The 72,089-nt window shown below is 29.7% G+C and overlaps 6 protein-coding genes and 1 long non-coding RNA gene across 7 annotated transcripts in view; 5 read left to right on the top strand and 2 right to left on the bottom strand.

Moving 5' to 3' along the window:
* The window catches only part of LOC8273541 (probable lysine-specific demethylase ELF6), a 9,736-nt gene extending 5,209 nt beyond the window's left edge, over positions 1 to 4,527 (top strand). Inside the window, exons 5-7 of the mRNA XM_048375497.1 lie at positions 1 to 409; positions 1,240 to 1,377; positions 1,524 to 4,527. The exon at positions 1 to 409 is cut by the window's left edge and continues 160 nt beyond it. Coding sequence (XP_048231454.1) covers positions 1 to 409; positions 1,240 to 1,377; positions 1,524 to 4,243 — 3,267 coding nt within the window. The 3' untranslated portion in view covers positions 4,244 to 4,527. The remainder of the gene's footprint in view (positions 410 to 1,239; positions 1,378 to 1,523) is intronic.
* Positions 4,528 to 7,841: 3,314 nt separating this feature from the next.
* On the top strand, positions 7,842 to 8,807 carry LOC8273542 (probable acetyltransferase NATA1-like). Its single transcript, XM_002531641.4, has one exon. It carries the CDS (start codon positions 7,954 to 7,956, stop codon positions 8,653 to 8,655), a length of 702 nt encoding a protein of 233 aa, XP_002531687.1. The 5' UTR covers positions 7,842 to 7,953; the 3' UTR covers positions 8,656 to 8,807.
* Positions 8,808 to 22,235: 13,428 nt separating this feature from the next.
* On the top strand, positions 22,236 to 24,015 carry LOC8280807 (cytochrome P450 89A2). The gene has a single exon (XM_015728545.3). It carries the CDS (start codon positions 22,327 to 22,329, stop codon positions 23,866 to 23,868), a length of 1,542 nt encoding a protein of 513 aa, XP_015584031.3. The 5' UTR covers positions 22,236 to 22,326; the 3' UTR covers positions 23,869 to 24,015.
* Positions 24,016 to 28,441: 4,426 nt separating this feature from the next.
* LOC8280808 (tRNA (guanine(10)-N2)-methyltransferase homolog) lies at positions 28,442 to 32,978 on the top strand. Its single transcript, XM_015728544.3, has 6 exons — positions 28,442 to 28,841; positions 29,073 to 29,284; positions 29,779 to 30,096; positions 30,209 to 30,283; positions 30,837 to 30,911; positions 32,114 to 32,978. Exons 1-6 carry the CDS (start codon positions 28,649 to 28,651, stop codon positions 32,666 to 32,668), a joined length of 1,428 nt encoding a protein of 475 aa, XP_015584030.3. The 5' UTR covers positions 28,442 to 28,648; the 3' UTR covers positions 32,669 to 32,978.
* A 6,723-nt stretch (positions 32,979 to 39,701) lies between these two features.
* LOC125370451 lies at positions 39,702 to 40,701 on the bottom strand. Its single transcript, XR_007216452.1, has 2 exons — positions 40,366 to 40,701; positions 39,702 to 40,101 (listed from the first exon to the last, which is right to left on the bottom strand). It is a non-coding gene; the product is annotated as an uncharacterized LOC125370451 (long non-coding RNA).
* A 10,892-nt stretch (positions 40,702 to 51,593) lies between these two features.
* LOC8268571 (probable acetyltransferase NATA1-like) lies at positions 51,594 to 52,523 on the top strand. The gene has a single exon (XM_002530879.4). It carries the CDS (start codon positions 51,689 to 51,691, stop codon positions 52,355 to 52,357), a length of 669 nt encoding a protein of 222 aa, XP_002530925.1. The 5' UTR covers positions 51,594 to 51,688; the 3' UTR covers positions 52,358 to 52,523.
* Positions 52,524 to 70,728: 18,205 nt separating this feature from the next.
* On the bottom strand, positions 70,729 to 71,888 carry LOC8268554 (acidic endochitinase). The gene has a single exon (XM_002530882.4). It carries the CDS (start codon positions 71,779 to 71,781, stop codon positions 70,885 to 70,887), a length of 897 nt encoding a protein of 298 aa, XP_002530928.1. The 5' UTR covers positions 71,782 to 71,888; the 3' UTR covers positions 70,729 to 70,884.
* Positions 71,889 to 72,089: the final 201 nt, after the last annotated feature.

Below are 72,089 nucleotides of genomic sequence, written 5' to 3'. Positions count from 1 at the left end.
GTAATCTGGAACCCTGATTTGTTGCCATGTGCAAATAAAGATTTTCAAGTGCCCAGTACTGTTACTGCCACAACAGAAGAAATTGTTTCAAGTTTTCATTCTAAAGATAATAGTAGCACTACTGAGAATGATCTGTTTAAGGAGATGAGCTTGTATATGGAAACTCTCAATGATCTATATGTGGATGATGATGGTGATTTATCAGATGATTTTCAAGTTGATTCGGGGACATTAGCATGTGTGGCTTGTGGAATCCTTGGTTTTCCATTTATGTCTGTGGTGCAACCATCCGACACAGCATTGGCAGGACTTCTGGATCATCCTTTGGTTCAAGAAGGATCAATAGAAGAATCTGGAAGTTGTCGTTCCTCTGCAGCCCGTGATGGCTCTTGTATGGGCTCTATTCCAGGTATAGGGTTAATAAATTTCTATTTCAGTTGCTCCCTCTCTTATTATTTTCCTGAATTACTCGTTTCCATTATCATGCATTAATTCTGGTGTCAATGTTTTTGTTCACTTTCAAAACTATGACACCATTGCTCTTGTATGTAAAAGAATGATGCTATGTTCTATTACATTTGTTTAAATTTGTACATGGAATTCTGAAATTCTTACCCTTCTCTTTAGTCCATTTAATGTGGATAAAAATGTTGCAAAAGTATAAAATGTTTAGAGAAAACATGTCGTGTCAATATGTAGTAAATAAAAAAATGGCAAATCCTAACCCGACTCCCTTATTAATCATGTCTAAAAGTCTCTAACCTGAACCCGGACATGCTTATTAAGCATGTGACTTATAATAACCTGTTTAACCCGTTTAAAAATACGGGTCAAAATAGATCTTTATTTAATAAGACACGTATAAACCTATTTGAACATATTTAATCTATAATTGTATAGATAATATAAAAAGTTTAGTGATTTACTATCCTTTTTGTTTCATGTAGCAATTGACCATGAATTTAGATTCAGATGCATTTGTAGATAAGTTCAACATCCCTTTCTTATTCTGTTCTTAATGCTGCTAGTCCTATTTGTGATGAATGATATTGTTTCCACTAGATTAGCTAGACACCCTGCTTTACTGAAGCAAAAGTTTTAATCATTATAGAATATGGATGGGCCAATTTAATCTTTCCTTGATTGAGCCTCTTCAGGTGCTAATGTATGTTGGTTGTACACTTGCTTCCGCATATGCTCTCGCCATCTTCTTGTCTGATCTTTGTTTTCCTCTTACAGATCTGCCGTTATCTAGAGGGTGGAATAATTCCAGTAAATTTCTGAGACCTCGGATTTTCTGCCTTGAGCATGGTGTCCAAATTGAGGAGCTCTTACGTTCTAAAGGTGGAGCAAACATGCTTCTAATTTGCCATTCAGGTGACAGTTACTCAGTAAAAGGATATTTTATTCATATATATGCATTTTCTACACTGTGGATATGCCACCTTTTTCTCCTGCGTTGTGGATTAATTTGTATTTCTTAATTAGTATTTTTATTTCTTTTTAAAAAAAAAATTCTGCAGACTATCAGAAAATAAGGGCACATGCTGCTGCCATCGCGGAGGAAATTGATACTCCTTTCAATTATAATGAGATTCCACTGGAAAGTGCATCCCAGGAAGATCTGAATTTGATATACATCGCAATTGATAGTGAAGATCATGATGATTGTGGGGAAGACTGGACCTCAAAACTGGCGATCAACTTACGTTACTGTGTAAAGGTCAGAAAGAACTCCCCATCTAATAAAGTTCAGCATGCATTGGCATTGGGGGGACTATTTTCTGATGAAACCAGTTCAGATTTTTTAAACATCAAATGGCAGTCTAGAAGATCAAGGTCAAGGATTAAGTTAAATAGGCCTGCTCATTGTAAGCCACAGAACAGAGTTGAAACAAATAAAGAGAACATATTGGGGAAGACGTCAGATAATGTCATTGTTAAAACAGAAAATAAGCTCATTCAATATACAAGAAGGAAGTATAAGGTGAAAATAGATTGTTCCGCTAGATGGAATCAAGGCTGCCCTAGGAAGCACACCATGGAACAAGTTTCGGGTGCTAATTGTGAGGATCTAGTTAAGCATACCAGAAAAACATCTAAGATTACTCCTGCTGTTGAAATTAGTAGAAGTGATGCTGCAGGATCATGTATGTCTCCTATTGGAATGTCTGGAGTGCTTCATGAAGTCCAAGTGCTTGAAGCAACTGATGAGATGTGCTTGAATTCTGCTTCTTTACATGTTACAGGTCCAGTCCTCACTGCTAATCCAGCTATTGAACGTGTTGTCAGGCAGGTTGAGATACCTTTGGAAAAATCAAATAGGTTTGAAAATGTAAGCACTGTTTCAGCTCGTGTTAGTTTCAAGATACAGCACGAGGAAAAGGTTAATGGAGTAATCATTGAGGATGAGGATTCAAGTGGCACAAACTTATGTAGTCAATGTGTCACTGCAGCTGAAAGATCTGAAATGGAAGGAGAATATCATACAACAAAAAATATTAGCCTCACAAATGAGGCTCGTGAAATATTTTGTGAAGGGCAGTACAAGATCTTGGGAGATAGAGATGTTTTGGCAAATGAGGTTACTAATCTTGCTAACGCAGCTAGTTTACATGTTTCTCACCCTCCTGTGGGACAACTGGAGAACATAGTTGCAGAGAAATCTGGCATTAACAATGAGGTGGTTCAAGAGAAATCTTTTATGAAAAATGAGGTGTGTGACAGTGTGAGTGTGACTTTGGACAATGAAGTGAAGCAAGAATTTCGAACTGCAGGCAAAAGTAATGGCAGGCAAGGAACTTCATTTAGTGATACACTGAAAGATCAGCATGCTGTCTCACTGGAAGAAAGCACTGAATGTCTACAAGAGACCTGTGCTGAAGAAGATAAACTTCAGCATGAAATTGAAATTACTAGCGGAATTAACAAGGAACTCATTCCGAATATTGTTATGAATGACCAAAATCATGTTTCTGTGGCTGAAAGTTCTGAAATTCTCAAGCAGCCTTGTATCTCAGCCAACTTGTTCAATGTTACTTTGAAGAGGGGAATGCAGCAGGGAATTCAGTTCACAAAAGAAAGAAAAAAGGAACACTGCTCATGTTCTATCACACAAATGGGAATTGATCAGCCTAATGCTGTTTCAGAGGAAACAATTTCTGAAGCTCTTGGGGGGACCTCAGCTAAAAACTTGTGGACTGGCTCAATTTTAGATTTCGATATGCTGCTGAAAGTTCCAACTGTAAACAGAAGCAAAGTGGAGAACATTATTCCTAATTCCACCAATCAAATACAAGATCCTGTTATTCCAGTTATAGTGGAAGAATATTCTGAAGTTCCAAGAGCAAGTTCTGTTTTCTCCGTTGGATTGAATTTAGAAACTAAGTTGCAGAAGCCAATTCACTCGGATGATGTGGTTTACAGAGATGATGAAGTGCATGAAGTATGTCAGACTCCAAGAGAAACTAATGAGGAACGTCTTTTGAGCCATATTACTCAGATAAGCCAGCAAAGTCCAGCTCAAATTAAAAGATGTTTTGGAACTGAAGAAGAATCCTACAGTACTGGAAATGTGTTCAAGGGGCAAGATGATTGTTCATCACATGAGCTAGAAAGCGCTGAATCTGCAGTGGTGGATCCTAGGTCAACTGTTGGAAAAGGCAGAAAAAGAAAGAATGAAGTAGAACATCTAACAGAGAATAAATTAAACAACAACGGCTTTATTATAAGCCCATGTGAAGGGTTGAGGCCGAGGGCTGGGAAAGATGCAACATTTAGAAATGGGGTTGATATAAGAAAATCTGCTCAGGAGAACCCAATGACAAAGAAAGCCAGAAAACCTGTTAATTCAGTTCCTAATGCAAAAAAGAAAGAAATCGCAAAGAGATCTTACAAGTGTGACCTGGAAGGTTGTCCGATGAGTTTTGAGACGAGGGCAGAGCTACTGTTGCACAAACGCAACAGATGCCCCTATGAGGGATGTAGGAAGAGATTCAATTCACATAGATATGCAATAATTCATCAACGTGTTCATGAAGATGATCGACCCCTCAAATGCCCATGGAAAGACTGCTCCATGTCATTTAAGTGGGCATGGGCTAGAACTGAGCATATGAGGGTGCATACTGGAGAGAAACCGTACAAGTGCAAGGTGGAGGGTTGTGGCCGCACTTTCAGGTTTGTGTCAGACTTTAGCCGGCATAGGAGAAAAACAGGACACTGTGTGAATACACCTGCCTGAAAATATATTCCCATTCAGCCTGATTCTGTATCTTACATGAAAATGGTGAATTGGATTTTGGGGCCAAAGAGGCTTACCCAATATGTATAAACTCAAGTGTTGCAGGTAGATGTAGACTAGAGTTGAACTGATCCTTTTGTAGGTAGGCATTCTCAAATTATTTGAATGCAATGATAGTTGAAATATCCTTATTTTGTGTTTCTGTGGGTCTAGATCATGCCATAAGGTTGTCTCTTGAGTAGGACTGGGCCTTAATAAAAGCATTATCAGTGGCATTTGAGGAAGTTCAGAGAAGCTCCATTGCATTCTTTTCCTTTTCTCTTTCTTTTTCATGGGAATTTACGTTTGGCTTGTCAAACATTTTGTGGTCTTAAATGTTTTGATGTTTTTCATTGTTCAGTTTCAGGATATGTTTAGTTGGAGGTTAAGGGGATTAGTTTGGGATGTATTTTTGTTAAAGGGTCAACCGCTAAAAGGATTAACATTCTTGTAGTATCTTTGTGTTAACCCTCTATCTCTTAAATTAGAAAAGGTTAATTAATTTTAATTTATTGGTAATTTAATTTAATTTTAATTTCTTTAAAAATTATTTATATTAGTTATAATTACCAATCAATATATTAATCATTACTTTTTATTTTATAAATAGTAATATTTATTTTGTATATAGTATTAGATAATAACAACTGAATAGTTATGTATTACTTCTATAATTATTAATTTTATTTTTAAACTCAAGTCAGATGCACCAGTAAGAGATAATAATATAATTAATTGTCAAATTTTATATTTAGTTTTATTTTAATTATACGATTTTTATTTTTTTTCAATTTTTTAACAATGATTTTAGTTAGTAAATGTCAAGTTTTTCTTCTGTTATTTTTTAATGTGTCCGTCTTTTATTTATGAATGTAATTAAATTGAAAAGATTGAATAATTAAAATAAAATAAATTAAAATTTTATAATTTAATTAAAATTAAAATTAATAGTTATTTAATTTATATTTATTTATTTTAATTTCTTTTACAATCGACCCTTTAAAATTAAAAAAATTAGCAAGTTAATAAATAATATGCTGCGTTTACAAAATATATTTTTGTAAAGCATCATCTTTTTTTTTTATTTAATGCTAATGTCTTTTACAGCTTGTAAATTTCACTAGTTTTAGTCGATTGAAAAAAATTCTCAAAAAGATCGTAATACAATTTGATTGAAGTCCAGCTCAATAAAACAAAACACAAAAATTCAAAAGCCTAGGCAAATTATATTCTGAACCCAGGACAATATTTTGTTGCTTTATCAATAGTTTGTCCAGTACATGTATATGTATGATATGTACGTAATTTATTTGTTGTTTTATTTTATTTGTTATATTTGAAATCAAAATTATATTATTTTTATTTTATTCAAGAAATAATTAAAAATATACTGATTTTTTTTTAAAAATTAAATCAAATTAGAAAAAAAATTGTATTAATGATTTAATTTTTGTATTTACTTAATTCTTATAATAATGATAATTTTCATTTCATAAATATTAATAGAAATAATAAAGAATTAATTTTTCAATATAATTTTTCATTTATAGAATTTAAAATTTTTATACATAATTTTTTAATGACTTTTAAGGATAATTCTATATTTTTATAAATCATTATATATATTTTTATATAACATTGAATTATCACCATCGCATATATTCATATTTAATAAGTTATAGGTTCATTAAATATATATTATAGGTTGATTGGTGATATGATATAGGTTCATTGAAGATATACTGTTAAATATAATTGTAAGTAACAAGATCATTAAGTATTTTTTATAGGTCTATTAAATATGAGATGTAAATTCATCATTTGTGAAATGTAAATTCATCAGTTAATAAATAAATCTACTTTTTAAATTATAAATTTTTAAGTCATAGTTTATGAATTTGTGTACCTGTTATGAACCCACAATTTATAAATTATGAACTTTTTATTTTTAATCTGTAAATCTTTGTTTCTTAATGAATTTATGGACTATTATAAATGAATCTCAAATATAGTTATAATAAATCTATAGTTTATAATTTATGAGTTTATTGTTACCTATGAACTTGTAGTTTTATGATTGATGTTTACAGTTTTTGCTCATAAACTTTTTTGATAATCTATGCTTATGTTTTATAATTTATAATTACGAATATAAAATTATTAATTTTAATATTTTTATTATATTTTAAAAACTAAAATAGTACTATGTAATATTAAAAAATAAATAAGATTTGAAATTTTATGAACTAAAACACAATATATAAATATATATTAAAATATGATTAAATTTAACATTTATATATATTATATAAATATGATATTTCATTATAAAGATATTAATATATTAATAAAAAATAGATTTAGTTTTGTAATAAAAAATATAAAATACACTAAAATATATAAAATTAAAATTAAGATAATAATAATAAATTAAGAATAATAATATAATAAGAAATAAAGAGATGGAACATGGTAAAAGTAGTAGTGTTTGTATAGTGTAAAGTAGCCTCTAATATTTTCGGTTCATAATAAATCATATAGGTAATGATCCATGATATAATAATTTAAAAGTCTATTAATAAATACTTTTAATTTTTATTCTAACAGGCTTAGTCAACTTTTCTAAACCAAAATTTCATCAAATGCAATAGAAATACAAGAATTTGATGCAATAAAATTAGAAAGCACAAAAGGTCAAACACAACTTGATGATATTTGAGAGCTTAATAAGAGTGAGTTTGTTGAATTTTGGAAAGCGTTTTAATTTTTATTTTGAATAATTTTTTTGAGTTTTGAAAATTGTCTTTTCAAAAAATAAAGTTTGAAAAGGCAGTTTATAATAAATTAAAAATATTAATATATTAAATCAAAAAAAATTTAAATATTATTTTTTAAATTTTCAATTGTAATTCCAAACACATCTTAAATAAAAAGTGAAATTCAAAAGACTAAAAAGTAAATTTTCTAAAAAATATAACATCAAATCACTTAATATGATATTCTACCACCAATTACTGAGTTCATTTACATTCTACAAATTAATTTATAATTTTTATTTACTTATATATAAGAAAATTGTTCAGAGTATTTTTTTTTTCTATTTTATTATTAAGAGGATTGGATTTTTGTAGTTAGCACCTATAAAAGTAAGGGAAAGTATAAAAGTATTCATATTTTTTTTGTTTTTTTATTAAATTGATGATATTTTTTTATTTTTTATTTACTGTATTAAAATATAAAATTCAATTTTTTAACTTTTTCTAAATTTACAATTTTGATTGATTTTTTTATTTTTTAAATAAAATACCTGAAAAATAATTGAACTACAACTGAAAATAATTAAAAATAACTAAAATACAAGTATACTGTAAATTTAAAAAGTAAAAAAAAAAAACTATATTTTAGAAAAATATTTATAATAAAATAATATATAATAATTTTAAGGTACTTTTGAAAACTTCCCAAAAGTAATTCCTGAATTGTGGCCAGAGCCTTTGCTGATCATGTAACTCCTTGCCACAAGGCCTAAAATTCCAGGCCCAATTACTTCTAAATCTCTGCACTCTAACAAGCCTACTCTCCAGAAATCTCTCCACTCCTCCACTACAGTCAAAACAGAAAAAGCACACACAAATCCCTCATTCATTTCTCTCTTTGCAACAGAAAGGAAAATGGCAGCCGCCGCTCCACCTCCACCGCCTACACCAGCACCCACCGCCCCGACAGGCCTTCCAGACTCCGATAACACACCCGTTGGGCACCCTCTCTTCTCCCGCATCCGTCTTGCAACACCAGCAGATGTCCCGCATATCTACAAACTGATCCAACAAATGGCAGTTTTTGAAAAACTTACCCATCTCTTTTCCGCTACAGAGACGTCACTTTTCTCAACTCTCTTTAACGCCCCACCGTTCCAGTCTTTCACCGTCTTCCTTCTCGAAGTTTCCACGAACCCATTGTCGAAAATCATCTCGCCTAACTTCACACCCATTGAGCGTGTTGTTCAGTTAGATCATCCTATAATAGACCCAGAATCTGAAATGTTCAAGAATAGTGGCAGTGGTGATGTTGTTGTAGCTGGGTTTGTTTTGTTTTTCCCAAACTATTCGTCGTTTCTTGCGAAGCCGGGGTTCTATGTGGAGGATTTGTTTGTGAGGGAGTGTTATAGGAGGAAAGGAATGGGGAAGATGCTGCTTTCGGCCGTGGCAGCTCAAGCTGTGAAAATGGGGTACGGAAGAGTGGAATGGGTTGTGCTTGATTGGAATGTTAATGCTATTAAGTTCTACGAAGAAATGGGTGCTAAGATTTTGCCTGAATGGAGGATTTGTAGGCTGACTGGTGACAATCTTGAAGCTTATCGTGATGCAATTTAGGGTTTTTGTTTGTGTGTGTGTGTTCTTCTGGTTTTAGGGTGGTGACTGGAATGATGATCATGTAATTATAATTAATGCTTTTTCTATCGAATCAAATGGGTTAAAGTAATTGTTGATGTTGTTTTCTGCAATTAATTTTCCAACTTTTTTTACTTCTTTTTTCTGATTTATAGTCTTACATTCCTTGAGAAAGCTTCAGTTTATGTTGTTGTAATGGTATCAGTTGTTTGGTTGCTTTTCTTTTTCTATTCTGAGAAAGACATTACAAGGATATATATATCTTTGCCACTTCTTTTCAAGCCATATCTAAGAGATAGTGGCTGGGTAACTTGAGGGAAGAACTTAAAAAAAATGGTAAAAGAGCGATGTTTGAAGAAAATAAAGTTATAAATTGGGAATTGCAATCTCAAGTTTTTGAGAGTGTAAGAAAATTTAAAGTTGTCGTTACAGTTTTTGATGAAATCTTGCATTTGATGTCCCATTTCAATTATCTTTTGTTGTATGTTCTAACACGTATAGGCATGTATACTTTTTCATTCTTTTATTACTTTCATCATAAAAATTGGAAAGCCTCTTATGGCTAAAGATTTTTGGACCAATTAGTTGTTTGCAGTGTTACCTTTAAAATGATCACTAGGACAATGAGACGAGAAGGGTGGGCAAGGGCATCTTAACCTGACTAAATCATGAGACTGAAAATCCTAAATTGTGTTGTTGGGTCCTAATACTTTGTAGGATAAAGAGTAATTTGTTTTGCTTAAGAAGGCTATTGTAGTAGTGTTTTCAGATACTGATTCCTTACAATTCGTAAATTGTGACAAATGATGAAGGATTTCTAGATCCTTTTCCACCAAAAAATGATGCGGGCCAGGCAGTGAACAAGCATGCCTTGGAGTTTTTGGAATGTTTGGATAAGCATTCACGCTGAGGCTAACTTTGAAAGGCTATAACTTTTCTCTCTAAAGATTTTTATCTTTCTAGAAAACTAGAGTTTTTTCTTTGCCTTTCTTTTGCAGCCGCCGGAGTCTTGTTCGGTTGCCGGCGGCCGCGACCTCCTTTCTTTTATATTTGGTAGTTTTATTTTTTATTTTTTATTATTATTATCTTGATTTAGTTATTATGACTCTTTTCAGTGGTTTCTTTGTTATCCCCTCTTACTTCTCTCTTGGTATAGAAAGTCCATATCTTTTTCTAGATTTATTAGTTAATATGGTGGTTCTAAGGATTGACATCTTTCTCTACATATTATGAAGAAGAAAATCATTGAAGACTAACAACGGTCTGGAAGATGTTGTGTCTAAATGATAAAGAGCCTAAAAGTAGTGGCGGTAACAGCGATGGCTAGCGACAGTGGTAGCGACGGCAATGACTGTAACGTTATTTATATGATATTATTATACGAGAAATATCAGGATTTCTTGTATAGATGATCTTTATATATTTTGAGCATATATATTATCTCTTTTTCTGAACTAAATCTATATAATTTTTAGGCCTTTAACTTTATGTATTATTTATTTTATATTAGTTTATGATTGGATGACCTATTAGTTGGTCTATATAACCCATTTAGAATTTATCCTTTATTAAGTGGATTTATGGGTTGGTTTGATAAAAATGATAACGAACCCTTTTTAATCTCTTTAAAATCTAAAACTTATCTTGTAAAAAAGAAAACAAAGAATTGAAGTTCGTTGATACTCACAATGAATTTAGCCGTAGCCCAGTTTTAAGACCAAGAGATTTTTGGAGGGCCAAAGGATTTTTGTTCGGCTCTTTTTGTAAGTTGTGAATTTTCTTGTTTTAGGGTCTTGGGAAACAATATAGATTTATAATCTTCCATGTTTTAAACAGTCTGATAACATTGAAAGCTTTGTGTATTTTTCTTCAAATTTCAATGTTTTATCAATTTTTTATGCCTAATTTCTAAAATTAGAGTTAACAAAATTTAAAAGGTAAATTAGTGGTAATTATGTGCCATTCAACAGCTTGTCATATTTGTTTCTTAAGTTTTATAGCTTTTATTTGTTAGGCCTAGAATTTATATGCATAAGTAGTTGTAGCTCCGAGCATCTCCTAACCAAACTATTATAGTATGTGTTAATGGAGTAAACTTAAAAACAATAGTGTGCGAATATGTTAAATTTATAGGAGAAGAGTAATTAATCTTGCTTAAAAATGCCAATAGTGTTGGGAGATACTGATTCCATACAATTTGTAAATTGTGACAATGATAATAGAAGGCAAATTATATTATGGACCTAATTACATAATGTTTGTATTTCTAAATTCAAAACGCATAAGTTTAATTTGATCCATAATCATACATGTACGTATTTTGACTATTAACAAAAAATCTAATTAAAAAAAAAGCGTAGTAGCTGTTAAACTAAAGTAACATTTTCCTTTCCATTTTCTATTGATTTGTAATGTTCATAATCAAAATTATATTTATTTTATTCTATTTTTAGTAATTAAAAAATAAATAATTTTTTTTTTAAATATTGCATTTTGAGTTTTTTATTTGCTTAATTTTTTAAATTAAAATTATATTAATTTCTCTAAAAAGATAATACTAATGATTAAATATTTATATTTGTGTAATTCTTTTAATAAAAAATTTAATACGATGAGTATCAGTAGAAAAAAACTAAAAAAACAAACTTCTATTATGCATAAAATTATTCAATGTAATTTATATTTATGAACTTTAATATTTTTATGGATAATTCTTTTTAAATGGCTTTTGATAATAATTTTATAGTTTATAAAATATTATATTTATTTTTCACATGACGTTGAATTTTAACTATCACGCATGACCATTTGTGATAAGTTGTGGATTCATTAAACATAAATTATAGGTCCATTGGTAGTAGAATGTAGATACATCCAGAATGTACTATTAAATATAGTTATAAACAACATGATCACTAAGTATTGACTACAGATTCATCAAATAGAAAGTTTAAATTCATTATTTAATTGATTAACATATGAATCTGTTTTTCAATTTATAAATTTCATATATACATATGATGAATCTGTAATTTATAATTTATCAATTTTTTATTTTTAACCTATGAACCTGTAGCTTTTTATTTTATGAATTACTAAACTACAATATATAAATCTTAGATATACATGTAATGAATTTATAGTTTAGAATTTATCAACTTATCTTAACCTATGAATCTATAGATTTTTTATATGAATTTCTAGATTATAATATATGAAACTCAGGTATACGTATAATAAACCTACAGTTTATCATTTATGAATTTGTTGTTTTTTTACTTATGAACCTGTAGTTTTCTTTAATGAATTTTTGTACTATAATATATAAACTTTAGGCATACGTATAATGAACTTATAGTTTATAATTTATAAATTTATTATTTTTAACCTACGAATATGTAATTTTATGATTGATATTTATAGTTTTTACTGATGAACTTGTGTTCATAACTTATAATTGTGTTCTGTAATTTATAATTATGAATATGTAATTATTGATCTTAATTTTTTATTATTATTATTAAATTTTTAAAACTTAAAATATTATTAGGTGATGATAAAATATAATTAGAATTTAAATGTTATAAAATAAGATGTAATATAATTTAAGATATGAATGTTTATTAAAGTATGATTTAATTTTATATTTATACAGAGATTTTGAATAATTAATAGAGCTTCTTATATATATAATTTAACTTTAATGATATTTTTATTATAAAAATACTAGCATATTATTAAAATAGATTCAATATTGTAATAAAAAATATGAAATCAGTAAAACTATAAAATCAAAATAAAAAGTATAATAATAGATTATTAATAATAATATAATAAAAAGTAAAAGAATAGGACATAGTAATAAAAAATTTATGGCTGAATGCATAAGTGGCTCCTTGAACTTTCTAAGAATAGTTAATTGGCCATTTGAACTTTTGTTTAGTTTTTATAGCCACCTAATCTAGTTTTCTTTTGGATCGGATAAATTATATTTTGTGTATCCATGCAAATAAAGGCAAGCAGAGTAAATTAGTATAATATAAATATTTAAGGCCGATGAATATGTGGCCCCTTAAACTTTCCGAGAAATAGACATGTTAAGATTACATTACATGAATTTCCATGCTACACATTCACATCATGCATATCATTCAATTATATCGGCAGACATGACCATTGATATATCGAGCTACGAAAGATATAACGAAGGCCGCCTTGATCCTATATTGGTATAGTTGATGGACTGGATTGGTTATAGACACATTTCAGATATGACAGCAAAAGTTGAGCCTTCCAGTTATGTTGGCAATGCATAATTATAAGGATATGCATATAGCCCAAGTGGGAGATTGTTGGATCCTTAATCCAACATTGGGCTTATATATCAATAATTATGTATTGCATGTTGTCATATAAGGTTGAGCCTAATTAAAAGTGATATAATAATTTAGATAATTTGAGCTCTAATGTATCCAATAGGATGTTGGCCTTTAATGTGTAAAGACCTAAAAGTAATTTTTATTTTTATGATGGGCTAAAATAGAAATACCTAAAGATAATATTAGAGTTTTGTTATCTCTATATATATATATAGTGGTTATAGTCCCTAGGTCACACGTAGGTTTATTCTAAATTGGCATCCCATCATCAGTTAGAAAATACAGAAAAAAACTAAAGGGCTTTGTAAAATACGTATTGATCTGGAAGGCTAACCACACGCCTCTAGAGAGTAATTAATCGTTATGAGATTTAGGTACACTTCCGCATATAGTGAGTTAATAATTCTTAGTGATTATATATGATTGGTTTTAGGTTTATTGGTGATGGTTTTTATCCTAAAATTTTAACTTAATAAAAAAACATTAATGATTTATCCTTTTCTTCTTCCCACAAAATTCTTTTTTTTTTCTCAAGAACTCTAATACCACCAATTCTTTGCAACTTAAATACTAAAATTAAAATAATAAAAAAACAAAGAACACATCCACTGTTCAAAACATAGTCATCTACCCATTTTCTCTCCAGTTTCCCCTCCCTCTTCGTGCCCATTCTTTTCTTCTGCTTCTTCTTCCCTTTTCTTCTTTCTCTTTTCTTTTTCTGACTCTAATTATTGGCTTAATTTCTAAAAAAATCTATACTTTTCACTTATTATTAAATTTAATACATAATTCTTAAATTTTTGAGTTTTAGCATCATACTCTAATATTAATTTTAATTTTTTAGCCTCCATCAAAGTTATTAACATAATTTAATGATGTGGTGTGAACTCTGATCACAAAAGAAAAAAAGAAATTAAGTCGACACTCAAACTACTAAAGAATTATTGTTTAAACACTTAAAATTAATGAAATTTCATAATTAAAAAAAGGAAAAAATTAAATAATAATATATTAGTAATGGGATGAATCAACAACTCCAATATTGATTCAACTTTTTTTTTTTATTGTTACTGAAGTTCATGCTACTTCAATAAATTTGGCCAATAATTTTCTTGAAGACTAAAATTCTGTCACGACCCACTTTGGGGGCCCGTGACCGGCACTAGGGAATGGGTAGGCTTAAGGCCACCGAAACCCGTAGTAAGCCTTACCAACCCGCAAATCCATATATACAATTAACCAAATATAAAGTAGTCATAATTATCTTGCATAATACATCATCATACTACCAACAGGAGTCAGAATAGTTATATAAATTTTAAAATTTCCTACTGCGGATACTCTAGAGTAAAAATGACAAGTATATAAGTACAAGATAATTACAAAAGTCCGAAGAAGAAGAAGTCGGACTGTCGAATGTGCGATGCGAAGGTCTTTAACTATCACCTGAAAAAATTACAACCGGTCTAGAGTGAGATAAAATCAAATAATCCGAGAGACTATTGTAGTCTTCACAGGAAATATTAATTATTCGAATCCATATATCAAACCCCCGAACATAAATGAAATCATGATGTCATCATACCATAATGAAATAAATAAGTAAATAAATAAATAAATAAAAAATATCTTTGTTTCTTTTCTATTCGGGACGAGTGGCTCGGTAGAACCCTAAACCCCAAATTCTAGTAGCCTTTCGGCTCTCTTAATCCAACAGGTCTGGCGCCCAGAGAGCAAGCTCGATCAGGGTCCTTACTTCCAGCCTGAACACTTGAATTCCAAATAAGCCGGCGCCCAGAGAGCATTGCTCGATCAGGGACCTTAACTCCGGCAATCAACTGAACTCAGCCCATAGAGCAAGCTCAATCAGGGCAGACAAATTCATAATAACCTTAAATCCATGATCATTACCGGTGCGCACGCGGTCCTGATGTAACCCATCAGGCGGCATGTTCTACAAGCCACATTTCCCAATTCGCAATCATCACATATAATAAATATTATTATCTGATGAACTCAACCAACACATATCGAAATAAAGATTAAAGATTTAAGGTAAAACAACGTGAAATTTGTGAGGAAAAAATAATAACGTTTATCTTATTATAACATACTAATAATAATATTTATATTACTTCAAATATTAATAATCAAGTGAAATCATTTATTTTGCGATACTAATAATCATATTATGCATGAACTTTCAAAATAGCATATTAAATCAGACTTAGCAATAGTGCAATGATTAAATGATTTTAACTCACTGATCTAACGCGTTCCGCAGTCCGCTCCTACGCCTCGGGTGAAGCTGGCGGGAAGGCTGAATTATCTAATAACAAAAGACATACAATTAATAGACATTCGAAAATTTTCCTAAACTTAGACCCTAAGGTCGACCGCCTAGAATTAAATTGGACTCGAGGATTACCGAAAATTTGACAGAACCTCCCTAAATTACGGATATTTACCCCCCGTAAAACGGGTCCAGGACTGCCAAAAACATATCGGACATGCTGGAATTTAATAACAGGAGCCGGGCCACAAGAATCGCACTAATATTTTCCCGACTCCAAAACACCACAACCCAAACAATTTAATTTGATTTATTTTTTAAACTACCCAACACAAGAAATTAATAGCCACAATAACTTTCTAATATTATAACAAAATTTTTCGAGTCTAATAAAATTATACCGAGTTAAAATTAAAATATTCAGCGTCCAGGAAAACACTGGGTCCGGGCCGTCCCGCCAATGGTGTGAATTCAAATCTGGGCGCCTGAAGCTCAAGTGGGAGTCCGGAGTACAAGAGTTTTGGCGGAAAGTGGGCCGGGGCGGATCGGGGCCGGAAAGTCGGCTGCTCACGCGACACTTTCCAAGGCCGGCAAGGATTTTCCGACGGAGGAGGGTTGCTTCCGGTTTTCGGGGGTGAGGAACTCGTTTCCGATGCCGATCTCAAAACACGCCAAGAGGGGAGCGGCGAAGGCCCTTGTTCTTGACAGCGGAAGGGAGGAAAGGGAAGGAGAGCTGCTGAGGCGGGAAGGGAGGAAGGCGGGCGGGCGGCACGTGGGCGGTGGGGAAGAAGGCAGTCGGCGAGAGGGAGAGGAGAAGGGAGGAAGGAAAAGGAGGAGGGAGGGAAAGAGAGAGTTTTTTATTTTTATTTTTTTTATATATATATAAAATTATTAGTAAGGCTCTGATACCAACTTTGTCACGACCCACCTTGGGGGCCCGTGACCGGCACTAGGGAATGGGTAGGCTTAAGGCCACCGAAACCCGTAGTAAGCCTTACCAACCCGCAAATCCATATTATAATCATACCATAATAAATAAATAAATGAATAAATAAAAATATATTTTTACTTTTACGGGACGAGTGGCTCAGTAGAACCCTAACCCCAAATTCTAATAGCCTTTCGGCTCTCTTAATCCAACAGGTCTGGCGCCCAGAGAGCAAGCTCGATCAGGGTCCTTACCTCCAGCCTGAACACTTGAATTCCAAATAAGCCGGCGCCCAGAGAGCATTGCTCGATCAGGGACCTTAACTCCGGCAATCAACTGAACTCAGCCCAGAGAGCAAGCTCGATCGTATGCATAAATCCATAATAACCTTATATCCATGATCATTACAAGACGGCACGATGTAACCCACATGTTCTACAAGCCACATTTCCCAATTCGCAATCATCACATATAATAAATATTATTATCTGATGAACTCAACCAACACATATCGAAATAAAGATTAAAGATTTAAGGTAAAACAGCGTGAAATTTGTGAGGGAAAAATAATAACATTTATCTTATTATAACATACTAATAATAATATTTATATTATTTCAAATATTAATAATCAAGTGAAATCATTTATTTTACGATACTAATAATCATATTATGCATGAACTTTCAAAATAGCATATTAAATCAGACTTAGCAATAGTGCAATGATTAAATGACTTTAACTCACAGGTTTGGCGACCTCCTAGCTCTGCTCCGGTGCCTCGGTAGGAGCGAGCCGAACAGACAGATCATCTAATCACGGAAAACAATTTATCAATACGCTGAGACAATCGATCATTAATCCTAGGTCTAGACTCCTAGGACTGACTGTCTAAGAATCTCGACTCGGGAGAATTCTCATCAAAATCCCAGAACCTCCCTACAACACGAACATTACCCCCCGTAAAAACGGGTCCAGGACCTGCCAGAAAAACACTCCAAATATCCAACAATTTAAACAACGGGAGTCGACTCCCCAAACTTCACTATTTCCCGACTCCGCCACACAGCACAAAATACGAGGCAGGCAAACTGACAGACAATTTTTTTTTAACTCACAAAAATCATCAAATACTCAATATAACCCAATAGACACAATTAAACCAAGAATTTCTAAAATTAACTTAAATAAAAACTCATTATTAAATATATAAAAATTCCGGGTGTTACATTCTCCCCCCCTTAAAAAAAAAAATTCGACCTCGAATTTTAAAAGAAAAGGGGCTTCACTTACGACTGAAACTAATTAGGAACCTCTCATCTCCAACCCGGCTTCTCGGAAACTTTTCCTCGGCAGAAATAAACCACAAGACTCATCAATAAAACCTTTAAATAAAACTGGCGAACCTGAAAATCCGCTATCCTCATCTACTACTTCTCGGAAACCAAATCTTCACTTGCTTCCGCACACTGAGGATCCAACACGAGCAAAGATCGAAAATACACTTCCTCAACTCAGACTTACAAACAACTAGATTTAACCTCAGAGAACCTTACTAATACTTGGCGGCAAGTCCAACTTACATGCCACCTCACCAACCTGCCGACAAAACCAAGGGTTTCCACACAAGAAGGGCCAATTCTGATCCTGCCAAAAATTCACTCACCAAAATTCCTTCCTGATGACGTGCCTTCTCCTCTCCCGTCATTGTCTTCTTCCTTTTGCTCATGCAGCCGTCTTCCTCCTCGCTCTGCGCGCCCCTGTTTGCCCTTGTCTTGGGAGGAGGAACTGCAGATCTCGCGGAAGTGAAATGAAGGAAGAAGCTGAGAGAGAAGGAAGGAGAAGAAGGAAAAGGAGGAGGGAGGGAAAAAGAGAGTTTTTTTTTTTTTATATATATATAAAATTATTATTATTACAACTAAGGGTGTTACAAATTCAATGTTAAACTATGATACTCAAATTTTAAAATTTAAATATTACTTCATAAATTTGATAATAAATACAAACTACAAGATTCTTTTTATCAATTCAATCTATTTTATTTTAACATTAGCATAATTTGCCACCATAACACCCATAAATAGAGATTTCTAAGATAGATAGATAGTTAGTTGAGCAACTCTCCCAAGTTCCAAAAGACGGAAGGGCGGTCCATACAAGGAAAAACACATGACCCTCATTTTCCCTTGACTAGCCCATATTTTTAACACATTATTCAAAAGAAAAATTCTTAATATATTCTTGATGTCAAATCCTTCCATTCAAATGCAATCTTATGAAGCTTTTGAAAAATTTGGAGTTAATTATGGTGATGTTGGAATGCTTGTAGAGATTATAAATATGAAGATGACAAGTGAAGCTTTTGTGATTAGTTAGTCAAGGGTCTTCAACTAATCTCTTCTTGTTTATCTTAAGCTTAAAAACGACACCATAGCAGCACTCAAACTATACGCAAGTCCTTCTAGTATCTAGAAATCAGTTAAAAAAATCATCCAACTTAAAATTGTCAAAAGTGGTTAATCTTTCTTCCTTTCTCATGCAATAAACAAAAGGGTCAAATATTGACTACATATTTAACTATATTTAGCCTTTTGATAAATAAATAAAAGAACTATATTTACAACAGATTTGTGTGATTTATAATAAGGTGATAATAAATTAACCAATTGCGACATTTATCAATATTTGAAGTTTGAAATTGAGCCTTGAATTCAAACAACAAAAAAAATATAAAAATATTAGAAATGATTAGAAAAAAAGAAAAGAAAAGGGTGACGAAGCCAATTTTTTTGGACCTACTAAAAATTTATGAAATCTGAAAGAAGAGAGTAACTTTATGCAGCAAAGAAAGTAGCTTGAAAGTGAATTGCCACCTAATGCAATGGGTTTCCCACAGCGATATCAAGGAAAATTATTCCATAGTTCTAACCTGTAATCATTAAATACATATTTATTAATTTTAAATAATAAAATATATATCAATTATTCAATAATAAAATATAAAACCTTCGTATATATATTAGATTTAAATAAAAATATTTCCCTCGAGTAAATTAATAATAAATACAAAAATATTTTTCTTTTCTAAACATAAGTTTCATTTCTTTCTTTGTAGCATCGATGTATTTTGGTTTCTCTCACTTACGGTTAAATTTGATTAGGTTTATTTTTCGACGTATTTAAGGATTATATTAGAAATAAAATTTCGCTCTTATTATAGAAAAGATAAGCTAATGGTATAGATTTGGTCTCCACTTTACTTTAGAATCTTGGCCAGAATTAATTATAAATAAATAATTTCATGGCATTTGGCGGTCTATATTTTTCCTAATCTGAGCTCAATGATACCTCAAGCAAAAATATAATATTGTACTGATTAACTGTCTAAGTGGTACTCAAACTTTAGGATTTGTTTTAAAAAGTATATCAAATTTCAATTTATTTCTTTATAGTTACTGATTTTTTTTTTTTTTTTTAACAAGGAGGTCACACTTTGTGATTTTGCCAAAACGACAAGATTATTCCAATTATGTTCTTCATACTTCAAGTTATCTTAGCAGCTATGTCATTTATAGATGAAGTCTAGGTGGTAACAAACTTTATAATATGGCTTATGATTTATAGTTTACTTGTTCTGCCTGCCTGCTCATTAAAAGCAACTTGACATGCATGTTACTGTTGGTGTTCATCAAACAATAAATCATATTATAATGGAGGATGATGTATATTAGTTGAGTTATATTTTTGTATGATATGGCTTATGATTTTTCTTGGGTCCTGCACTTTAATTGCATCTACAAAAAGTTTCTCGGGCTAGTATATGTGATCTGAGGGTTGTTGCAGTGATCATCCAGCTTTTTGACCTTAGTCACACTCTTCTCCCATGCCGAAATTTTTGTTGCAAGTGATTTAAGTAAACTTCTGGCATTTGAATTATAACTATAGTTTTCCCTCATCATCTATGATTGTGTCTCTAGGCACAGAGAGCTCAATCTACTCCAGCACAATGCAATCCTCCTATTTATACCTCTGGGCATCTTAAAGTTGTTTGGTTACTAAGAAAACCAAACAACGTACTTCTCCTCCATGTTTGTTGTCTATTGTCGCCTAATGCGAACAAATCCATCGTTGCTGAGTTCATTTTGATGCTCTGAATCCATGGGTACCCTTCCGTCACTGAAATCGCTCTCCTCTTTTTCCCCTGTCTTGTCTTCTCGGTGTTGTGAAGAAGATGGCGTGCATGAAAAGAAAAAGAAGAAGTGATTTTGGTGTTTACTCAGTAAAATGTCAAAATAGGATAAAAATATTAATTAAAGGACATATACGTCGTTTTCTTTTAAGTTAACAGCCGATTAATAAAAAAAATTAACGACCACGAATTAATCTACTGTAGAATTCTATAATTATTTTTTAAAATAAAGTAATCATATTTTATTTTAAATAATTAATAAAATTCTATTAAATAATTTATTTTATATAATTAAAAAAAATATTTATTTTATTTACCTGTAAGGTTATCAATTATAAAAGAGTATGCTAAAGTAACAAAATAAAAATGTATATATTTTTAAAAAATTTAAAAATTATTATAATTAAAATAAAATATGAAAATGATTGTCATTTTTCATAATATAGCAATAAACTTGAGTATGAAAAAATTTAGTATTTTTCATAAGTTTACCAATTTCTTCGTAAATTACTAAATTTCATAAAAGTAATCATATTTTAGTAATATTATTTATTTTTCTACATGTAGTAAGATTTATAAAAAAATTATTATAATTTAATGAAAAAATTATTAATTTTTATAATTTAGCAATAAATTTTTATGATTATGAAATAAAATTAGTAAATTTCTTAAATCTGCTGATTTTTCATAACTCATTAAATTTCAAAAAAATAATCATATTTTTATAATATCCTTAATTCTTTTGGATAGTAAGATTTATAAAAAATTATTATAATTTATGAAAAATATGAAAAAGATTATCATTTCTCATAATTTAATAATAAATTCGTGATTATAAAAAGATTTAGTATTTTTAATAAATTTATTAATTTTTTTCATAAATCATTAGATTTCTTACAAATAAGCATATTTTCATAATATCATTTATTTTTTCACAAGTAGTTTAATAAAAATAAGATTATAGAAGGATTTAATAAGTTACCAGTCACCTATATGTATAAATTTTAATAGATAATATTTATTATAATTTAAATCTATGGTGCTCAAAATAAAATAAAATAATCTTATTTTAAATAATCACTGAATTTACTTTTACAAATCACAGAAAGAATCTAATATGATTTTAAATTGTGAGTTTCCTTTTTACATTCTACTCAATTGACATATGCTGGAGGAAGTATTAAAAGTTGAATACCATGTTGATTTTAAATAAAATATGAATCTTGTATGACCCAATTGTGAACTAAATATGTAGTTCAACTAATCACACTTTATAAATGATTTTTTTTTTTCTAGGCTTCATTTACTAAAAAGATATAAAAAAAAAGTGGTAAATTTCTGAAATGAATTTCAAAATATGAATACCATACAAGCTACCTTTACAAAGTGATATAGTTGGCCACTGAAATGGCATGTCATTTGAAGAATATAAATTGAGATATTCCTTTTCGAAGAATGTTTCTTTGTCACCATTTCAGCAAAATAAGGAAGGGTGGCTTTCCTATGACATGAAAATAGAACTTTGGTGATTAAAAAGAAAAAAATTAAAATTCAGAGCCTTTTTCGAAATGAATTCCAGAAATTAGGTACTATCAATGGATTTAAACCAACATTGGAGAGTTCTTTTTTTTTTTTTTTTACGAACAACATTGGAGAGTTGAATGATGCAACAAATGAGGTAAGCAATTACAGATATGTTAAATTAATTGGTGGAAAATCGAAGGGAAAAAAAAAAAAAAGATGTTCAAGGCATTTGGTGGCCTGATTCTACCGTCCAAAATCTACAAACAATTGTTTAATATTTTAGCACACAGTCTTCAAACGTTTCTATAAATTGTTGCAGAAGGGTGGCACAAATAGATACACATGCATAAAGATATGGAACTCTTTATCTTCTTTTTATCTATTTGCCTGTGTCTCTTGCTCAAACCACTCCTCTCTCTTCTTCTTCCATCCTCAAAATCCACCACCAAGCATCTCCCACCAGGACCTTCAAGAATTGCCTTCTTGGCCAGCTTTGTTTTCCTACGAAAATCATTTTTTGAATTCGGACCCATCATCTCTAACCTACGCCGGAAATATGGGCCTCTTATCACCGTTCATCTTGGTTCTAGCCCCACCATTTTTATCACCAACAACACTCTTGTCCACCAAGCTCTCGTCCTGAATGGGGCCACATTCGCCGATCGCCCTAAATCCATTCACAACCTGACTGCTAGCCATTCCTGGAAAATCATTAGTAATTCTCCTTATGGATCGACTTGGCGTGCCCTGAGGCGTAACCTTACAGGGGGAGTTCTCCATCCTTCTCAGCTCAAGTCCTTTTCACATGCTCGAAAGCGAGTTTTAGACAATTTAATTGCAGGTCTTGAACATGATTCTAAGGATAACAAGGCTATCTATGTAGCGGAACATTTTCGGTATGCAATATTCTCCTTGTTGGTTCTCCTGTGTTTTGGAGATAATATTGATGACAATCAAATGAAAGAAATTGAAGTTGCACAAAAGGAGTCTTTCTTGAGCTACCAGCGAATGAAATTGTTCTTTATCATGCCAAAGTTGGGGAAGTTCTTCTTCAGAAAGCTATGGAATGAGCTCAATAACGCTATGATTAATTGTAACAATGTTTTCCTCTTCATGGTAAGATCAAGAAAGCAAGAAATTAGCGCAAGGAAAAATCAAGAAAGCCTTTCCTACGTTGATACATTGCTAGATTTTCAGCTTCCGGGAGAGGAGGGGACTCTTGCAGAAAACCATATAGTGGGTTTGTGCAGTGAATTTATCACTGCAGGAACCGATTCAACAACTAGTGCATTGCAATGGATCATGGCATGCATAGTTAAGTACCCATCTGTTCAAGCCAAGGTCTATGAAGAAATGAAAGCAGTTCTAGGGCAAGAAAATCAATGGGTTCAAGAAGATGATTTGCAAAAGATGCCGTACTTGCGAGCGGTGATTCTTGAAGGTTTACGGCGCCATCCGCCAGGATATGCTCCGGCCACGCCGCATGCAGTGACGGAAGATGTAGAATTGGGTGGCTACACTTTACCCAAAGGCACTGCAGTGAACTTCTTGATACCAGATATAGGGAGAGATCCAAATGTTTGGGAACATCCATTAGAGTTCAAGCCTGAAAGACTCTTGAAAAGCGATGATACTAGTGAAGATGATAGTTTTGATATAACAGGAAAAGGAGAGATTAAAATGATGCCATTTGGTGCAGGAAGGAGAATTTGCCCTGGTAATGGGGTGGCAATGCTTCATTTGACATACATCGTAGCCAATTTGGTCTGGCATTTCGAGTGGTCGCCACCGGATGGGGAAGAAGTTGATTTGACAGAGAAATATGAGATCACCATATCAATGAAGCGTGCACTCAAAGCTTGCTTATCTCCTCGATTTAAGTAACTCAAGTTGGAAAGCATGCTTTCTTATAAGTATATATAATAAGAAACAGGCCAATCACTTCTGTTTAGAGCCAGGTTACATTATGATTTGAACTTACTTCCATTCCATGCATATATTGTTAATAAAAAGGGTTAATTACTAAATCAATTCGCACTTCCAAGTTTTCCACCTTTTGCTTTAAAGTCTAGTACGTAAATTCTTATTTTTCAATCTTGGAACGTATTTTGACATGGCGTGGGCTATAACTCCAATAATAATAATAATAATAAATTCAGATAACATTGAATAATTCCATAATAAGAAAATGGCATTCTTTTACTATATTTTTCTTTATATTTCACTCATCTTTATTAGAATTCAAAAGAAAATTTAAACAATCTAATCTTTTATTCATTTCTTACTAGTTTTATTTTCCTTTATTATTTGTTTTAATAGTTAAAATGACATTTTTTTTGGATACTGAGGAGGGCAAAAGCCAAAGGAGAACACAAAAGAAGAAAACATAACAAAAGCAAATTACATAGCTCTCACATTCCTAACCCGTGACACAGTCTTGGTTCAGCAGATTAAGCTCTTGAGGCACAACATTGATCTCATGATACCCAACGTCTTTGTCAACGGCATATTAGCAAGGAAATCAGCTACCCAATTACTTTCTCTATATACTTGCCCAATAGTAAGAGTCCGATCCTTACTAAGAAGGTCATGACAAGCAGCTACTAAATTAGCATGAATATTAAGACAAATCGGTTTCTTATTTAGCCAATCACACCACAATAGCAGAATCCATATCCACTTGCACCTTAAGAATAAAAAATTATAAAGAAACATAATTTCTCTCAAGTGTCTAATAATAGGAAAGTAATTTTAATATTGATTTAATTTCTCTTTTCTATTATCAAAAATTATAATTCAATTACTAAATTTTAGTTGATAATTCTTTCAGAAGTTAAAATTAAATTAATTTCAAAATATATTACTGATTTTTCTAAAAATAAAAATTATATGTTAGATTTAAGAATAAATGTAAAACAAATTATTTATTTAGTAATTAAGCTTAAAAAAATGATAAAGAAATTTTTTTTATTGAATTGGAGTCCCTCCTTAATAATAAACCCCCGAACTATTAAATCATGGTTGAAGCTTTAATGATAGCTTAGATTTGATAACTGCGCTCTTTGTGCGGATAATATATTTGTTATTATATTTAGATAATAAATAAATATATTAACTAATATGAGAATTTCCAAGTAAATGTGTTTGTTAATCCTCTACTTTTATAATATTTTGAGAGTTTAAATTTGTTCAAAATATTAGAAATTTAATAATTTTTTATTTAAAATATATATAATTAGAAGATACGTAATATTACTCAATAAATTCTATATAGTAAAAATAAAAAAATAAGATAACTAAGTAAAATATTTTATAAATTATATAAAGATGCGTGTATGTGTAAAAATTTAAATATTCACACTTCTATATTAGATAAATTTTTTAATGATAAGATAGAGTTATAATATTTAAAAGAAACACAAAAAAAGAGTAAATTCCTATAAATTGTAAAATACTCATTGATCAAATAATTAATATTATCAAATTAAGGGGAGAAAAGAAGAGACTATATAAATATTGATGGAAACAAATATAATCTCAAAGTTGATATACTCGAAATACAATTACAATATTTGCATTGAAAAGAGAGCAAGATGACTTTATTGCTGATATATAATCATTATTAGCAATCCAATGGTGGAGACTGATTACATTATAAAACGTAAAGTTTATTTACATACTTTAATACATATATAAATAAAAACTCAGAATTAAAATCACAAGTAAATCATAAACAGGAAATGAATTAAAGGAATGACCATATCTAGCCATTTTGGACTAATACCAGAGAACCAACCTCGAATAATAGAGGATAAATAATCATTGTTGCTAGAGTTACCTTTTGATTGGGCTGAGCACGGAACATCCGGGACAGCCATCGCTAGAAAACTGGTATCGTACCAAACTTTGCTTCTTTTAAAATGGTATCGTATAAACAACATTAAACCATATTAAATTAATTATTTGGTTCGGTACGAGTTGGTTATTCGTGCCAGTTAGTACTCATAAATTAATAGTTGTAATATATATATATACATTTTATATAGAATATAATAGAATTTTATATATAATATAATAGAATATAGAATATTTCTAATTTTAAAAAATAAAGTAGAACTAGCAAAAACAATAATATTTGCAACCTGTTTAAAAAAAATTACAACATGTTCAAACAAAATAATTAGCACAAAAAGTTGTAAGATAATACCACCAAAAGTAGCTTGTTCGATAAAAATTAATAATTTTTTAATTAAATAATCTGCATAAAAAGCTGTAAAATAATATCACTAGAAGCAACTTGTTCAACAAGAAATTATAATATTTTGAACAAAGTGTACATTGTTGAAACTAAAATTTATAATAATTAACTACTAACACTTATACTTAATAAAAAAATAATAAATAATTAAGTCATATATAGAATAAAATCTTTTTCATATATATTGGAAATTTTATATACACATATATATATTCAATAAAAATATATTAAAATTGGTTATATGGTTCGATCTTATATCGGTACAATATGGTTCGGTCTTGGTACGGTTCTGGTTCGGTTATCACTAAAGAACTAATATCATACTATAATAGTGAAATAAATTTGGTTTGCTACAGTTTGGTACAAAATTTTTTTTGATTATTTCAGTTTTGATATTTTTTAGAACAATTCTTCAGTTCAGTTTAGAAAAATTGAAATTCATGCTCAGCCCTATATGTCCATAGCCACAATAGAAATTTTTGATAATAAGATAGAGCTATAAACTTAAATTTTAGGGTAAAGTGTAAAAGCGTCAAATTATATGATAGTTTTTTGAATCTTATCCTATATTTTAATATTATATGTTATGAATGATTTTATCTTGTCTTTATTTGAGAAAAAGCAGTAAAAGAGAGGAATTGATTACATTTACTCTAGAAATACTTTTAATTATAAAATAGAGTTATTAATTTAAATTTTAAATTATATATTATTGGATGATTTTATTTTATTTTTGTTTAAGATAAAGTACCGAAAGAAGAGACTTGATGATATTTACTATAGAAATTTGATATTAAAAATACCTTTTTTTAAAATTGTATTTACTTTTTAAAATAATTTCCTACTTCTTAATAAATTTATTTATCTAAATTTATAGGAATATGTTTTTCCTATGTGGCTTCCTATTTTACTTTTTCTTCTTCTGTTATATATATATATATATATGTATAATGGGAAAGGTGTTATCCACCCGATCCTTTAATATTGAAGCAATAAAACACACCATGGGAGCTTTATGGAAAGTGGGTTCTCGAATGAAGGTTAGGGATGCCAGTGAACATTTTTTTATTTTTAAAATTCCTAGTAAACTTATTATATTGTATATTACTTCCATCGCTAATCACAACATTTGAACATTCAATAACCACTGTCTTCAGTAACCAACCTTGAGGCTGGCTTGGTTGAAGTCCACCTCCTTTGTTAAGGTGATTGAGAAAATCCATACCATAAAAAAAATTTCATTTTTTGTATGGGATGTTAGTAAGGATGAACATGAAAGCAGAATGAGAATGACTTTCATCATGAGCTTAGGGAGGCAGGAATTCACTCCAAGGCGATTTGTCTTCATTCCGCAGCACGAATAGCTTTCGGTACAGAAGATCGATGTGCAATCTTTCTAACCACGTTCATTTGTTGTATGATCAGTAGCCCTTGACTTCTTTTAACACACGTGGACTTAAAAAAAACCAACACACCAAGGCTTGTTATATGACTCACTGGATTAGGTTTCTCGTTGGATGAACTGCATTGCTGATATTGACCTCAAAAAAGAAAGGGTAGGTACAGCTAGTCCGTGAACAACCAACACTCGCACTGTAAAAATGGGATAGGTTCGATCTAAACTTATATATATATATATATAGAGAAAGAGAAAAAAAGAAAAGAAAAATGGGGTTGAATAGTTTGGAAATTTTTTTATTTAGTCTAGGTGTATGTTCCCACCTATACATAAAATCGAATAAATAATTAATATATATTTATTAGATTCAAATAATTAAATATATGTCAATCATCCACTCCTAAAATATAAAACAAACATTTATATGTATTGTTTTTCTATTCGTCTGTCGTATATATACCCAATATAAGTAAGAATTAGTCGCTAAATTGATTTTGAAAAAAAAAAGTGAGTTTAAATGGATTCGGTTAGCATGTTCGAATTGAATACCTTAACCAGTCAATGAACTGGTTCAGATTGCCAAATTTTTATTACTATTTTAAAATCTCTATTCTAATCAAAATATTTTTTTTTAATATTTTTTCCAAATAATAAAAAAAGTGTTCTTTCCATAAAGATTTATTTATCAAATACCAAAATTATATTAAGCTATTGGTATTTAAATTAAAGGAAAAGGTAGAGATTGAATTGAACATAACAAAGCTGTTTTTTTGTTTTCTGAAATTAATTCATCAAATCATATAGAAAGGTGCTACAGACGGCTTGTACGTACAAGTCTGGTTTACTTGTGTAGTTGTATAGTGTGGTCTCTCTGAGAAAAGGGTATAGGGTTTTGCTTGCGCCTCAACTGTTATTGTCTTTGCTCTCTCTCTTCCACTACTACTACTACTAGAAAACCAAATTAAATTAGCACAATAAGAAGAACCAGAAATTAAAAGAAAAAAGAAATGTGGTACTTATGCGTATTTTACCACAGATTGTTAGATTACAGAAAACCAGAAGTAGAGTCACTTTCTCAACTTTTTGGAGTTTCAGAATCATCATTAGAATGGAAGCTTCCCCAATATCACCATCCTGATTCTCCTTTTCACTTTGTCAATCTTCCCAATGAAGATATAGCTCGAAACATTGCCAATCGAAGTTAGTTTTTTCTTTTTCTCCTTATTCTTGGTTTTTTTTTAAAAGACTATTGCTGGAGATGATTTCAATGATGTGTGTGCATTTGGATTTGTTAGCTTTTGAACTGGGTATCAATTAAATTTGTTAGCTTTTGAACTGGATATAAATTGAATTTTTTAACTTTTGAAATGGGTATCAATATAATGGACTTATGTTTTAATAGTTGAGTTACAATGGCTGGTTGTTTGTTAGGTATACTTGTAAAGGGAATGTATGAAGTTTGGGGAGAAGGAAGTGACTATGAGGAATTGAAAGAGGCAATATTGAGATACCCAGATGACAGAAAATTACCATATCTGAGTTCTGAAACTACATTTAAGATTACTGTTGATAGCTTTGGAAAGGTGATTAGTTTCCAAGAGCAAAATGATCGTATTAAAGGGCTATCTTATATCCCTTTCAAGGTGTGTTTTGGATATATATATATGCTTTTGATATTGTGAGTGTGTCTTGAAAGTCTAGAAATGAAAGAACTCAATTGTACTTGGTCAATTTCTGTGTTTGAAGAAAAAATCCAATAGTTGCTATAATTCAATTCTTTCAACTTTAAAACAACAGAGCATTTGAATGAAATGATATCATGTCGTAGAATGACATGATTTTTCAAGAATTAAATCATTTGAACTCTTGTGCATGATTTATTCCAAACAATACACATAGGCTAGAATTTGCATCTAATGATTTAATTTGCTTTAAAGGACAATAGAATACTATTTCACATGTATTAGCACTAGCAGGATTTGCCAAAGGACTTTAAAGTAGTATGTTGCTGTTGTAAGGAGTTACTAATCCTTTCTTAGTTCTTCCTTGCCTTCTTTCTTACTTCTCTTTAGGATCTCATACTTCAATTCAGTTCATAAACGTGGGATTTTGATTCTTGATTTGACTACTGTTATAGGGTCGAGTTAATTTAAAGAACCCGGATCACAAGTTCTGGCTCATGGAAACAGATGATTATGGAGTTAATAATGGGCTGCCACCAGTTGTGCAAAGAAGAATCTTTTTTGGACGGGAGGTTGGTGGTGCCGATAGGAAGCTCATACCAACTTATCAGTTAAAAAGCCGCAACTATCTTGGGCCAACAGCCATGGATGCAGAAATGGCTTTCTTAATGGCTAATCAGGCATTGGTCACACCAGGAAAACTTGTCTATGACCCTTTTACTGGCACTGGAAGCATTCTTATTGCTGCAGCTCACTTTGGATCAATGACAATGGTTTGAATTTCATTTCTTTCTTTTTTGTCTTACTCTGACTTATTTTGAATCTTGTAATTGAAAACTCATGCAAACTGTTTGCCCGTTTTAATAACAACTTGTCTTTGTTCAGGGTGCTGATATTGACATTAGGGTAGTACGTGATGGACGTGGACCTGATTGTAATGTTTGGAGCAATTTCAAGCAGGTGAACTTTAACATTTGAAACATATTCATTTTAGTGGTCTTTGCCCCTCAAAACTGTTATTATATATGAAACATTGACTAACAGCATAACTATTTTCTCTTCCTACAGTTTTAGCTAGTCGTATCACGATCTTGGCATTTAGCGAATTTGAAATGCAAAGATTTGAACTTTTGGCTTCATACATAAAACTGAATATCAAGATTTGAATTGTCTAGAAGGAAGAACAGAAAGACACTTCAATCAAAGTTTAAAGATGATATGAAATAACACCTTGCCTCCCAAATTCATCCCTCAACAAGTTTTCAGATACAATGCATTATCTGATATCAATATATAGACAACGTATATTGCGGGAAAGGCACTCCAGTGGCAGCAGATGTTTCTGCTTTGGTGCAACCAAAGAAAACTTAAATATTCTAAACATTGTAACATAGTAACATGTCTTAAACTAACACATCAAATCTAACACTGATTAGAATTAAGCCTTCCAATGCAGCCTGAATTTAAGGCTTCTTTGTAAAACTATATAATGAATTTTAGTGCTAATTTGCAGTATGGATTACCTTCACCAATTGGCCTTTTAAGGGCGGACAATAACCTTCCTCCTTGGCGTTCTGGATTAAAAGAGGTAATCTTTTGTAAACGCTCTTTAGTTGCTTTGTATATAGTTTTTTCTCTTCTTTCTCTTATTTTAAAATTTTGAAAGGGCTTCCTTGAATTGGAATTTTCTGCCTAGTACATGGAACAGCTATTTTTCATTCCTTTTAAACTTAACAATATTAGAGCATCCATTATATACGTCAACTGTTAAAGTTGGATGAAATGTTTTATCATACTAGTGGCATTACAATTTACCAACTAGGTTACTAATCTTTGCATCTCCCAATCATTTTTCCATGTTCAATGGAATGAAGACATGCATTTTGATGCATGCTTTATTTTATGGATGGCAGATAACTTTCTTTATATAAAAGACGAATTTATTGGAAGAAGAGAATGAAAGAATTTGAAAATATGACATAAGGTATCTTCTAAATCTAAATAATATCAAGGAGAACAAAGGAAAAAGGTCAGGATGGTGAAGTTCTCCATTCATGTTCTTTATTAGCCAATACAAAATTATACTAAACACAAACCTCTGAGTAGACTCCTCTTCATATTTTTAGAAAACCATATTTGGGGATTATTTTGATTTAATTCTTGATTATGAATGTCATGATTAAGATTTAAACCAAAATAATTTATATATTTGATTTTGCTCAAGTGCATCAAAAGCTTATCCTAAAAGATAGACCTTAGGTCACTAGGAGATGGGGTGCCATGTGGATGCATTTGAGGTGCAGAGAGGGATTATACCCTATTTGCCAAATTGGTGTTCCTTTGGGTGCAACATCAAATTTTAATAGATAGTATTCTGTTTTAGAGAAATTCTAGCTGAGATTAGCTGGTTGGTAGAGGACTTGGGTGGAAGAGGGAGATTTTATTTGAGGAATGATGAGCAGTCGTAGAAGTACCAAAGCATGGCCGGTCGAGAAAAGGGTAGGATCAATTTGTAATTGAGCTATCAAATACTGGACTCTTGGGGGTTGCTATCTCTTTTAATTAAGTTGAACTTGCTAGGTCATTTTAGACTTAGCTTATGATGTATGATTCATATGAAATGTTTGCAAGGTTTTTTTTTTTTTTTTTTACCTTCTATTCTACTTTAAGATGACAATTTTTGGATTGTAAAGCTTTTCTTACAATTAGATAAGTGGAACTAAACTGGTTTCATCATTATGTTTTCTGCATCTCTTGCCTGGTATTCTCATTATTTCTTTTATAAAATAGATATTTGATGCTATAATCTGTGACCCTCCTTATGGGGTTCGTGCTGGGGGACGAAAATCTGGTGGCCGAAAATTGCTGAAGGGAGCTGTGGGCCCTTACACTGTTCCTGATGACAAGCGAACTGACCACATACCTTCAACTGCCCCTTACAGTTTAGCAGAGTGCATACATGATTTACTTGACCTTGCAGCTAGGATGCTTGTAATGGGGGGCAGGCTTGTATGCTTTTATCCTGTATTGAGAGAAGACGATACTGTTCAAGTTCAATTTCCAGAGCACCCATGTCTTAAATTGGTTGCTTCTTCGGAACAGATCCTGAGCTCACGTTATAGCCGAGTACTACTTACCATGGTGAAGATTGGCCGATATACTGATGAAATTGCTGAAGCAGCAAGATTAAAACACTTGGAGTTCAAGGAGAACCATTTAAAGTGGTTAGAAGAGGGTAATCTACATTCTTCTGTTTTTAGTCCAGCTGATTCTCAAATAAATGGAATTGGTGATTCAAAGGCATTCAAAGAACTAAAACCAAAATACAGAGGAAAATATGTGTAGTCTTACTGCATCCATAGGCTGACTTACTGTCTTTTAAGTTTTAGTGGCAATTGCTAGCTCCGTGCAATAGTAAACTTATTTTACTTTCAACCCAAAAAATGTAGAGTTGAGCAGGCAGTTAAATGCAAAATCATTGAAATCTAGGATAATATTCATTCCTCATGGTTTTTATGTATTTTCTTTGAGGAAGATAATGTATTTTTATATGAATGTGAGGATCATCCTAAGGTTTGATGTACTATTATGTATCTTCACATATTTATTCCTCTCTTTATGGACAAATAGAAGTTATTATGAACCTTTCTTTTCATCTTGTGCGGATGATTTGGAATATTGCGACAGCATAAAGTAATCTATTGTAACACAATTTCAATTGATTTGGGTGAAAGAGAGATTCTTAATAAGATGCTACAACGTTATCCGTATAATAAATTAATTGCAGGTGACATATGATTTCATTTATGAGATTGATAAAACATAATTATACAAATAAGATTGATGATATAAAATAGTACTACACTAAGACAAAATATAGCATAATATGTATTTTTTAAAGTTATAGATACAAATATTACTATATATAGGAATATTTTTATAAGATGGGACTTATAATTATTATATTATAAAGTTTATTTCTATTTCTAACCGGCTCAAATTGAGACTATAATTTTTTATCACTATGTAGATATTATTCTTATATAGAGTATTAATATAGAGAGACTTTATTGTATATATATTACTCATAATGTGCGTTATGTACAAATAAATTATTATATAAATATATTTGATAAATCAGTATATAATATAATATTTATTAATAATAGGCCCAAATTATATCTAATTTTTTTATGATATTTTAAGGCTTTAAAGATATATATTTTATGTATAATTTGGTAAATATATGTATTTGTATCCCATTTAAGTTTAATTGTCCAGTTTCAGAGCTAAGAAGAAAATTTATGGGCAAAATACATTGGAAAATGACTTAATAAAGGTTTTGCCGTCAAGACCCAAGATTGAGACATGTGGACCTAATATTTACTGTATTGGCCGAATTCTATTGTTTACCTGGAGGATATCTTAATCGTTTGTATTTTTATTATGATTTATATTAAAAATTATTATGTGATAATAATTAGTAGAGATAAAAATATTTTATAGACTTATATTTAAATAGACTTATCTTTAGAGAGAAGAAGACTCATGTCTGTTATTTGTTATATCTCCCATATGCATCTAGCTAATATTTTTGTCTCTGCAATTCTTTATAGTTTTTCATAAACACTTGAAGAAAGCTTTTTTGTTTTTTAGTTCTTTTAAGATCAAAGTAAGCTTTTATGATTGAAGAGTGAGGATAAATCATCTTCTTGCTTTGAAAAAATTATGAATCTCGAGGGAATTTTTACTTTCTTATTGTTTTCTATATTTAACTATTTAATTGCCATGATCGTGGGATTAGAGATGTTAGGCTAGTTTTTTTTTTTTTTTTTGGTATTTAGCTGAGTTTTCTACTTTTGTATTTGATGAATGATTTCTTTATTGATATATCTTATTAGTTTCAATTATGATTGTTGTTTGACCATCATATAGTTTGTTGTATTAGAAACATCATCTTTACTTCATTCTATGTTGATATAAGAAATTTTAATTATTCCATTAGCTTGAGTAATTAACGAAAAAAGGAACATCACCTCTCATTTGCTAATTTATATTTATTGTTTTAACAAAAGTAATACAAAATAGTTGGCGAGACTAATTACTGTATTTCTCATACAACTTTCTTAAATCATAAATATCTGCATATTTACTTTTATTGTTCGATTATTTTACTTATAAACTCTATTTTCTCAAAATCTTGACTTAGAGTATACAAATATACTTTTTAATTGTTTGATAGTTAGTTTATAAAATGAAATTTGCTACAAGTTTATTGAGAGATCGACCTTAGAGCGTTTTATTTCTTTACTATATTTCGATTTGTGCACTTGCAGGTTTTAACTTTAGATACACCAATTAAACATATTTAGGTATTTTATAAATATTTTTTACCGTATAGTAATTCATTAATTTCTTATAGGATTATAAATGTATATAAAATTATAATAGCATTAGGACTGAAATAGATTTATTACTTATTAATTCTATTAGGTTTAGAAATAAATTAATTACATATAGAATTAGGATAGAATAAAGTTAATAATTATTGATTAGCTATAAGGGTGTTTCAGTCGTTCAAAAATTTCTCCTCCTTCGTATGTGTATATAAGAAAATTCTTCTGATATGTGTCACTATTATGACAATTTTTTTTTCATTTTACCATATGTATTTATTTTTAACACATGAAATTCAAATTTATGTATAACTTTATGATTATTTTTATTAGACTAATTATATATATGTACTCCCAAACTTGTACACATTAGTCAGTTTAACTTTAACTTTCAATTTAATTTAACAGACACCTCAATTTTATTTTTTTAATATTTAAACACATGTATCTTTTAATTTAACCTAACATGCATATAAACTTTATTCTTTTGTAATATTTATGTGGACATATTGAATGAAAACACATGTCAAAAGTGTTAAAATATTATAAAAGAAAAATTCAGATATTTATTAGACTAAATAAAAAATTAAAATTAAACCGACTAAACGGTTAAAGTTCAGAGATACATTTGACCATTTTATTAATTTATTAATTAGTATGTTATATTCTAATTCTAAAAAAAATTATTTAATTATATTTTTAATATTATATTAGCTAACAAATTAGTTTCCTAATTAGAAAATAATTTTATTTCTAGAAATTTTTTAATTATATATTTAATATTATATTAACTAATAAATTAGTTTTCTAAAAATAATTAAAAATATTTAATTTATTATTATTTTTTAAAATATCATAAATAATAATAAAATATTAAATTTTATTTATAAACTAAATTTTAGAATTAAAATAATAATAATTATAAAATTCATAAATAAATGACTAGTATATTATAAATTTTATAAACACTTATCCTACTCGATGCAGATGCAGATGCAGGGTCTCTTATCTACCTCAAACCTTTCACCTACTTCCCATTATTTTTAATATACATGTGGTATTACCTAGAGACTCTCCACTAACCTTTGCAAAAATTACTTTGCTTCTATATTAAGTATTATCTTTAATTGAAATATATGAGAAAATTTATTTCTCAAATATTTAATTGAAATCTATTAGAAAATTTATTTCGTTTTGAAAAAAAAATATAAGAAAAAAAGTAAAATAAAAATGATAAAATTAACAGAAATATTTTGGTATTATAAAATATATTGACAAACTAATGAATTCTATCTATTTAGTTAGAATTTATTTTAGCTATAATCAATTTCATAAAATTTTGATTATTTGAACTTTAAATTAGTTTTCACTTTATTAAGGTACACAAACCTTAGATTTGCAAATAAATTTATTAAATTTTATAGATTTCAACTAAACACAACATACATGTATCTATTCACAAACCCTTTTTTGCTACTAATAAAAAAAATTTATTATAAACAAATGTTCTGTAGAAACTTTTAATATTTTGACAATGTATAATATGCGTACTTGAAATATTGAAATATTTTTTATTATGTTTCTATATTTCTATTTAAGTAATATTCTCATACCAAAATATACTAAAAAGAAATTACTAAAAATGAACTCTATTGCATCTCTAATAATGCTTTCTATTTGTTTCTTTATTAAATTATAAATAATTGACTCTCTGTTTTAATTTGTCTTGAAATGTATATACATTCCAGTAATACTTCCTATTTTATACTCTAGTTAATTTTTTATTATTAAAATAAATAAATAAAATGAATAAGAAAAGAGAATGTGACTCTTAAAGAAAAAAAAATTATAAAATATACTTAAGAACCACTTCTCCATCCTTAAATTTAAAGTGAGAGGATGTGACTCTTAAGTCATTTTAGAGCAAAATGATGAATTAAAGAGTCTTTTAGAAGTCTACTCCCTCTAACAGAAAAGAAGCATGATTTAAAAATTTATTAAAAATGCTCTTAGTGTAGTAACTATCAATTATAAGATGCACTAATTCACACCGCTACAATTTCTATTTTTATTTTTTTGACTTGGTTATTCAATATTACATTTAAAATCTAAATCAAATTAGTATTTAAAAAATAAATAAAACTAGTTATTGTTTGGCAAGACTATAAAATATGTAGTCAAGAGAAGTATCATTTTTAAAAATATTAATTAGAATTAATGAAAACTTATTCTAAGAATAAGTTTTACAAATTTTAGTTCATAAAAGCTCCAATATTATTCAAAGTTAATTGACTAATTCAAACTGTATTAGACCAGACTTTTACAAATGATAATATATTATCTCAAGAGTTTTAATATAGTTAGATATTCAATAGTCCAACTCCAGATTTATATTGCTTTCTCAGCTACCATTTAAAATGGGATAAAAGGTCAGTGTGCCCCCCGAAACTTAAATCAAAGGGTCAATTAAGTCCCATTTCAACTTTTCTAGCAAAATAGATCCACAATTTTTACTTAAGGGATAATTAATCCAAAATTGCACTATGTGAGGTGCATGTAAAAAAAATCCACTTTAAAATTAATTAAATAAATTCTTAAAATAGAAAAGCTTAACTTTCTGTTGTTTTTATATTTTTTATTTTTTTCGTAATATGTAAATAAATCATATTCAGCCAATCTACCACCACTAGAGCTGAGCATGAATCTCGGTGATTCCCGCCCGAACCGAATAACCGTACCGAAAAATAACAGAACCGAAATAACCGAAAGTTTTTATAACCAAATTGAACTGATCCGAATTTTTTTACTATTACGGTATGATACTGGTTCTTTAGTAAAAACCGTACCAAAACCGATTTGGCTTGTACTGGTCCAGATCAAACCGTAGAACCGAACTTTTTACATATATTTATTAATAATTATTTATATTGTATAAATAATACATATTAAAAATAACTATAATATTATAAAATACTTTATACTCTATAAAAAATTATTTTATATTTATCATTTATATAATTCAAGCAATTATTATCAAAATAAAAAAAATAATACATATTAAAAATAACTATAATATTATAATATATTCTATACTCTATAAAAAATATAAGTTATATATATTAATATGTCACATAGTATATCGATATTAGTAATCTAGTATACATACTATAGTACTAGATTTAAAATTTATTTACTATCTAAAAATTTTTGACAAGTTAATTAAAAATTACTTAATTTAATAAAAAGTTATATAAATTAGTAAAAATTATAAAAAGATATTAGTATATAAATATAATATTATTTATACTATATTTATTAATAAATTGATTTTTAATTATATAATATTTTTATTTAAAAATAATAATATTAATTATACTAAAAGTATTAATTTATATAAATATTAAAATTAATAAATAAATTTTTAAAAAATAATTTTTATATTATTGTACTAATAAAACTTAAAAAATTAAATATTTAGAAATAATTAATTTATTAACTTTAAAATATTATAAATTAATATTAAAATATTAAAATTATATCAAATTATTTTTATAAATTTTTTTTTTAAAGGATCATAGAAAACTTGAAAAAAAAAATTATTAAAATATCTTTTAACAAAGTTAGGGATAGTGAGCTAAGTGAAATGACCATTGAAATGCAAGATAAATTTGATAAATATTGGGGTTCTTTAGATAAAATGAATGTTATGTTATTTGTAGCTGCTGTTTTGGATCCTAGGTGCAAATTAAAGTACTTGAAAGTTAAGTATACCATTTATTATGGTGAAAATGAGGCAAAAAATTTGGAAAAAATGGTGAAAACAGCTTTAGAGTTGATGGTGAATGAATACAAGATAATTGAGGATCAATTATATATGGGTGAGGTTGTAAGGAGCTCAGAGAAATCTGCATATAATAGTGGGCTAAGTAATACGGAAACAGAAGAAGAGATTGATGAGTTCTTTTTAGAGGAAGAAGCGCAGCAGAATTTGTCTAAGATATCTGAGTTAGATAGGTACTTTGAAGAATTTACAGAAAAATTTACCATTGATTTCGATATCTTAGCATGGTGGAAAGTGAAAAAGACACATGAAGACTTGGGGGATTTTAGCCGTTCATCACGGCTTCCGAAGGCATCACGGGCGGCAACACCAAGCCGTGTTAGTCAGCATGGCCGTGCCCCCACTCGTGCCAAATGGTGCACCATTGAAGCATAAGGGCTTAGCACGGGCTAAGTCTATAAGAAGGGAGGCTTCCAAAGCTACAACAGTAGTCTATCTTATCTTATCCAAGGTTGGACGCGATGTATTGGCTATCCAAACTTCAACAGTAGTCTCTGAATCTGCATTTAGTATTGGAGGACGAACTCTAGATCAATATAAAAATTATTTACTTCCTACAACAGTGGAGGTCCTCATTTGTTGTCAAGATTGGCTTAGAAGTTCAAATAAACCTATCTAACTAGAAGAATCAATAGAGGATATTGAAAGCATAGAGTCAGGTAACATTTCTTTACTTCTTACATATGTTTGTTTATTGTTGATACTATTAAGTTTTATTAACGTAATTTTTTACTTTTATTGTAGAAATTATTCAAGATCCTGAGATTGGTGAGTCCCTTATGCCAAGATTAAATGTGGATTGCTAATTTTGAGGGGAAGTAATAAAATTCATTTGCTAATTTTGGACTTATATTTTAGTACTACATAAAGTTTGTAAATTTATTTATTTTAATGATTGCCATCTGTAAAATATTTTTATGCTAGCAGTAATATATATTTTAATAGTTTGTATTTGAATATTAAATGAATTATTATATTTGTAAGTGACTGAATTGCAAAACAGATTGTTTAAGAATGTGATTGCAATTCTAATTCAGATTTTCATACTACTTTTTTTAAGTTGATAATCATATTTTCTCTAAATGTATTTGATTAAAGATGAGATTAAAGTTGTGTTTTTTAAATTTTTTAGAACCGAAAATAGCACTGAACCGAACTGTATTTAACCATAAAATTGATACAATACGGTATTAGATCATTTTATATTTGGTCCGGTACTGGTACCTTTAATTTTAAAATAACCAAAATTTAGTATGGTACTGGTGATTTATAGATAACCGAATTGAACCGATCCATGCTCAGCCCTAACCACCACCATTCATTATCACTTCCTGCCACCGCTCAACATTGCTTAACAACCACTGCCGCCGTCATCACTCACCATCATTAACAGCCACCATTACCGTTATCAATATCACCAGCATCGCCCCTATCACCGGCACTGCAGCTACTACCACGTCATCTCTCCACCATTCACAACAGCTACCACCGTCATTGAAACTGCTACAACATCATTGCCATTCACTCACCGTCACCAAAAACTGCAAAAAAAGTTCTTAATCATAAATACTATATAATCACAAACAAGCCCAATTGATGCATTGATTAATGAAAGTCATCGTTGCCTTCGTTAAAGCTAATGTTGTTAAAGACAATGAAATCCATTAGATCTCGGACACCGAAACCTAATTCGTTCTCTGCCTCTGCCATCAGAACCATATTATCAAGCCCATCAAATTGAAAAACCAATATCAAATTAAAAAAAAAAAAATCAAATTGAAAAAGAATTAACTTCTTAAACTTACCGCACAATCGTAATCCATTAGCGCCAACTGACACCACCACCATCGTCTTCAAAGTCACTAACCCAACTGCAAAACATTTAATTTTTTTGTAAACCAGTAAAACTGAGGAAGTTTCAAATGATGAGGAAATTGAAGGTCAAATTTGATACATTGATGACGAAGATTTGGTGAATAACAGTGGAAGGAAAATGATAGACATGGAATAGGAATAGAGGGTCAACTTGATTTGGATTTTATGAAGAAAAAGAATCGACCAGTGTTTGATTTGTTCTCCTTTTTCTTGCCATTCATTTTCTATTTTTTAATTTTATTTCCATCTTTTGTATTCTTTTATTAAGAAACGAATCACTCTCTCTTTTAACAATGTATAATGCATTTGCCTAATTCTGTCAATTATAAGTTATTTGATTCTTAAGTAGAAATTATGGGTCTAATTGTTAGAAGAAAAAAAGAGAGTAAAATTAGGTCTATTTAGCCATTGACACAAATTTTAAGGGTTATTTGACCCTTTATCTCCATTTTAAATGAGAATTTCTGCACAAATCCCTAAAAAATTAAACCAACTAACATTTATACATCAAATTCTAAGCACTTACAAAATTATGCTAAATTTTTCATGAAATTCTTCTACTTTCCAACTTCTCTGTTTTTCTACTTTATTTTCATTTCTATCTCATTCTCTACTCTTGCTATACACAACATATTTGATAATTTTTCTGATTTTCCATTTTCCATTCTTCTTATACTCCCGATAGCATTTGTAGTGGTGTTGGTGGTAGTGATGCGAAGTCGTTCCGATGGTGGTGATAGCGGGAGTTGCCACCGTAGCGGACAACGTCTAAAATTTTATAAAAAGATGAAGATATCTAAAGACATAAATTTTTGGGGGTGGTGGAGGCAGGAGAGTGGTGGTCATTAAGAATTAAAGAACCGATGATATCATTTTGGTAAGTACAAAATTAATATTTTGTATTAGAAAATTAGGCATCATTACTACTGCTTATTTTCTGTGATGGGAAAGAAAAGTAATTATCTTATAACGACATTAAGCCAATATAGATTATGATGACTATAGGATTGAAATACGCCATTTTTTAATTATCAAAAGAGGCTATTTGTTTAAAGTTGAGTTTGTATAGCAATTTGAGCAGTAGATATGCTATTATGTCGTATAAACAACTGCAAATTGATGGGTTAAGAGCTCATTGTATTTATATATTTTCTTAATAGTCTTAAGTATTAATAAAGGAGTATGAAAACTTACAGTCTCTTTTTGACTTCATAAATATTGCTAGGGTGGCCAAGTCAAGTTTATATAGACCAGTGAGACCATATCAGAGGTGTTCTTCCAATAATACAGAGAGTGAACTAACTTTGAATGGACTTGTTTTTGAAATTGAACTAGAAATGAAGAATGTTATAAAATTGTTGAAATTGGGTGGTATCAAGATTTAATTACCTACTTTCGTTTCCAATATTTCATTTTATGTCATTGCTTACTATTGTCCTAAAGTGGATGATATTACCGAAGAAAAGTTAACACATTTTATGACTTTTTCAAGTTCTAGAAACGGATTATTAACTAGAAAATTGAAAGATTTAAGAAATACAATAATAAATAGTATATATATTAAATATATAATAAATTTATTTCAGATAAATAATACTTTAATTCAAATTTAATTTTCATTCAAATTTTAAATTATTTTTTTAATTTTTCTATATAAATACGCATACAATCCCTATTCTCTTCAATATATTAGATATTGATAAAAAAAATATAAAATATGTAAATTTTGATTAAACAAATATTCTCGTACCGAATGACAATAATTTTTCAAATTTCATAATTAAACAATAATATAGTATTTTGTATCTTTTGTATTATAAACATATAATTTACACCAAATTTATTTCGAGTGAATAAAAAGTATCATTAAAATATATTATAATATATTTCGAGTAATATTATATACTTAACAGCATTTAAAATATAAAAGTAAAAAAAAGATGTAAAAGTATATATAAATATTAAAAAAGTGTTCAAAAGTGTAAAAAATATAAAATAAACGAGTGAAAAATAAGATTTCAGAATAGGCGGTATAAAAGAAAAGAATGTAAAATAATGGATAGGGTATGCAATTTTCTCTTTTAAAATATCAATAGAGAAAGCAATTCAAATTTAACGTGTAGATGAGATAAACTATGAAATTGGTGCTTTCCAAGAAATGTAATTTTCACGGCAATCCTACACAGGTTTCCATGAAGATTTCCAACTCCCTAATCCTACTTCCCCATTATTACAATGACCTAATACGTACGTAGTAGTTAGTTAATTAAATAAAATTATTTATCATTATTGATTTTATTTATTTATTTAAATTAATCTTAGAATATTATTCTAATTAAATTAAATTAAGGAGTTAGATTTTGTATCTAATCAATTTCTCTTTCCTCCAACTTTCTTCAGCTAATTACATTTTATAATTTTGCATAAACAAAATGTGAAAGAAGCATTTGACCAATTTTTGCATATAAATTTACATAAACTTATAAGTGAACATCTAAAAAAGAAATTAAATTTGAATTTCTGTCCTAGACTATAATATATATATATAAAAAATACATTTAAATAGGTATGCATTTTGGTGATTAGTTGAGCTGTGTCCCTTAAACTAATATTTTTGTCTTATTTCTTAATCATATGACGTGACATTTATTATTTTTATAATTTTTTTAATATTTTTAAATTAAAAGATAATTTTATAAAAATAATGAGTGCCATGTCAGATTAGCTAAACATAAAAAAAATCGCAGAGGATAAGGTAGTCAACAGTAGGACTAGATACATTCAAAATTCCTACCAATCTTGTCAAATAATAAAATATGACACAGAGTAAAATATTGTGAATATCCTATTGATGTTAATAGGATATTCACAATATATTCTTCTTTCTATTCCACGAGGCCAAATATTAAATGGTTCCTTCAAGTACCAAATGATAATAATAATAATAATAATAGTTACATTAATTACAATAATAGCCTAATTTTAGTATTTATGATATGAGATTCTATTTGAGATTTGATTTTGTTCACAGTTGCAAGTAACTTAATTAATAATACATACTTTGTTCAAAAAACCTTAAGAATTTAGGAAAATTCTTGATATAATATATATTAAATTGATAAATAAGTAATATATATTATTAGTATTAAGTAGTAAATATAATTAGTTTTTTTACGATTTGCATATTATACTAGTCAGGATTTTATCTTTTAATATAATATTAAATACTCCTTATAATTTGTGATAATATACTGATTCTCTTTTCAATTGGTTATTTAATTAATTTTGTTATTAAGTTAAGGCAAAAACGCAGAACTACACTCTAATTAACTAAAAGCAAATATAAAAGTTTTAGTAATTATTGATTTTATAGTAGTTTTAAACATAAAAATATTGTGATTTATAATGTAGATTATTTAATTATTTCTATAAATATAAATAATTGAATTAAATGATAAATTTTGATTATATAATATATAAATATAGTAAGATAATAATTCTTTTTGAAAAACATTCATTTCAGTTATTCAACTCGAACAACTTACATTATATATTAAAAATAAATTAATACTAAAATATAAAAAGAATATTTCAATTTAGCTATTTAGTAAAGATAGGCCTAAACTAACAGGAAAATTAATAAGAAGGAAAATAGTATATTATTATAAATTATAAAGAAAATTTAATATTTTATTAAAAGTTAGTATAAATATGACAGACTTCAGGAGAAGATAATTATCACTCATTTATATTTTATTTATTTAATTAAAGGATTTTATTTATACTTTTATTTTAACTTAATAAAAAACTAACAACAAAATTATATATTATTACAAACTAAAAAAGAGAATTTAGTATAATGTTTAAAAGTGAATTTCTAACTATTTCAATATAAAAATTTCAGAAAATAAATCGTAAATACCTTTAATATTAAATAACTGATGTTTAAATGTAAAATATTTATAATAAATAATATCTACTTATTAACTCGATTGTTTATATTCAAAGAGAAAATCATACCTTGCACGTTATTTTATTTACTCTTTACTTTTATACGCTCCGTTTTATGTCTTTACTTTTATACTTTTTTATTTATTTATTTTTAAAGTTATGTAGTTGGTTTTGTTTTCTTTTTTGTCATATAGCGATATTTTTGCACTAAATCTTCTATTTGATTACAATTTTCTTTCTTTATTTTCTCCAATTTCGATTTTTCTCAATCTTTAATTTTGTCTTTCATTTTTTCTAAAACTTTCCACTGTTTTTTTTTAAATCGATGGTTTGTTGTTCACGCAATGTGTTTTTTTTTTTTTTTAGCTGATTGTTTGTCATGGATAGTGAAGGCATCTAACAACAACAAAAATTATATATTTCTTTTCAAGACAAATATTGATACAAACTCTAAGAAATTACAATAAATCTAAGAGAAATCTCATGAGTAATTCATAAATACACAATATCAAACAGAAAAACTAAAGATCTGTAACTTCTTAAACTAAAGATCAAAAACTTATAAGTTTTTTGTGTATTGACTATTATATGATATAGATATATAAAAGGAATAAATCAATTATACATTATATAGAAAAAAAATTATTTTTCTAAAAACTATAAAGTAATTTTTTAAGTAAACAGTGAAAAATATATATTAAATATATAATAGTTTATTTCAGGTATATAATACTATGATTCTTATTATTTTTTTTCCATTCAAAAAATGAATCGGTAAATTTGTTGTTGACTCACGATACATTTAATAAGTAAATTGAAAATAGAAAATAGGATTTTTTTTCTAAGTTTAGTAATGTCGTACAAAAGTTATTCTATTTTTTGTGATTAAATTTGATAGAGATAATGGCGGCAGTGTCAATTACATTTTCTTCTAGAATTCATTATCTTATCAATTGCTTCCCAAAAAGTATTGGCTTGTTTGTCATTCTCATCATACTGAGTAAAAAAGCAAACTTCAAATTCATTAAATTTTTTATCTATTCACAACCCTTTTCATCTTTGTCAATCTCAATTTCCTCCTCACCACCATGACCTATTCCTATCGCAGCAGCACAATCCACCAGTTATTCTAATAGCAATCGTAGAACGATCAGGAAGCTCAGGAGTAGCTCTAGCCAGACCAACTAAGATGGGGTTTTGGTAATACTAGAGTTTGGGTATTATCATGAGAAAAGGATATAAAATGTTAAAGTAGAATAATTGGTGATACCTATATAGAAAAATGGACAAAATTCAAAATTATTTGCATATTTCGAGCTACAATAAGAATTAAATGTCATTTAATAGCAATACCTTTTATATTCAATTTCATGATTTTATTTCATGAATTAAAACTTGTGTAACTAATTTTTTTATAATTAGTTAATAGTCATTTTGAGTGTTTAAAATTATTTATTAGAATCTATAGTACTTATGCAACAAATATAAAGATTTTAATGAATTCAAAAATGACAGTACATTCATAATATAATCAACATAGTTAAAGAAGCAAAATATGAAAATTATTATAATTCTTTATTAGATTTAAAAAAAAAAAAACTTGTAGCTTTTATTAATTCTTTTATCTTACTAGTTTTATATTTTTATGGGAAAAACGTAGATATATCTATAGTTTTCAACCAACAAGCTTATGAACATCGGAAGAGATTTATGATCATATTGTTCTTTTATGTAAAATCTAAAAAAGATGAAAGTTTTGATAGTGAATCTAAATCATGTAGCAAGCTTAAGAAAGTGGATAGACTAAAGAAAATTTGAGAGAGAAATTTGATGTGATTTCCATGTGGTTTTTTTTTTTTATTGACGCATTGTACATGATGAACTAGTTTTATGGTATTATTAATAGGTTTAGTGATAGAATTATTAACTTTGATACTAAGTAGGTATCATTTTCTTATAGATATATTCTAAGTTATAAATTTTATTTGTTTAACTTTGTTATGAATGATTGGTATATATGCAAAAATTTATTGATTTAGTTTAAATGTGTAAGTGTTAGTACTTTTGGCCATCAAAGACATACTTAGATATAAGCATACTTAAATGTAAGTTAAATATATTTAGAATATACTAAGAAGATACTTTTTATATATTTATAAAATACTTATAATATACTTTAATGATATCACTTGTATACTCAAATAAATTCGGTGTAAACTATATACTTATAGTATACTATACACTGTTAACCATTAGGTTTGGAAAGTTATTATTTTTCGGTATAAGAATTGCCCAGTACATCAAAGTTTACATACCTCATGTTTTCTTGCTAATATCTCTTATAGTAAAGAAAAATAGATATTGTGTCCATATTTAAATGAAAAATATAAAAAAAATAATTTTAAAATTTGAATGGAGAAGATTTAGTAAGAATCAGAGTATCATATATCTGAAATAAACTCGTTATATACTTATCACATTCTCCTTTTAATTTTTTCTACAACATCTCTTGTTATCAAATTTGCACACTCTATTTAATATGCTACATCTTGATTTGCTAAGACATGTCCTAAAATTGATTCTTCAGTCACTCAATATTATAGATTTGTCCCCATTGAACTTGATGCAAAGTAGTTGATTTATGGTTGAATCTCTCTAGTAGTTATACACAAAGGGTATTTGGTGAAGTAACTCTTTATCTTCTTCAATTCTAGATAGAATAAAAGGCTTGCATTGTCTTCTATTTATAGTGGTAGATAATTTTGTTTCACTTGATATCAATTCTCTATTTTAGTTTGCTCTATATTGATTTGATTTGTTTTGATATTATTTACACGAAGTTTACAAAATTATTGTAACAGTCGCAATATATTAAACTTGAAATATACTAGTTATATCTCATTGTTTTACCTTTTAATGTTTCACTTTTTAAATCTGTTTTATATACTTATTGCAAATATATATATTGTATACCGCATATACTCATTAATTCTCATATACAAATTTTATACAACATATAGATGAATCGGACATGGTTTAAATATTAATTTTTTACAATTTTATAATAGATACTTATTGTATGCTTCTATATACTCATGGCTGTATACTATTTTTTCTAATATATATTTATTGTATACTCATTCTATATTTTTACTGTAACTTTTAAAATTTATTTTATATTTTATTTTAATCTTTTTTTATAGTATATTATTTGATTTATTTTTTGTTCTTATTAATTATATCAATATAATAGTCAATATACAAATACTTTATAGGATATATATCAATAATACCTAAATATAAATATATTTTTGTAAAATTTCAAAAGATACACTTATAGTATATATCTATATACTTGTTATATATAATTTTCTGAATTTTTTGGAGGAAAGTTTGATTACTTACTTATCTTTAGATCTAAGAACTTAAATTTTTTAATCATCTTATTCTATATAAGTAATTAAAAAAATCATACAATATACTTGTTTTAAAGAATTTTAATATTTTTTTTCTTTTCAAAATAACAAGAGATAAAAAGATAGATAGATAAGATTGAATTAACTGTTTTTAGATTCGAATTTGATAATTGAGGTAGCTTTCTCTTCTCTTATTTCTTTTGTTTATTGCAAATTGTTGGTCGAAATTTCTAGTTGATTTCTTGAGATTTGATGTGGTGATTTTGTTTGAATTAGTTACTATAATATTTTAGCGTTTTTGATCTATTGTTAAGCAAAACATATATGTTTTTTGCATGGATAGTATAGAAGTGAGTTTCTTGACTTTAAATTATATTTTTGTAAAATTTTAAAAATGTCGATATAAAAATTAAGCAACCCTTATATTTAGATATTTTTATAAATTTCTCGTGTTTAAAATAGGTACCCGAGATGCCGCGATTACAAGAGCACCTGCTACATGCATTACATTTACATTTACAGCCTAAGAGATTTACTGATGGGCACAGCTGGAAAGCTTGCAAAGGTTCAATTATTAGGTAGGGAAACAAAAGAAATTAGTACAGAAAAGGAAAACAATTATAAAAGGTACTATTTATATAACTATAAGAAGTCGTTGATCATTTCTTAACACAAACGATTTGCCACATGCAAATGCAATCTGTAAGATCCTGAAAGATTTCATCAGAAAAGGAAAAAAAGGAAAGATATAGGAACCTGATCCTGACAGTGAGCTGAGCCGGTCAATCCTGATAAAAGTTTTATTGATATTTTATATATATAATATATAACCATATGCAGAACATGAGTTGGATTATTACATATATATATTTTCCATGAGCCTAATAAGGTCACTAATATATATACACTCTCACAATTTCTTTTCTTCAAAATATTATTAGAAAGAAGATGATGTGGATAGATTCTTTGCACAAGTATATTCAATCACTGGTAGGCTTTGGTCTATGCTAATTGAAATGGGGAAAAGAAGAAAAGGCAAGAGTGGAAATGCCCAACCTCTAATTAATAATTTGTTTTCATTTCTTAGCTAACCCTTCTTAGTATTCTTGTGGAAAGAATATATTTCTACCACTCCAAATATATATATTTATATATATATTTTAGATGAATTTTTTATTACTGCCATCAACTCAACCCCATTTGAAAAACTGAGCGAAGGCGTTGTACTCTAAAAAGGAAGGTCATACCATTATGTCGAAGGGGCAATCCGTTAGATTAGCTTTGCTTTCCACGCGGGCTAGCGGAAAGGGATGGGAGCCTATTAACCCCTGGGCCTTATCATATGTATTATCCAGGAATTTCATTTGGATAGGGTAAGTTCTTTGTCAATAAATTGGATGCCCTAAGACGTCATTAAGCCTTGCATTTCCTTTTTGTTTTCGATCTCTTTAGAACTGAACTTAAGAGCATATAAGCATTAATATCTTTATATATTTATTTAAATTTGAATAGCGAGATGATTGACTACAAAAAAAACTTACGGTTGATGAATGATTAAAGTTGATTTGACAATTTTAGAACATTTAATTTTTATTTTTATTTTTAAATTCTTTTATTTTAATTAAAATATCATTTTTCTCATCTTTATCTTAATGTTTAGTAAAAGAATAAATATAATGGTCAATATTTTTTGAATTGTATATAAGTAATTATGAAATTTAATATTTTAATATATATATATATCTCTCCTGAAAAGCAGTTGATTTAAACTTTGGTATATCTCTAATCTATTTTATTAATATGTTATGTTTCCACTTATGCGACTTTATTTATAATAATTATTAAATTTTAAGATTTTGTAGAGTTTTAAAATATAAATTACAGATTTTTTAAAATTATAAAATTCTATCAGAAACAAGTTTCCCATTAATTTATTTTAAATTATTATATCATAAAAATATAAAATATTAAAATATTTAAGTTAAATAAGTTTTTGTTATTAACATGTTTTAGTTGTTATTATTTATATATGAATGATTATTACAGAAACTGTAGTTGTAAAAAAATTTAAAAAACTGAAATAAATCAGATTATCTTAATTATTTAAATAAGAAATATTTATGAATTAAAATACAATAACAATACTAATCTTATAATACGACTTCCTAACTTGTAAATAAATTCTAAACTTTGCACTTATTATTAAATCTAACACGTAGTTTTTAAATTTTTAATTTCAACACTATATTCTAAAATTGAATTCAATTTTAATATTTAGTTAAATTATTTATCAAATTTGCTAGCTTGGTCCAGCAACAATAAAAAAGAATCGAGTAAACATTAGGATTGTTGACTCATTCTGTTATTAAAATATTAATATTTAAGTATAAAAATTAATTTTTTTTCCTTTCTTAACTTTAACATTTTATTAATTTTATATTTTTAAATAATAATATTTTAATAATAAGAGTGCTTACTCAATTCTTCCTTTTTATTATTGTTGCTGAAATTCATACTACGTCAATAAATTTTATTAATTATTTCATCAAAATTCAAAATTAAAATCATTTGATGCTAAATTTTGAAAATTTACATACATGCTATGCTACATCTAAAAGTTTTAAATTTTCTTGACAATTAAGGGAATCTTCTAATACAACTTCCCAACTTTTACATAATCTTGGATAAAACCAAATATAATTACATGTGTTTCTCTGATCGAAATGACAGTTGCACGTTTTGTTTTTCTCTCTGTTTTTCGTTTTCTTTTCCTTTTTGCATTCGCCTACCGAGAAGGATGCATTTACTGAATTACATACTGAATTATCCTTTCTCAACCTGATTTTTTTCAATCCATAATATATATAATATATTATATATATATTAACTTTTAAAATTTAAAATTTTATGATATATATATTTAGTTTTTAATATTATATAATTTTTATTTTAATACTTATATTTATTTATGATATATAAAATTTAAATTTATATATAATTTTAATTTTTTTATTAATTTATTAATCTATAAATTACATTCTTAATGAAATATTAACTCTAATTCTAAAAAATAATATATTGATTATATTTTAATATTACATTAATTAATAAATAATTTTTAAATTAATACTGTTTTTATTTTAAAAAATAAAATATTAATTATATATTAATATTATATTGACTAATAAATTAATCTTGTAGTTAGGTAATAAATTTAATTTTAAAAATAACATCTTAAAATAAAATTTTAATGCTATATTCAACAATAAATTAATTTTTGATTATATAATAAATTTTTAATTTTAAAAATAATAATATCAATTGTATTATATATTAACTTATACAATATTAAAATTAAATAATAAATAAATTTTAAAATATTAATAAAATAATTTTAAAAATTAAATTTTATATTAATATTAAAATTTTATTAAATTATATCTACTAATTTAATTTTATAATTAAAATAATAATAATATTGATAAATTAATAATTAAAATAATAATAATGAGTATATAAAATACGAATAAACAAATGACACAACTAGCATTACATTAATTCAGTGCCTTCTGTCAGATTTTCTCGTGGAAGCGAAGTGGGGTTATAAAAAATAAAACTTACTAGTTTAAGCAATAAATCAACAAATAATCTGCATCATGATTAGTGGGATTGCACATACTTTTAATTAATTAAAAGAAAATTCCAACAACTCTAACTCGTGTTGATAATATTAATAAACATGTGCAGGTAGCTGGATACATCCATTTTCTAGGTTTTCGAATATAAAAGGATCACCACCCAAACTCGCTATGCTATCCCATCCGAAATCTCTAAACTCCCTCTCTAGTCTCTGTTGACAAAAGCTACTCTGCATTACAAACAAGAAATGGCTCCAGTTTCTGCCACTCCTTTCCTCTCCACACTCTACACAAGGGTTCGCCTGGCAACACCTGAGGATGTCCCTCACATCCACAAGCTCATCTACAAAATGGCTGATTACTATCACCTTGCTGACACCTTTGAAGCCACTGAATCTTCCCTTTCCGCCCATCTTTTCAAATCACCTCCTTTCCAATCTTTTACCACCTTTCTTGCTGAGGTTTCCACTAAACCTCTACCCAGAATTGAGTCCCCTCATTTCACGCCCGTTGAGCGCGTTGTCCAGATTGATCGTCCTGTAATCGACCCGGACGCTGAGACCTTCAAGAGTACAAGCGGTGGTGATGCTGTTGTCGTTGGGTTTACTCTGATTTTCCCCAACTTCTCGACGTTCATGGGAAAACCAGGGTTCCATTTGGAGGATTTGTTCATCAGAGAGGGTCACAGAGGGTTTGGAATGGGGAAGTTGCTGCTCTCCGCGGTGGCTTCTCAGACGGTGAAAATGGGGTATGGGAGAGTGGAGTGGACGGTGATCGACTGGAATGTGAGATCTCATAAGTTCTATGAGCGATTAGGTGCTAAAGTTTTGCCTGACTGGAGGATTTGCAGATTGAGCGAGGAGAATCTTGAAGCTTATGGTGATGCCAAATGTCATTTTAATTTTGACTTGAATTAAAGGGTGATGAACAAGAAGAAGACGGTGATCAACATGAATAAAGTTATTAGTGTTTGTTGCATGTAAAATCTTACAATTTCCTGATAAAAAATTAGTGTGTTTGGCTTGCTTGCATGGTATCTAGAAGACCATGAAAATGAATAAAGTCAATAGTGTTTGTTTGTTATATCTGGATTATGTAAAGACAAAAATTATAGCCAAAATCCATGGATAAGCCTTGAATTTTTAGTTAAAATGTAATGAAATATTTAAATTATATTAAATATTCTAAAAAATTAGAATAATTATATTATTAGAGTTAAATTTATTTTTAATTAATAATTATATTGATGATTTTTCTTATTAAAAGTGGAAGGAAAATTTTCATTATTTAGTTTTTATCTTGTAAAAGACAGAGCTAATACCTTTCTAATACCTTTCTGTGCATATGTTAAAGAAAGTAAGTTGAAAGACTAAAAGCAGTCTTTTCGACTACTTTTAGCCTTAAAATTGATTAAATCTTACATATGATATGATAAAATGAAAGGATTAATTTTTAAGATAAATAGTGATATATTCGGAATTATAAAGTTTATAATTATAAAAATACTATAATTTGATAAAAAATTAATTTTATTAATGAAGTGATAATAATAAAAAATATTATTATATTATTATATTATACAAATAACATTAATAAAAAAATTAAAATATAATAACATAAATACATTCTAAATATATTTTAGAAAATATATAAATATTAATATATAAAAATATCTTTTAAAATTTTTAATTTATTATAATATAAAATTTTTAATATTTATATTAGCTTAAATTAAGTGAAATATATAGATTATTTTTGTATTAAATATTTTTATAAAAAAAGTAACTCTTTTTAAATTTGAAAGTATAACTAAGTTAGTTTTAAATCTAAAAATTTAGCTACAATTTAGTTTTAAATCTAAAAGTTTAGCTACAATTTAACCGAAATTCAAAAGGGTTTACCTATTTATTATAAAAATTACTTATGCAATGTTTTAGTTGAAAGCTATAATCAAAATTACTTTATAAGCAAAAAAAATGAAAGAAACAATAAAAATAAAATAATAAAATTAAAAGATATATTTTAAATATTATATAATATATTAATTTATTAGTATAAAATTTATTTAAAAATTTATTTTTTTACTAGAATTTAATTAATTATAATTATTTAATTATGTAAAATATTAAGTCACTTTTTATTTTATTTAAATATATAAATTTTAATTTTAAATTTTTTTGCATATTTTATAGATTTTAATTTAATGTGATGTGAACATTGTTAGTGAATTTTAATATTTCATGAGAAAAAGCAAAAAGAGGAATGTGCTGTTGGCTTGCATGGTAAACGTGTGCCATATGAACAAGCGACGTGCCCCCATGTTTTAAAATGTCACCAACTTTTCCAGTCAGACAACCAATTTATTTGTGCATTTGTCTTTTTTCCTGAAATAGGTAAGCAACAAAAAGAGCAGTCTCAGTCTCTATGAATTATGATGATGAGTTAAATGAATGATTTATTACATCAATTTTTTTTTAATTTAAATTTTGCTCTAACTACATAAATTGATTTTATTCTATACATTGAATAAATCCATCACTTAGTTTCTTTTTTTATTTTTTAAAAAAAAAATCTATTTTCTGAATTGTAAATGTTTGATTTTCTATTAAGAAATATTTATTATAAATGAAAATTATCAAACCTTTATCAATTTTAATGAAAGGAAAAGGAAAATGTGTAGCACCCGTACCCAAAATAATAATAGTGTTAGTGTTATTTAATTTCAGAATATTTAGATTACTTACTCAAGTGGTTTTTATGTTTTTACATATATAGTTGAGATATTATTAATTGACTTATTTTCGAGTATTCTTGGTGTTACAAAATAATAAATAGGTTAAATATCTTTATTAAATATAATTGGTTGGAATTAAGTAAGTATTGGGGTTTAATAATTTTTTGGGAGTTTAGGAAGATTAAAAGTTAATTGGGTCAAAGAATGAGGACTTATTTGTAAATTTTTGTCTATGATATTCTAGTAAAGATTATAGTCGATAGAGGCATTTTATCATTCTTTTATCAATAGTAAGGTAAATGTAGTGATTTATTATTTCTTTTTTAATCTCAATCTAATCCTAATGTTAAAAGTAGGGGCTTAATTGGGAGATAAAAAATAAGTTTGAGGGTCTAATAGGACTTTTACCAGGGGTAAAGAGAAAAGAAAGAAGAAAGAAAAGAAGTAAGCGGTGATAGAGAAAGGAGAAGGTTGTCGCTAATGGCACCAACTGAGAGAGAGAACAACCAACTGAGAGAGAGAGAGAGAGAGAGAGAGACAGAGATGTTCGAACTCTGGTCCGAGGGAGAGGGGATGATGATGAAGTTCTTGGAGGCCATGACAGCAACAAATATCGATGTCACGCGACAGTAAAAGGCTCAAGGCATAGACCGGTATTAGAGTCCAAAAAATAGATACTTTAAAAAAATCAATGGTCAAAATTTTTTAATATATATTACATTAGTTATTAAATCTTATAAAATTTTAAAATATTTTAATTAGCATTAATAATTTTCTTAATAATTCATTAAAGTATTTTAAATTAAAAAGATTAGATATATTATGTACTTAACTTAAATTACTTAATAATGATAATTTTAGAAAAATTATCTAAATGTGGAAAATCTTATAAATTATTATCTGTTTTCTGATTATACGATTTATATTTAATTTTAAAAATTGTAAAAAATATTATAAACAGAAAAATAATAATACCAGTTGAGATATTAAATTCTTATAAAAATATAATTTTTTAAGTTATAAATAGCTCACAAAATACAATTAACCATTTCCGTAGTTTTAACAAAATGAAATTTTTTAGGATAAAATTAGTAATTTTTTTATGTTCAACTATGTTACAAAAAATATTAAATAATTTAACTGTTGTAATATCTGGAATTTTTCCTTTAATAATATGATAACATAAATAATAATTAATAAATAAGTTTTTATTTAAATTAATTCTACTTTATTTTTATTTGGTTTAATTGGAATGATTTAAATAGAATTTTAATGCTAGACATAAGGAAATTATTTTCTATATCCAATTAGTTTAATTTTTAAGAAATTAATTAAATAAATTTTTTGAGAAATAAATTATATTTTTGGTCATCCAAATTTTTTTTCCAATATGAAAATATAAATTAATTTCTATATTAAAAGTTATGAAAGAATTAGTAAATGGTGCTTTATAAAAGAATTATTAAGGAAAATGACATTTTAATTAGTTAATGGTGTTAAATTTTAATTGAAAAATATTTAGCAATTGATTAATTAAATTAATTGTGTGTTAGGATTAAATTAGAAATTTAATTTGGAATAAGGATTAAAATTATAATTTTACTAATATGAGGTTTTAATGAAAATTTGTATGTTTGGTATTTTTGTATTAAATATGTTAGCAAGGGCTTTTTGGTAATTTTATATTTAAAAGCAAGAGTAAATATGTAATTGTATATATTTAATAATTCTAATTTGGCCCAAATTAAATAGTTAGAGGCTTAATTGAAAAGCTAGAGAAAAGTTTAAGAGCTAATAGGAAATTTTGCAGGATGAAATTGTTGTAATTAAAAAATTGAGGGACTAAATGGTAAAGAAGAAAAGTTCAGGGACTAGTTGCCGATAAGGAAAGAAAGAAAAGAAAAGAAGAAAAAGGAAGAAGAAGGGGGAGTCGGCGTCGGGAGAATGTAATACCCGGTATTTTTATATATTTAATAATGAGTATTTATTTAAATTAATTTTATTTTATTTTTATTTGGTTTAATTAGAATGATTTAAATGAAAATTTTGAATTTTAATATTAGACAATTAAATGAGTTATTTTTTTCTATACACAATTTGTTGGATCTTTAAGAAATTAATTAAGTAAATTATTTGGAAGGTAAATATATTTTTATTTATTTATTTATTCATTTTTTTTAATTATGGTATATGATTATTTTATAATTTGTATTTATGTTAAAGGTTTGATATACTGATTCGAATAATTAATATTTTCTGTGAAAACTGCAATAGTCTCTAGATTATTTGATTTTAACTCACTCTCGAGACTGACAGTCTCAATTTACTTTTTTTCAGATCCGTGACTGTTAGTCTTCCCGCGACTCTTATCTAGTAACCCGACTCCTTCATCATCGGGTGATGTATTTGATTTGGTATGTAAATTGGTAAATTTTAGATTCTCCGCAGTAGTAATAGTAGATGTATCAGTTGAAAATTTTCTAAGATTCGGGTCTCACCTAGTTCTTTTGCAGACCGATTTAATTGTATAAAATTTATTGTTACTATAAATTATGGCATTAATAATAGTAAAAGTTGAGATGAGATTTGTTTGAGTTGTGAGTGTCAGGCTTACTATAGGATTCGGTGGCCTTAAGCCTACCCATTCCCTAGTGCCGATCGCGGGTCCACAGAGTGGGTCGTGACAAAGTTGGTATCAGAGCTTAGGTTTAGATTTCCTTCGGCCTAGGCTAAGATTCTTGGTACTGCAGAGCTAGGATCAAGTATGTCTTGTTGTTTTCATTGACTCCAATGTCTCAGTTTTCACTATTAGAGAGTCAGTCTTTCCTTTCTCGTAAGCTTGTCTTTGGTGCTGTGTTGAGAATGAGCTTTGTAGTGATGGGAAGATCTGAAGCACGGTAGACTCGTACCACTTTCTCCTAATAATTAGTGCAGTCGAGCCCTTGGATGCTTCGATTGTTGTTTCGATGGTGGGCACCGCAGTCAGATTTAGTGCAGAGTATGGTTGTAAGAAGCTTAAGAAAGGTGGTAGGAGTGTTTTCGGACGCTCGAAATCCAGAGAAACTTAAGCGAACATTATTTATTTTTCTAAGTACAACAAGTGTTTTTAAAATACAATATTGCACCAGTTCCGAAAGAATTCATTATGGCATTTCACTGTTAGGCATGCATAAATTCATTTTAGGGCATGCATCATACATCGTGCATTGCAACCCTTGGTGATAGGGGCATCATCACCCTGGTGCGCGATATTGTAGAATTTTATATAAAGAAAAATGGCTAGAGATTTTATGATTTTACAAAAGTATTTTTTCAAGATAATAAAGCTTTTATCAGTGATGATTATGAGGTAAATAAATAAGTAAATCTTTCAAGTAAATTATGTTAGTTTGAGAATTCTCTGAATGACGAGCTGAGTTGCTGTGAGAGCATGTCTGTGGTGCTATAGGCCCCACGTTGGATTATAAATGAGGCTTCTGAATTTCAGTCAAAGAGGAATCTTATGTCAGGATAGCATGGTTTGTGTCGGTTGATGCGATCAAATGGATGTTATGTCGAGGATGATGTGATGTGGATGTTAAAGATTTTTTTTCTTTTCTGTGCGTGCAAGGGCCATGTCATTAGGAAGGGAATTGGTGAGTGGATTTTTGACAGGATCAGAGTTGGCCCTTCTTGTGTGGAAACTCTTACTTTTGTCGGCAGGTTGGTGAGGTGGCATGTAAGTTAGACTTCCTGCCAAGTAATGTTCTCGGAGATCAATTCAGTATCTGTAGGTCTTTGTTAAGGAAATGAATTTTTGATCTTTTGCTCGTGTTGAATCCTCAGTGTGTGGAAGTAAGTGAAAATTTGATTTCCGAGGAGTAGTAAGTCAGGATCGCGGATTCTCAGGTTCGCCAGATTTGCTAAAGGATTTTGTCGATGGGTCTTGTGGTTGAGTTTATTTTTTTCTGCCGAGGGAAGTTCCCGAGAAGCCGAGTGGAGATGAGAGGTTCCTAATTAGTTTCAGTCTTGAGTGAAACCCCTTTTCTTTTAAATTCGAAGACGAATTTTCTTTTTAACGGGGGGAGAATGTAATACCCGGAATTTATATATATATATATATTTAATAATGAGTATTTATTTAAATTAATTTTATTTTATCTTTATTTAGTTTAATTGGAATGATTTAAATGCAAATTTTGAATTTTAATATTAGACAATTAAATGAGTTATTTTTTTCTATACTCAATTTGTTGGATCTTTAAGAAATTAATTAAGTAAATTATTTGGAGGGTAAATTATAGTTTTGGTTATTCTAATTTTTCCCAATGTATATGTAATATATATAAGTAAAATTATATATTGGAAATTTATTTTTGGATGAGGATTAAAAATATAATTTTATTTTTATGGGGTTCTAATGGAAATTTATGAATTTGGTACTTTTGTAAATAAATATGTCGGTCAGGGATATATATATAATTATGTATTTTCAATAATTCTAATTTGGTCCAAATTAATTAGTTAGTGGCTTAATTGAAAGGCTAAAGAAAAGTTTAGGGGTTAATTAAAATTCTGCAGGATGAAGTTGTAAGTAATTAAAATAGTTGAGGGACCAAATAGTAATAAGGAAAAGTTTGGGGGTCTAATGTTGATATTGAAAGAAAGGAAAGAAGAGAGTGTCGGAGGAGAGAAAGAAAATCAGGGAAGAAGGGAGAGAGAGAGAGAGAGAGAGAGAGAGAGAGAGGCGTCGTCAGTAGGTGGCGGCAATGTCAAGGCCGTCAGCAGTCATGTGAGGAGAGGAAGCCGGCCGAGACTTCCTTACCGCCATGCGTGCATCTCCGGCGGCAGTAGCCGTTGATCTTGGTGGGAATCGACTCCTCTCAACCTTGGCTTTATTTTGGCGGCGGCGGTGTCGACAATGGTGGCCGGAAACAGAGGTTCACGGTGGAGAGAGAAAATGGAGGTAGCTAAGGTTTTTAGACATTTTCAGCGAGCTCCAGCGAGCTATGGACGATCGGAGGGCATATCCCGACTCTTCTCAGCTCAAGCTTCGCAATGACATCAGTTTCGTGGCGATCGGGCTTCGTTTGCAAATCGACAGCCGAGATCGTCCACAAATCTCTTTGGATGATCGGGTGTCAGATCAGAAAATTGAAAGCGGGGATCGTCTTCAGCGCATCGTTTCAAGTCCGATGGTGAGTTCGAATCGTCGATCGGACTCCGACTGCTGGAGGCTAGTCGACCGAGCGATCGAGCGTTTCAGTAACTTTCTCTGGCCCGCTGATTTAAGAATTCTTTGATTCAATTTATGCTTATTGATTTGTGTTGAGTATTAGATGATATTTGTGAGTCAAAAATAATAGTTTGTCGGACTGCCTGCCGTAGTTGTGATTTTGTGTGCTGTGTGGTGGAGTCGGGAAATTAGTGAAGTCTGGGGACCCGACTCCCGTTGTTTGAATTGTTGGATATTTGTAGTGTCTTTCTGGCAGGTTCTGGACCCGTTTTACGGGGGGTAAATGTCCGTAAATTAGGAAAGATTCTGCCGAATTTCCGGCAGATTCCTCGAGTCTAATTTAATTTTAGGCAGTTTACTTTGGGGTCTAAGTTTAGAAAAAATCTACGAATGTTTATTAATTGTATATCTTTTGTTACTAGATAATTCAGCCTTCCCGCCAGCTCCACCCGAGGCGTAGGAGCGGACTGCAGAACGCGTTAGATCTGTGAGTTAAAGTTACATAATCTCTACACTATTGCTAGACCTAATTTGATATGCTATCTTGAAATTCATATTTAATATGATTATTAGTATCGCAATATAAATAATTTTATTTAATTATTATTTACTGAGATAAATTTCAATATTGTTACTAGTAATATTATATCGCTATTTTGATAGTTCATGTTATATTCACACAATTGTTATTATTATTTTTCCACATATCGCACGTTGTTTCCTCGAAATTTTGATTCTTTATTTCGATGTGTTTAATAATTTTGCTAGATCATGATTATTATTATATTTGTTGAATGTGATTTGGGATGAGGCTTTAGTAGAATATGCCACCTGGTGGGTTGCATCAGGACCGCGTGCGCGCCGGTAAGGATCAAAGACATGTAACAAGGTTATTATGGATTTGTTTGCCCTGATCGAGCATTGCTCTCTGGGCTGAGTTCAGTTGTTTGCCGGAGTTAAGGTCCTAATCGAGCAACGCTTTCTGGGCGCCGGCTTAGTTGGGAATCAAGTGTTCAGGCTGGAGGTAAGGACCCTAATCGAGCTTGCTCTCTGGGCGCCAAACCTGTTGGATTAGAGAGCCGAAAGGCTACTAGAATTTGGGATTAGGGTTCTACTGAGCCACTCGTCCCGTAAAAGTAAAAATATATTTTTATTTATTTATTTATTCATTTTTTTAATTATGGTATATGATTATATTATGATTTATATTTATGTTCAAGGTTTGATATACTGATTCGAATAATTAATATTTTTTGTGAAGATTGCAATAGTCTCTAGATTATTTGATTTTAACTCACTCTCGAGACTGACAGTCTCAATTTACTTTCTTTCATATTCGTGACTGTTAGTCTTCCCGCGACTCTTATCTAGTAACCCGACTCCTTCATCATCGGGTGATGTATTTGATTTGGTATGTAAATTAGTAAATTTTAGATTCTCCGCAGTAGTAATAGTAGATGTATCAGTTGAAAATTTTCTAAGATTCGGGTCTCGCCTAGTTCTTCTGGCAGACCGATTTAATTGTATAAAATTTATTATTACTGTAAATTATAGCATTAATAATAGTAAAAGTTAAGATGATATTTGTTTGAGTTGTGAGTGTCAGGCTTACTACGAGATTCAGTGGCCTTAAGCCTACCCATTCCCTAGTGCCGGTCACGGGTCCACAGACTAGGTCATGACAGGGAAGAAGAAAAGAGGGAGAAAGGGCAACTGCCGTCCGTCGGCTGGCGGTGGCTAAGCGCAAGGCCGTGATGTGAAGAGAAAAAAGGAGAAAGAGGAAGCAGTGGCTGTTCGGCGCCGTTCATGGCGTGTCCAGTAGCACCAAGGGTGGTTATCAGCTTGCCGGAGAGTGGGCTTGCTTTTGGGAGCAGCAGCGACGCAAATGGTGGCCGGAGTTGGAAGTTTGCAGTGGAGAGAGAAAATAGGTGGTAGCCTGTGTTTTCTAGCTTTTCCAGAGAGCTCCGATAGGGATGGATGATCGGAGGGCATATCCAGACTCTCCTCAGCTCAAGCTTTCCAATGACACCGATTTCGTAGCGATCGAACTCCGTTTGAAAATTGACGGCCAAGATTGTCTGTAAATCTTTTCAGATGATTAGGGGTCAGATCGGAATTTCAAAATTGAGGATCGTCATCATCACGTCGTTTTGTGTCCGTTGGTGGCGATCAAGCGTCTTGGTAATTCTCTAGCCCGTAGATTTTAAAATTTATTGGTAAAATTTATGTATTTATTGAATGTGTTGAGCATTAGAAAATATTGTGAGTTAAAATAATTGTTTGTCGGACTATCTGCCTTAGGTCGTGATTTTTGATGTGTGGCAGAGTCGGAAAAAATAGTGAAGTTTTGGGGACCCGACTCTTGTTAAAATAAATTGTTGAATATTTGAAGTGTTTTCTGGCAAGTCCTGGACCTGTTTTACGGGGGGTAAATATCCGTGTTTTAGGGGAGGTTCTGCCGAATTTTTGGTAGAATTTACCCGAGTCGAGTTTTTAGACAGTCAGTCCTAGAAATCTAGACCTAGAGTTAATTATCAAATGTTTCAACGTTATTGATTAATTGTTTTTCGTAATTAGATAATCCGTCAGTTCGGCTCGCTCCACCCGAGGCATTGGAGCAGAGCTAGGAGGTCGTCAAAGCTGTGAGTTAAAGTCATATGTCTGTTTACATGTGTTATGCTGAGATTTTACGAAATAATTCTGATTACATGATTTAATATTTTAATCAGTTATTTTAATCGCTATTTATATAAGTTTCATTTCTGCATTATGATTTTATTGTTTCGTGTGGACTCGGGATGGGACGGCTATAGTACATGCTATTTGATGAATGTACCGATATAAATCCGAGACTGATAGCAAATGGGTAAAAGGATAAATTTTAAAAGGTAAATTTAGGACTTGCCCTGGTCGAGCATTGCTCTATGGGCTTAGTAGAGTGTGTTTGCCGGAGTAAAGGTCCCTGGTCGAGCATTGCTCTCTGGGCGCCGGCTTATTTGGAAACTTAAGTGACCGGACTAGATTTAAAGTTCCTGATCGAGCTTCACTCTCTAAGCGCCAGTCTTATTGGAGTAAAAGAGCCGAAAGGCTAAAAGTGTTAGTGATAATTAAGTGACTGAACTGGATTTAAGGATCCTGGTCCAGCTTCGCTCTCTGGACGCCAGTTCTGTTAGAATGAGAGAGAGAGAGTCGAGATCTTTAGTGTTGGGATTAGGGTTCTGCTGAGGTACTCCGCTTGTAGTATGTGAAAGTTATTTTTATTTAAGCATGTCATGACACGTTTATTTTTTGCATGAATTAGTATTTATTTCAAATTAAATAAATGTGTTATTGAAGTGTTTGTAACTGTTTTTGGATATATGATTTTAACTCACTCTCGAGACGGACAGTCTCAATTTTACTGTTTTTCAGATCTGTGATTGTTAGTCTTCCCACGGCTCTTATTTAGCAACCCGACTCCTTCATTATCGGGTGATGTAATTGATTTGGTATGTTTGACTTGTAAAATTTTAAATTCTCCACAGTAGAAGTAATAGACTTATCAGTTGTAATTTTATATAGTTTCGGGTCTCACCTAATTCTTCTGGGATACCGAATTAAATATGTAGAATTTAATGGTTAAAAAACTGTAACATTAATGCTATTAGATGAGATGTAATTAAGTTAGTGAGTAGTCAGGCTTACTACTCGATTTGGTGGTCTTACGCCTACCCATTCCCTAGTGCCGGTCAGCGGCCCAAAAATCGGGTCGTGACAATTGTATTATCAATTAAAAAATATTTACTTTCTAAATTTTAATATAAAATTTAGAAAGTAATTTTGTTTATAAAAATAAGAAAAGTAAATTTTATAATATCTTTATATTATAAATTAAACATTTTGTTAGGGATACAAAGGTGTTAAGCCGGCTTTTCAGGTGGTGAAAAAAAGAGAAGAAGCACTGCAAGCTTCACGATATCGTTCATGGCATTTTCCGACAATCATAGTCTCAAAATAGAAACTCGTTGCGTAAGCTTCCTCCAAGAATCATTTACGGAAGAGGTTTTACCAAATTTTTGATAACATAAATTAAATAAAACAAAAAGAATAAAATCATTATAGATTTTATAATTATATATTAGATATTGAATGGTAAACATAGAAATATAAAAAATATAGAAATATAAGAAAATAAAATAAAAAGATTGCTGAATTTTATTTATATATGATTTCAAAATTATGAAAGACTGTTCACGGAAAATTTAGACAGTTGAGCAGAAATAATTAATATTAATATAAATAAATATTTATTAATATAATTAACAATCAATTATTTATAGTATTAGTTATCAATCAATAAAATAATTTGTTTTTATAATTTAACAAATGGTATTTAAAATTATGATTGCCTATTTTAATTTCTATATATATATATATATTTTTTTATTAATTTAATATTATTAATTTTTTAAATTTTAGTTAAAATTTTATTGAAAATTCTTTGAACACCATCAGGTGATTAATTTTTTTTTGAAAAGAAAAATACACGTCAACAATTTTTTGCGGCGGCATACAGCCGCGTTCTAATTTTTCATCCTTCTCTCACCTCTCCTCTTCAGGCAGAGGCGCCTCCACCCTTCTTCCTTCTGTCACCTCTCCCCTTCTCGAAAACTCAAATTGAAGATCGCCTTTCTTTCTCTCTCCAACTTCCCTCTCTATTTCGCTCCTTTACTGAACTCGATTTTTGCCAAAAAGACTTATCATCTATAAGGGAAAGCAAATGAAAAGGACAACAAAGTTTGCTGCTCGGTGGCAATCTTGGCAAAGAGATAAGACAATAATAATTCTAAGGGGAAAAGTTGCTCAATTAATTCACCTAACCCAACACAAAGGTTGTATGTAATTATGTTGCATTTTCCAAATTTCATGTCCAATTATCCATTATGGACATGGTCCTGTACAATAATTTGCTCCGCCTCGCCGGCCACTGCAATTTTTCATGAGTTTGCTGTACCAGAGTTTGCTGATAATTTTAGTAAAATAAATAAAACGGGGATGATTGTATTTGATAGGTTTAAATTATATATAAATATTTAGAGTATTTTAGAGTTTTAATAATTTGATTTTTATATATAATATTGTAAAAATATGTATTTTTATTTTATTTAAGTTTAATTGTCTATTTTCAAGTAATATTAGCAAAGAGAAAAATATAGAGCTAAATACTAAAAAATAAGCCTAATTGGACATGTTCGTGTTAATGTCAAATATTATAACGTATAGACTGTTATTTGCAAGGCATGATAAAAAATTACAAGACTCAAAAGAATATTTTAGTCATTTAATATATAATTATTAGGATTTATATTAAGAGCTATTTATGAGATAGTACTTAGTGAAAATAAAATTACTTATATTTTTATCTATAAGATAGACTTATATTGGTATATATATCTCTAGAGAGACTTAGTTAAAGAATGACTGTTCTCTATATATATCTTTACAAATCTAGTTTTAGGAGGAAGATGAGAGTTTTCTCCAATCTGCTCTCTATATTCTCCAGATATAAGAGCATCTCTAATGGTGCTCTTTATTTTAAAAAATATTTTTTTTTATAATAAAGAGCACATTTACTTATATTTAAATATAGAGTAGAAAATTTTATTTGAGTCTAATGGTTTCCCGCTACAAAAGAAATTGTGTTTAACAACAGGCAAATCCGTTGGTATTCCGTCGCTAAACCAAAATAGGTGTAACGACTCGGAACCAGATCACATAAGATATTATCTCTTTTGGCTTCCATTTTTTATATGCAATTTGATTCATTCATGTACTCCCATATCTTAGAGTGTTGTCATCTTAGAAGCCTGCCAAAAGCTGCTCCTTGTCCAAGCATTCTATTTTTGCCCCGGCATCCACTTCCTGCGCTTATTAGACGACTTCTCTAGGTCAGGCTGTCATATGCCCACCAGCTTTCGCCTGGTTCGTCCTTGAACCACACATCTACTATAAAGGTCCTGCTCTGATACCATTTGTAACGACTCAGTACCAGATCATATGAGATATTATCCGCTTTGGCCCCCCACTAGCCTCACGGTTTTGTCCATTTGGCAGGTTCGAGAACTTCCGAGGAGGTCATCCATCCTATTAATTTTGGAATTTTTATAACTCTATAGCCAAACAACCAAAAGTTGCCTCATGTGATTAGTTCAAACTCTTTACATATATATTATCAACCATTCCCAATCCCATTTCGATGTGCAATTCGATTCATTCATGTACCCCCGTACTTTAGAGTGCTGTCATCCTAGAAGCCTGCCAGAAGCCGCTCTTTGTCCAGGCATCCACTTCCCACTCTCATCAGACCGCTTCTCTAGGCCAGATTGTCACATCCATTTTGAAGTTAAAGCTAGGACCAAAAAACAATTTAACTGGTGTTGGACTACTGATTTCTCCATTGTGTTTTAGTAAAGGTAGTATATCTCTATTGTCTTGGCTAGAAAATGGTATGGGTGGTGTAATGGCTGGGGAAAAAATTATGGAAGTGGTTGTGTTAACAATGGTTGCACTTACATTGGGTATTGGTAAGGTGATGTTGGGTAACGTGGTTGTAGATATTTTTGGTGAAATAACTAACCCAAGTGGTGCTACGGCCGGGGGGGAGGGGAGGGAGGGGGAGAGGAGAGGGAGAGGGGTGGGGTTGGAGAGAATGTGTTATGACTGAAGGATCTGAAGAACTCCCGCATTTCCAAAGTTTGTTTATCAATGGCTTGAGAAATACTTTGATTCTCAATTCTTACTTCTTCAAATCGCCTTGTATTAATTTCCATTCTCCTGCACCTTTCTAGCAATGTGATTCACCTACACTTTCATCAATCGAACTTGCTCCTCCACGGTTATTGGAGCTTGTTTCTCACAAACTTCAGTGGCTTCCTGAGACTGAGAAGTAGCTCCTGCCCCTTTTGCTTTTCTTCCTGACCATGAAACTGAAAGAAGAATAATAGAATGAGAGAGAAGGAATTCACAAAGAAGATTATTTGATAGTATATTCAATGATGAAGTAATAATGACAATATAAAATGGTATTTATAGGCTGGACAATTGCCAAATAATCACCAGCTACTGACATCTGACAAATAAAGCTCAAATCTCTCTAACATACAGTCATCACATGTTATTACTATCACCAGCACAACTGCATACAACTGGAGTAACATGCGCTGCTCATGCAAATATTTCTAATGGCTCCTCTAACGAACTCAGCATCTTCTCCTCCTTATCCTTCGAAACCTTCGCCTTCATGATATTCCTTGGGCCATTCTCATTACTCCCAGTACTTTCCTTATCTTTGTGCCCAATTGCATCAATACTAGTCATAACACCATTGCTAAACCGTCGTTAAAACTAAGAAAAATAAGCTGGAAATGGAAGGAACTAAATTATTTTGAAAATTCACCCCCAAATTCATCGCTGAAATTGAAAAAAAGTGACAGGAATAAAGAAAAAGTGCAAAAAATAAATAAATTTTAATAATTTGCTAATCTGTCGGTAAATCCATAGCTAAATTTGTCATTAAAACTGCAGCTAGTCCGTCATTAAGTCTCTTTTAGCGACGGATTTTGACTGAAAAAAATTTAAGTAGCCATATTTTAGCCTCGGTAAAATCTGTCGTAAATATATCGCAAGTCCATCACTAGAGTTGGTGCGAAAATATAGTATCAATTTAGCTTGGTCCGTAGCTAAATGTCGTCTCAAAAGCTCAATTGTCTTTCTTTTGCTTTTTCTATCGCTACGTTGTTGTTATTCCAATTCAAGACGAGTGTTATCCATCGCTAGAATTTGTCACTAAACGCAAGATTTCTTATATTTCTTTTATTTTTATCTTTATCTTGTTTTATCCAAAAAGTATTAATGTTTTGATTTTTCCTTCCTTTTCTAAGAGGGAAAGAAAAATTATTTTCAAAGAAACGAGCCAAAAATAGTAGATATTAATTAATAAAATATAGGAACTTATAGTGTATTAATCATAATAAGAATAAAGATTGAAATTTGGCTTTCAAAATATAGAAAGACAAATCCACTCTTTACTTTATATTTTTAAAAAATAGTGTCTTGGAGCCTTATTTTATTAAATGATTCTTTATAATAAAGAATTCTACTTATATAAAGAGTCATCTGAAAATGCTCTAAGTTGCAAGTTGCATCCTCAGTAGATATGGGGTAAATTATATTGGCCGCCACTAAACTTTATATTTGTAATAAAAGAATATCAAACCTTTGATTTGTAACTAAATGATAGCTAAATTTTAATTTTAATAGCAGCCTAATTACTAATTAAATCTTGAACTTTATACATTTTAATTATTTTATCCAATTATTTCAAAATCTAAAACAAATACATGTGCTTTAAATTTATTTTCAAAAATACTTTTCAGCAATAATTTACAGAATTTTACAATAAAAAATGATATGGCAAATCAATTCTACTTACTAATATAAAAATTAGCAAGTAATTTTTTTTTTTTATTACGTTTAGATATAAAATGTGTGGAAAGATGCACATATATAAGACTTTTAATGACCATATTTTTAAGTTTAGGAAAAGTTATTTTTACTAATTCATAATTATTATTCTTTTAGTAAGTATAATCAACTTCCCACTTCATCTTTTCTATCGTGAAACTTTAAAAATTGTTATCATAAAATATTTTTGAGAACAAATTAAAAACATGGAAATTTATTTTAAAATTTTGAAACTGTTAGATAAAATTGTTAGAAAGTGTAAAATTTGGGATTTAATTGGTAATAGGCCATCAAACTTTGCACTTTGCAACAAAAAATACAAAACCTTTGATTTATAACTAAATGGTTGCTAAATTTTCATTTTAATATCACCGCTGAATTTTTCCGGCACATTTAGAGAGTAAATTACATAGATGGTCACCAAACTTTAACTTTACAATGAAAAAATATTAAACTTTTGATTTATTACAAAAAGGTACAGATGGCAGTCGGGCGAGTATTTTCGGCTACCCGACCCAACCGAACCCTAATAGGACGGATTCGGTTAATAATAAACCAGTGTGGAATTTAATTTTACTATTCGTATCGACTTCGAATCAGATTCGAATTTCAACACATGAAATACCCGTTATCCGAACCTGATTATATTATATTATATTATTATTATTTAAAATATTATTTTAAATCTTACTAAATTTATGTTTGGATTGTATTAATATATTGAATATTTAATGTTGAATATTTAGATTTGATTAGTTTATATTTTATATTTCTTTTGTTTACATTAATTTTTGTTAATATATTTTAGAATTTAATTATTGTAAATGGATTCGGTAAACAAGTACCCATTTAATTATTTAATATTTATAGAAACGGGTAGGGTACCTATTACCCATTTAAATATCTATAAATATGTTTAATAATTATTTAATTTAAATAAGTTTTTAATCAGATTTAGATAGTATGCGGGTATTTTTATTCAAGTTGGGGACGAGTTTGAGTAACAGAGATAATTTCTCAAAGGAGTTTGGGTACATGTACTTTAATCGGGTTTGGGTTCATTTATTTTTAAATGAGTGGATATCTTATCCGTTGCCATTCCTACAAAAAGATACCGCACATGTATCTATTAAAATTAAAATTAATTTTTTTTATTACAAATTATAAAGTTTGATAATTGCTTATGTAATTTATTCTCATATTTATTAAAAAAAATCATCAGTATTATCAAATTAAAGTTTAGTAATCATTTAATTATAGATTAAAAAATAAGCAAGATAAACAGTATTATTAAAATTAGAATTACATATTTAGTTACAAATCGAAGGACCGGTACTTTCTTGTTCCAAACGGCGAATATAATTTACCTATAGATATAAGATACTAACTTCCAGCTCTTCCACCAATTGGAAGCATCACCTTAATGCTTTTGGCCGCTTGACATGATTTTGTATTGGAACTCAAACCTGTGCAGCCATTACTTTGTGGATCGCACTGGCCAGCTAGGTTGATCGTAGGAATCTGAACATTGCCAAAAGTGGGCAGGAAAGCTATGTTCACAAAGTCACAGTCTCCTCCATTCTGACTTCAACAATTTGCTATTCTCCCTGCTTCAAAATCCATGATTACTGTCAGAACTACTGATAACAGGAGCTCTAGTGAGATTGCTGAACTTGATGCCATTCTAAACTTGAATGTTTCAAGACACTATTATGTTTTTATAGGATTTGCTGGGGCTTGAAATGTTCTCAAAGTCATATACTTTATCGTAGAAAAGGAACCCCATTTTGATAGTCAGATTTTGGACTTTGTTAGAAAAGTGCGTGGCTTTGCTGTTGCTTTGTTGCGCCTGATAAGGATGAATGGAGGTGAATGACCACTTCTCTTGCTTTCAGCTCTCTGCTGTTATTGTATTTTCTATTTACCTAAACTTTTTCTTATTAATTTTTGCTTGCTTACCGTTAACAGAAGATGACAAACACTACAAGCACGAAATGGAAGGAAAAGTTTAATCATATTTTGAAAATCTGATTAGTTGAAATAACAAAAGAAATAGATATTTGGTTGTGATACACAGCTTTGATGTAGTATATTTGTCTACTTCAACGTGATCTGTCTGTATATGTGGAGTATGAGTTGAAGCTGACAAACAGTACACGTCAAGATTATAGTATGTTGACATTGAAGCTGAAAAACAGTACACGTCAAGATTATAGCATGTTAACATCTTAATTAATGTATTTGGTAAATCAAATTCATTTTTGTTCTAGAAAAACAGTATTCCTTTCCTAGGAAGGAAGCATATTAAGTAATAAGTTGCACCAGCGGAACAACTATTAGCAACAGACTGAAAGTTAAAATCACTTTAAAAAGTTTTAACCCCAGATTAGCTACATAATTTGTTAAGCAGGATTGATCATTTTGGCAATTATTCCTATCACCTGATTCAGATTGTATCAGAACTAGTGAACGCAAATATAAATGGGGCTGTAAATCCTTATTCTGAAACAAAAACTGTGTCAAATGAGTTGGAATTGGCAGGAAATTGGTATTTGAACTCCGACAAATGCAAATATTTGTACAGGTGCCATCTGCTTTCACTAAACCTGATGAAGATGTAAATGAATTATAATTATACTCAAATAATACATTAGAAGATGTCCTTGTGAAAATTCAATCATATATACGATCAACTACAAATGGAGCCAATTCCCGAGACCCATTGCATAAGATTACAATTTTCTGATGAGAATATTTGTTCACATCATACCTTGCCATTTTTTTTTGTCATGGAACCATGAAAGTTATAAGCATCCACATAAAATGACCAGGGAAGAGAGAAAGCCAGTACCGGACAGTACATGAAGAACATAGAAATCAGCATTTATTTACATAGAGAAAAAGTACATCCAGATATGAAGATTTGGAAAATATATGAACTCCCACAAAATATATATATATATATATATTCTTATAAAGCTGTGAGAGATAGTTTAGACAGAGTTCTTAATTGCTTTGCTATAACCAGATTGATCATCATAATACTTAGACCACAACATAACCCCTCCATACTTAGCAGACCCCTTAATTGCAGGAAGGACTTTGGAAGTCAAATCAGCTGCAGGGATAAACCCACTTCCTGCTGCAGCAGGAGCAGCAGGTAATCCCAGGAAAATCTTGTTGGCTGGGATACTTGAAATCCATTGCTTCCATGCATCTTCAAGATTGATCATGCTTCCTGATGAATATTGGCAGGGAGGATTATTGTAGAATTGGACCCAAACATAGTCAAAAAGCCCCGTCTTCATAGCATTTCCTACCCAAGCATCAGGAAATGGGCACTGAGGAGCTGCACTTAAGTAGACCTTTTTACCACTCTTGCTATATGCAGAAAGGAACCTCGCAAGATCATCCCAGTGCTGGGTTGTTCCTCCTTCAATGTCAAAATCAATCCCATCTAGAACAGCAGGGCCAAGCGGGCGAGATGAAGAGTTTCCACCCAAGAAGTTGTTCCAAAGGTAAGTTGCAACTTGCCTGGCATCTTCAGCAGACGCAAGATAGTAACTACCAGCCCCTCCTCCAATAGAAAGCATCACCTTAATGCCTTTGGCTTGACATGATTTTATATCAGAACTCAAGCCTGTGCAACCGTTACTGTACGGATCGCAATGACCAGCAAGGTTGATCATAGGAGTCTGACCATTTCCAAAAGTGGGAAGGAAAGCTATGTTCACGAAGGCATAGTTTCCTGTGGCACAAGTCTCTGCCAAGGTGCCTTCATTTCCATTCTGACCCCAATAGATTGCTATTCCACCTGCTTCAGAACCCAGAATTAATGTCAGAACTACTGAAATGAAGAATATTAGTGAGATTGCTGAACCTGATGCCATTCTGAGCTAATATTTTGAGATACTAGTATATTCTGCAGGAATTGCTGCTTGAACTGTTACAAAAGCCTATCTTTTATAGGGGAAAAGGAGCCCACTTTGATGCCAAAATTTTGTACTTTTTCCGAAGAGTGCGTTGCTTAAAAGTTGCTTTGGTGCCCCTAATATATTTTCTGCTCCCTGCACTTCTTGTGCGTCCTATTTGCGTAAAATTTTTCTCTGTTCCTGTGTTAGCTCTCTGTATGTAGAAAATGACAATCACAACAAGCACGAATGGGTGGAATAGACTAATCATATTCTAAAGATTTGAT

This window comes from Ricinus communis, chromosome 6 (genome assembly GCF_019578655.1).
Source record: "Ricinus communis isolate WT05 ecotype wild-type chromosome 6, ASM1957865v1, whole genome shotgun sequence".
In the NCBI taxonomy this organism is placed as follows: domain Eukaryota; kingdom Viridiplantae; phylum Streptophyta; class Magnoliopsida; order Malpighiales; family Euphorbiaceae; genus Ricinus; species Ricinus communis.
Note: the sequence above shows the minus strand (reverse complement) of the source record. Positions and strands in the feature narration are given on the sequence as shown.

Coding starts and splice junctions, on each gene's coding strand:
- LOC8273542 (XM_002531641.4), top strand. CDS start 7,954: ATGGCAGCCGCCGCTCCACCTCCACCGCCTACACCAGCACCCACCGCC.
- LOC8280807 (XM_015728545.3), top strand. CDS start 22,327: ATGCATAAAGATATGGAACTCTTTATCTTCTTTTTATCTATTTGCCTG.
- LOC8280808 (XM_015728544.3), top strand. CDS start 28,649: ATGTGGTACTTATGCGTATTTTACCACAGATTGTTAGATTACAGAAAA. Junction 28,842..29,072: donor TCGAAACATTGCCAATCGAA/GTTAGTTTTTTC, acceptor GTTGTTTGTTAG/GTATACTTGTAAAGGGAATG. Junction 30,097..30,208: donor ACTTTGGATCAATGACAATG/GTTTGAATTTCA, acceptor GTCTTTGTTCAG/GGTGCTGATATTGACATTAG.
- LOC8268571 (XM_002530879.4), top strand. CDS start 51,689: ATGGCTCCAGTTTCTGCCACTCCTTTCCTCTCCACACTCTACACAAGG.
- LOC8268554 (XM_002530882.4), bottom strand. CDS start 71,781: ATGGCATCAGGTTCAGCAATCTCACTAATATTCTTCATTTCAGTAGTT.